Genomic DNA, 72,089 nt, shown 5'->3' on the forward strand with positions numbered 1-72,089 from the left:
CAAGACGAAGAACCTACGGGAGAACAAGAATCTTCCACTGACCCTGATTCTCTTCCTGGTAGACCGTATGAAACTATCCCTGAATACATTCTATCTCAATCCCATAGTCCTGTGACGGGACACTCTAATTGCCCAGTATCTGGTCCTGACATAAACGAACGAGTAGATGAGTTTGGATACATGATTCCAGACAGAGACGACGGAGGAGAACTACCTGATGAACAATCACCAGTCAGTCGGGATGGTTATTCAGATATCAATCACACATATTTGGATACAACCCTTTCTAGTAGTCAGCAAGAATATCCCCACACCTACCATACCTACGAAAGTTCTATGATGACGATGAAAAGCTTGGGAGAAAAGGATGAACAATTGTCGAGTCATTATTATAACATTGACAGCACTGACACTTCTAAGCGCTATTAAGAATCCCTCTGTCATGTCTGTATAGGGCCTAGTAGATTTAGGGACAAGTCCACTTCAACAAAAAAATTAATTTGAAGAAAAAGAGTAAAATCCAACAAGAACACTAAAAATTTCATCAAAATCGGACGTAAAATAAGAAAGGTATGCCATTTTTAAAGTTTCGCTTAATTTCACAAAACAGTTATATGCACATCCTGGTTGGTATGCAAATGAGGAGAGTGGTAACGTCATCCACTCACTATTTCTTTTGTGTTTTATTATAAGAAATATGAAATATTCAAATTTTCTCCTCATTCTCAAGTGAAACAGGGATTAATTCCTCCCTGAACAAGTGGAATTAGCATTGTTTAATACTATATGACTCAGTCAAGTTGGTCCCTATGGTCAAATCTGTAAAAAGAAAATATGTAATTCAAACTATAAAAAACAAAAGAAATAGTGAGTGGTGGACATCGTCGACTGACTCATTTGCATGTCACTGTTTTGTGAATAAATAAGCGAAACTTTAAAATGCGATAACTTACTTATTTCACATCCGATTTTGATGAAATTTTCATTGTTATGCTTGTTTGATTTTTCTCTATTTATTCAAATCAACAGTTGGCTGGGGTGGACTTGACCTTTAACAGCGAGAAATGCCATCTAGATAAGAAATTCTCACCCCAAACCTGAGAGCACAAATTTACACGATGCCGCTCGGGATATGATGGGGATATTTCAGATGGCAAAATTTCATCAGTCGGGAAAGACAAATTTGGATATCTAATTTTAGTAAATTAAGTCAACATGTACAGTTATTTTGCTAGAAATATTTTCATTTTTAACCTCCCCCCAAACCCCTACGATGTCTCATAGCTTCTTAAGTTACGGAAAATTTCCCCATCATAAAAAATGGGTGGGTGTGTTTTGTGCAAAGTTTCACTTTGTGCGTGTGTATATTCAACTTATAGTAAAGTATAGGCCTTTATGAGTAATTTCCAGTTTGATTGGGCACCGCTGTGGGACTTTAATCTTAGCAGCAGTAGAAATTATATTAAAATACTTAACAGGGTTCGTAGTGTAAGAAGTATTGTAGTTCCTCGGATGCAAAATTACTTGATGAATTCAACATATCCAGCATTAAAATAATGTCAAATACTAGTTGTGATTGAATTTTTGTCAATGTCGTGATAATTAGTAATGAGTTGAAATATTATTAATTACTTTAATTCCACACTTTTACCAGTAGGAATAGCAATATAAAGCATAAATGTCAAAATAGTGGTAGTATACGCAGTTATATTGTGGCAGTATTAGCGGTAATACTATTAGTAGTTTAAGTAATAGGTTATAGCAGTCGTATTAGTGTTAAAATGGCAGAAGACCTAGTAGCAGTAGCAGAAGTAACATAAGTAGTAATATGAGTACGGGTATTGCAGTAGTATATTGCATGAATTTTTAGTACAAATGTGAATATTAGTAATGGAATTGGTATGGGAAATCAGTACATATAGAATATCTTTTCAAAACCGGGATGAAGTGTATCGGTTTTTAAATCTCAACCTGATTTCCCTGTTCAATCTTTGTAGTTTTAGTTCTTCGTGTGCTATCAGACTACACAGTATTTTGTTCACAGTGCTGTATTACAATGAATTTACATATAAACACCCAATGAACTAATTGGATTTGTTATTTTCTGCAATACGTATTTTAAAATTGAATGAATAAAATAAATACTTCCTAAAAATAGAAAATCATAATGGATTTTATTACTAGAGACTGATAAACTTAATATATATTCAGCTTGGACCCTTGTTGTATCTTGACTCCTTTTATTTGCTGATTATGAGACTTGAAAAACTTTTCACAATATATTATTGCATGCCTGGATTTTCTTTATCCATAACCCCTGAAATGGCGGCGGAAATCATGTCTCTCGCTCGAAGTTATTCCCCATAAAATAGATAAAGCTCCAAAACTTCTCTTAATGCATTTCCATTCTGCTTTGAACCCCCCTATAAAAATCTACAAAAAAGCAGCTATCGACCATGCGCGTGGTTGTTGATACATCCCCCAATACTTTAGGTTGGGAAGGGTAGCCAGGTACAAAAAGTTACAAAATGTGGTATAGATTATAATCTTTGCTTTTCCACCCATTTCAGTGCTTAATCCTTCCTTTAGTTAATGTTATTTTTATCATGATTGTTTAAAATCATTCGTATTCATAATAAATGTAAAAAAAGAGAGCAAATATTCAAACTTTCAGCATTTCACAAATCCACTTAAAGGAGATGACGCCGGACAGCTGGCCCGTTAAAAGTGCAATAAATACTGGCTAGCCGGGCTGGCAAGTAGGAGTGTTTTTTAAGCCAAATACCCAACTTTTATACGGTGAAAATGTATTGAACTTTAGTTATTGTATAAATTTGTTTCTAAGCCTAAGGGTTCTATTGGTTTGAAATTTTCCAATTTTCTTTAAATTTTGTTTTGCTTCGAAACGACCTTTAAAATCAACCTACTAGGTAACTGCTTATCATAAATAGACCTCCTCATATAAGTTTTATTTGTATTAAATTTTACTAGATTGTACGAGATGTTGTATTTAGTGAGGTATAATTAGGCAAATATCTTTAGGGGGCTGAATTAAGGCGGTGCATTTTATGGGGGAAATGTGCGAGCGAGCATACCATAAACGGGTGAATTTAAATTTAGTAAACATTTCTGGAGTGCAGAAGAGTCAATCGGTCATATGTTTTAGAGAATTTAACGATAATGACGATGATAAACAAGTACAACACGATTCAATAGAAAATCCGCTTGTTTAAAACTGGGGGTATATAGGGCAGCTGCTTCAAACCACGTATGGATATGCAGAAGTTACCTCTAAAGCATCACGAAAGAGGGCGTCATAGACTTACAGCAATATTCAGCGTTGAGCAATTTGATTGTCATGGTTGTCTTCGAAAGCAGTTCCATACTGTATGCCTGAATTAGCGCAAGGTAGATAGATAGAAAGATAGAGGGAGAGAGAGAGAGAGAGAGAGATAGAGAGGGAGAGGGGGAGAAGATGGCAAGGGAGTGTCATAGAAATATGATAGGAAGACGATTGAGAGATGAGAGAAAGAGAGGGAGAGAGGTTGCATAGTGGGAAAAAGCTGAAGTACCCGAGAACTGAATCTCTGATTTAATAAAAAATATAATCTACCTGCCAAATGCATGAAATATGTATATATATATTTGTAAAATTGATAAAACATAACTATCATCTATGATATGAGAGGTAAACCGTATCTCTCCGTCGTATAATTGACAATTTTACAAACCTTTTTATACGAAATTGAATTTATTATTATATCTATCTGAAAATGTTACCAATAATCGAGTCTTGTCATTCGCCATGCATAAGTGCTCCCACCGCGACGACATGCGACACATGGAGACTTTACCTGCCGGATAAATACTCGAAATTGTATTCGGTACCAATATCATGCCATCATTGATATCTTGACGAATTACTGACCATTTTGGCTGTTAAAGCGATTGCTATTTTAGTCTGATCTAAAGGATTGCCATTATGAATGAATTATCTGGTGAATTAGTGTTTGGATTTTGAATCCAGGAGAAAGTTACTAATTGCTTTTAACTCGAACAATATTCAACGAATCACTTCAAATGATCCCAAATGAAGGGTTTCATATGCATTTTCAAACGAAAATCATTAACGATTGTGTTCAGCTCATGAACGACCAATTCAAACACAACATAAACATTTTTTCATTAAAATTTATAAAAAAAATTCTAAATGCCAATACATTTTGAACCCATCCATCCCGGAATTTTATCGTTGTTATTGATTGTTCAATAGCTGATTTATCTTTAGAGAGAGGGTGTCAGGGTGGTAAATTGTATCCCTGAGGTGATGGGGCTTCCTGGCTGAATGGGATGGTCGGGGCTAAAGGTATTTATATATCAAAACATAGAGATATGATGTCACATCTCCACATGTTCTTTTGTATTTTATTATATGAAATTAGGTTTATTCAATTTTTTTCCTCCAAGAACTAGAAAAATTGGATTAACAACTGATTTAGTGCATTAGATATTTGTTGCTGCAACTTATTGCATTATAAGGGAAACATGTTATAATGAAAAAATATGATTTTATTGAATTACATAAGAAAACGAAAAAGTGGAGATGTGACATCATCAGCCCACCTAATGAATATTCATGACGACTGTTTTCACAAAATATTGCTAAACTTTAAACTTCAATAACTTTATCATTTGTTATACGATTTTGATGAAATTTTCGGTATTTTGCTCAGTGAATTCTACTCTATGTATTAATATATGAAAAAAAAATCAGCCTGGACCATCCCTTCAAATGTGCCATCTTTAGACAGCGTGTTTACCCTCGCTATCCATGATCATTGATTGTGACGGTTTTCAGAGGCGAGAAACAAACCCAGCAAACTTCTTCTTATCACGTGATCTTCTTTCACTTGTTCTCCTCATCTGACAGGGCAAAAAAGTAGTTTTTTCAATAATGGGAAATATTAAACAAAGTTCAATTATTTTGTTAAAATAATGATGGATTATATACTCCTTCATGATATAGGGAACCACGTTCATAGTTATGTCTGGTTAAGAGAGAATACACTAACCCTTCAAAAAAACTGTCGGCATAAGAAAGCTAGTTTAGTCCGTCACCGTGTATGTGCTAATATACTATAACCTTCGCCAAGGTGATAACGTTTGGATACCATGGCTATTACGAATAAAAGCTGCAACAATAATAATAATAATAATGAGAGTAATAATGATGTTGGTGATAGTGAAAACAATATCAGTTTAAAGCAATACATTGTAGCCTACGTTACCCCTCTCCACATTACTTCAAACTAAATATAACAAAGTGTATACTAGGTTAATTACTTGCTTAAGAATATTCTGGTATAATTACTTGGTTGACAATCATGTATGAAAGCGAAAGATACTGCGTCACTCGCTTCTGTTATTCACTAGGATATCAAGAACCAGCTTGATATTTAGTATTTAGCCACGTATTTATTGTCATTTAGGGAACATTGCTCGGCAGATCAAATTGTTAGCCATGAATTCTATCTGTGGAATTAGTTTTTGTATCCATTGCTGTTTGGGCCTTCTACTTTCCACTGAATTATGTGGCGCAGAACAATGTGAGTACGATAATTATTCTACTTCCCAATTTCTTAATAATGTTTAAACAAACTAAATGTGATTGTTAAAGATTACTTGATAGACTAGTATTTATGTTCATTTACCCTACTCATTATGTCACGCCGAAATGTATGAATTTCATGAACGGGGTAAATATATTATTACTTGATTACTCCCTTTATGATATTTTCCGTGTCTATTTTACGGATAGAACATGGAGTAACGGGAATATTATAACCCATTCATATACGCTGATATTTTAATATCCAATATGTTCATTGTATCGATATTTTTTTTTTTTAGGTTTTTAAATGACCAGTGCTCCTCAACGCATCTGTAGTGACTCGCTCCTCTGCTTTGTTTTGTTCCATCACCGTGCCCCCTTATATTCACTTGACTTTGCCGCAATTATTATTTTTTTATCATAATGGCCTTTTTTGTGTGTGTATTCTCATTTCAGAAAAAAAGATACAATGAAGAATATATACATAAATGAGTACTAAGATACAAAATAGAAAATTAGAAATAATATCGTATGATCACTGGAGTTGGGGGTGGGGGATAGCCGATTCAGTGATGCTGATATAATATCAATTATCTATTGGGGTCGTGAAATCAATTGTATATTATGCACCAATATGTTTGTTTCTTTTGTATTGTGTTATTCTTATAAGAGCTACCAAACTATCAAGAAAGATAACTGACAGTCCTTTTCAGGACCTCAATTCTCTCCACCATGAAAACCTTTAAAGATTTTAAAGATCATCTTGTAGTTGTTCTTATTCATCCACTAAACATCAATATCTGGGAAATATTATACATGTATATGAATGGAAAATCAATAAACCATATACAATTGGATAGGTTTACATTAAGGGCGCAGACTCTTGAAAACTAAAAACGTTTGCATAAGCATCATAAGTTTATCAATCCTGCAGTATTCTGTATCGGTTCCGATCTGTAAAAGAGCTATAAAATTTCGGTAAAATGGAGGAAGTATTATTGTAAAAATGCGGTATTGGTTGGGATAAACAAAATATGCGGTATAAAAGACTATATATATTTATAATTTTCTTTCGACGTTAAAGGAAAATTAAAGAGTTTTCATAAGAAAGATTTCGCATTTGGCATTTCTATCAATCTGCAAAATTCATTCTTAATGTACAATGAAAGTTTTTTTTTTACATTCACAATTATTTCATTCTTCTTTCATAGCTTATGTTTGGCTTACTGGCGATGAGAATTTCAATATTTTTTCACTTGATATAAACCGGAGCAATGAACAAGAGTTCTTTTGGATATTCAACACAACTATTGGCAGGAGGATCAATGTATCCATAAAAGAGTTTGACTTCGAAAGAGGACATGTTTTCATTACAATTGGTGATGGGACTGAAATAGATGGAGGTAACGCAAATTTTGACTCCACATCAACTTACACTCAAGTAGCAAGATTCAGTGGATCAGATCCACCAAGTTTAGTGACATCAGTAAGCAATGCAGCATGGATAAGAATTACAGCCAGGCGATTCTACTTGAAAATGGATTTTAATATAACCATATCGTCTACCAAAATGTCAGGTAAATCGATTTTTAATATTTCTTTAATGTTGTTAACGTAGGTTATGGTTTGAAATAAATTTGTTATTTTAGTTTTATCAATGTACACGATTTGTTGATATTTTATTCTTCATATTACTATTCATAACAAGTTATTGCAATCAATATATATCATTCGTTTCTTGGCAAGGACATTAAATGGATATAAGGACAAATATGCTGCACAACCGAACTGTGATGAGTTCAATAATATTTATCAAGTGCATCAACCTAAGTATTAAAAATTAATATTACGAAGTACAAATCGAAAAGAAAATTGCGTACATACATAATCAAGAAAATGGAGCTACATATACATAGAAAACTAAAAAGAGGTTTGTTTAACAAATTTTCGGCATTACTCCTATTTGTTTAAGATCAGTATGCTCGATCTGTAATGAAAATCATAAGATCAGTATGCTCGATCTGTATGAAAATCATAAATCATATGTCAGAAAAAATTGGAACCAGTGGGTTTCGAACCTGCCATCTACTGCTTTCCGGGCAGCGACTCAACCACCAGGCTATTCTGGTTCACGGCTAAGCCACGATAAACTGGAATTCAAATACCCTCGATCCTGTTCTTTCTGACTCTTAATTTATTATAAAAAGAGGTTGTATAGAATCACCATGTAGAAATAAAGGTAGAAAATGACAGACAAATGCAACATTATCTAAATTCAATTTTTCATCAGATATAATTGAATTACAAGAGGGTGATACGATATCGCTCAGATCAATGCCTAACCCGTCAAATTACCCAAACAACGACTATTATCTATGGGATATCCGAACACACAAAGGCTACGTCATCGAAGTTATTGTAAGATCATTCGACGTGGAAAACGGGCACGACCACGTGTACATAGGTGATGGCGTTGATAGCTTTACAAACCAAGGATTAAAATGGCGAGACTGGACAGGATTATGGGTGAATGAGGTCCTAGAATCACAAGACTTCATATCATCTACCAATTCTATCACCATGATCTTTACCACTGATTATAGCGCAACAAGATCAGGATTCTGGATCCAGCTACGAGTCGCTAAGAAACCAGGTTAATGACCTTATCACGTTTCTTGCTTATTTATATCAATTAAGATCTTTAGATATATATAACGGGTGGAATTCTAATATTTTTTTACTTAAATGATTACCTTAATGGAGTGCAGTTGTCAACTCATTCACCATTTAAAAACTATTCCAATCCTGCTTCAAGAAACTGTACAAAGAATAATTGTGTCCCGAAATGAGAAAAAAGGAACAATTATGAAATAAATATGAATTTCCATTAGTCAATCGGTACATTCCATAAACTTGTAAATATCCTTATAAAGTCTATGGTTAAAGCTATAGCTTTAATTTTCAGAATGTCGGTGAAACGTTACATAATGATGAATATACACACTCTAGAAAGGTTTACCCAATGCTGGGTAAAATGGGAACATGCATGTTGGTTGGTATATTTTTTATAAATTGTACGCAATGTTGCGTTGAAACATAGACCAATATGGGGCCAAAAATAACCCATCAAACATGCATGTTCTCTTTCTCTCCACACTCTAAAAACACTGAGTAAAATTCTACCCAATATTGAGTAAAAAGGGAACATGCATGTTTGCTGGGTATTTTTTCACCCCATATTGGGCTATTTCAACACATCTTTTTACCCAACCAGCATGCATGTTCCCAATTAACCCAATATTGTGTAAACCTTTTTTAGAGTGCAATATTGGGTAAATTCTACTCAGTTGAAGACCCGAATTCTGAAGTCAGGTTTGAATTGAAACCTGATTAAAAGGTATGGTTAAATATGGAGAGCAAATGGGGCGCAAATCCAATATATCGACACATTTGACACTCAAATATTGTTCATTGTCTGGGAATGATAACTGAAGTACTTAGAAATATAACATAATGTTTGAATTTTTGGCTCCTCATAATTTTTGCACAGGATCAGACTGTGGTCCATTTAAACCGGACTTCATAATACGGGCCATAGAGTGTAACAATGACAACTATTACTCATCTGAATTCTCAAATAGAGGTCGTTGATCACAAAATATTTCTATAAATTCTTAAATTCAGGAATGTTATGGATTCCGTCATGATTGAAATGCAAAGACAACATACAAAGCTGAGTATAAAAAATATTTTGAATGTTAGCAGGGCTACACGGTTGACGCCATTTTCGAATTCCCACGGATGATAACCCTGGGGGGGGGGCGTTTCATCAATATTTTCGTTTGACAAGTTGTCAGATCTGACAACTTAGTTTCCTGGGTTCTGATTGGTTGAGAAGCACTGTTACTATTGTAAATGTCGAATAAAACAGGACTTGTCGGATAAAACATCCGACAAGTCCTTTCATGAAACGCTCCCCGGTTCCTAAAATTTCAATGCAATTTAACAATCTAACAAATTTCTTTATAGCATAAGTGGCTAACCTTTTCCGCGATGAAAGATTTATAGATTAAGTAACTAGGAACATTATGTAACTTACCGTCAGTACTTCTTTATATCATTGATATCATCTCGAGGGTATGAATTGTACATCAATGGTTAATGGATATTAAAGTTACAGACATTTTTATTCGATGTACGGCTAGTGACACCTTTCTTTATATTACGCACGACAAAATAAATTTTCATTTGAGGTTTACTGATTATTTAAAAGAACAACAATAAAAACAAAAGTATACATAATCATTTTTCTGTTTTGGAAGGACCATCACCTGTTGTTGGCTTGAAACTATGTTTTATTCTTAAACGCAGCAGCAGCAGCAGCAATAACAACAACAACAACAACAACAACAGCATCACCATTAGCAGCAGCACTACCACCAACAACAACATCAAATGCGAGCACAACCCACGAAGATCCCGTTTCATCATCCTCATCACTTATAATTCCAACGGGTACGTTACACTTTCAAATGAATGCATTTTTTATATTTTATTTAATCTAATGGCACTTTATCAAACTATATAGAATCTACTTTTGACACTTCCTATCTAGATGAAAATTGTGTAGTATTTGGAAAGAAACTCTTAATCCAAATGAAAGTCAAGATTGAGGTATATACTAGCAGGTATATACTAGCAATAATCAGACAGGTGCCTTTAGTATATTCTCTTGCTTCAAAATAGACTTACCTCCAGTGCCATTACCTACATTACAATTTCAAATTCATTTATGTGTATGATCTTCATATGAATGGACTACCCCCTCAATTTCTCTGTCAGGATGTTGGAAGAAAATCCACCATTCTGAACTGAGATTTAGAATTTCCCTGACTATCATAGAGATGAATACAGTAGAATGGAAACACTAAACATGATAAAACAGTAAACGACCTTGATTGCGTCAGCAATTTTGTACTTTCTGATGTTTTTTGATGGTAAACAGAATTTCACCTTATCACTAAATAATCTTTTTTCCCCCCCATTAGGTCCAATATCAGACGCCCTTATGTTCAAGTGGGTAGCCATTATATCATCCATTTTGCTCCTGGCCATTCTTACCTGCGCGGTCCTAACATATAAACGACGGAAACAGACAACACGTAATGGCACGGTAATATACAATTTTGTTGTTGTTGTTGTTTTTACAATAGGACAGCTGTAATTTGATTGCGTTACGATTTGTTTTTATTATTGATATTCTAGAAAGGACATGTAAGGTAGAAATTAGAACGAAGATACTGTGACTGCCATACATAACGTGCGCTAATACGATTCAGAAGTTCATTCTTTAAAATCAACAGTTCTAAATATTTTGATGAAGAAAATATTGTTTGATAATATTTATGCAGATTTATATTTAAATACTTAAGAAAGAAAATGAATCTGATCAATGCTAATTAAGGAATCCGGAAATTGAAAAGGTCGATTCCATGTTTAAGGAGAATGATTCCGTTTTTATTCAACAATATTTGTCGTTAATCTTTCCTTGGTTCTGTAATGTTTGCTGGTCTCAAAATATTCTTATGCTTTCATTATCTCCGACTAAAATTGAACGATTTAGAAAAGTTACATAATTAGGTGATCTGTCAATCGACAGATCAACTATTAATTTCGTACGAATTTTCTTTATTTTTTATTTTTCCGCCCTTTTCTTGTTAGCACAAAATCTCCAAATCTACATCATCAATTATCTTCAAAATATCATCAGATATGGGGACCTATCATGTGATGTGTATAAAGCAAGTTCAAGGTCAAAAGGTCATCATGACGTCATCTAGACGCCATTTTGTAAAATCACATTATCAATCATATCTTCATTATCAATTATCAAAAATTAACAATATTTACATCACATAAACTTCAGGTTAAGGGTCAACTGTCCATGTGCTCAAAGTTCATGTAAAGGTCACGACGTGCGCGTACGCGCGCGCCAAAATTTTAAATTGCTCAAAATCACTTTTTGACCAAAACAGAGTACGAATCAGGTCATTTTAAGCATTTCAAAAATTTGCGCGCGCGCACGGTTACGCGCGCGTTCTCGCGCGTAACGGCACTATAAAACATAGGATCGCCATTTTTTTCATATCAATGCACCGGTAATATAATTCTGAACAATTTGATACCTTGATCAACCTTTTACGACAAGTAATAAAGGAATTAGCCTCCATCAAAATTTACAGCACGCGCGCGCGCGCGCACTTACCATAGACAATATATGTGCAAAAACATGCCTATACAAAATTCATTATAGCTCTTAAAGTAGTCCGTTGACCCCGATTTTATTTTCATATTCGAATAGAGTATGGATGGGAGATGTGATTTCACGTCGCATTTGACCCGAAATTTTATCATCAAAATGGCGTCGGAACTCAAAATTCCCATTTTGCTATTTATGACGTCATTATAATTATGCAAATTTGACTCTAACTTTGTAAAAAATTGTCAATTTTCGCTCAGTTTTCAATATGTTGTAGCTGAGGACATACTTTTTCTAATTTTAAGCCTTTATTCACTTTTAAAGGAATGGATCATCCTAAAAATGGCAAGTTATAGAGGCATGTCATTTTCGCTCATTTTGTGTGCAATCTCTATGGGAAATGACTTTTTCTCAAAACTGGATTTTACATTCCTCTATTTCGCGAGCCATATCTCCATTTCTATTGGTTGGTTTTCTCTGAGCTTGAAGTATGTTGTAGCTGAGATTGTAAGCTATCGCAGGTGTGGTCTTCGTTTTCCGATCAGATGCCGGGATCATGCCCGTATTTCACTTGCAAAATTGGATTTGAGATCCTCTTAATTTGCTTGTGTAGAAAGTCTATGGGATACAGTGCAGCTCAATTGGGAGGGTTCAAATCCAAAAGTGAACATAATTTTTTTTCTTTTTTTTTCTTTTCAACTTTTCGCAAATGTTCCTTAATCACCATTACAAGGTATATTAGTTCAAATATCGCACAATAAAGTAGGTTAAAATCGTTTTTAATAGGCCTATAACATGTACAATGTGTATCGCCTACACCTACATGTATTTCACATATTCTCATTTCCCTCTTTTCAAGAGTATTCAACATGTTCTTTTCGTAATAAAAGTTTAGTTTTCAATATGAGCATCGTATTGATCTCAATAAACATGGTGATTGTATTCGTGATCATGAAAATCAGAGACAGATCACCTAATTCGTCCTCATGACGAATTAAAATTCTAGTTTATATTTGTTTTACATGTTTATGCTTACATTTTTCACAACGAATCACACTCACTATGATGACAATATTTATCGAATTTTACACGAGGATTGAGTGATTTTATCCATTCGCCCAGTACATTTGTTTTCCATAACTCTTCTCCTCAGGACACTACGGCCAAGTCAGACAGACTGCACAACATGCAAGACGAAGAACCTACGGGAGAAAGAATACAGGAATCTTCCACTGACCCTGATTCTCTTCCTGGTAGACCGTATGAAACTATCCCTGAATACCTTCTAGCTCAATCCCATAGTCCTGTGACGGGACACTCTAATTGTTCAGTATCTGGTCCTGATGAACGAGTAGATGAGTTTGGATACATGATTCCAGACAGAGACGACGGAGGAGAACTACCTGATGAACAATCACCAGTCAGTCGGGATGGTTATACAGATATCAATCACACATACTTGGATACTACCCTTTCTAGTAGTCAGCAAGAATATCCTCACACCTACCATAACTACGAAAGTTCTATGATGACGATGAAAAGCTTCGGAGAGAATGATGAACAATTGTCGAGTCATTATTATAACACTCCCGACCTTTCGTTTGAGGACGCGGACGCTTATTTACAACGGTCGTTGACTTTGGAAGGGACTTTTTGGGCCCGTCATCATGGTCGTAAAACTCAGTCCTGCAATGCAAATTGTGTGACATGAGATTTTTTTTTTCGTTTTGCATCTGCGACGGAAACATTCAATATGCGTTTCGTGTGCAAAATTCTGGTTGCTACTATGGTAACAGCGATTTATCCGATTGAGGACGACTTTCCAAAGCCACATTTGACTCCTCCTAGAGCTCGAGAGGCCGCCCGGGGGGCCCACTTCCATTGATTAGTGGATACCAGTAGCGACCACCCGTAAAAGGGGACAGAGTGGGCAGGTTCGTTACGTATATAGGCCTATGTAACGTTATAAGGGTGTCAAAACGATGTTTAAAATGCTGAAATAAGGGATATATATTCAATACTTGTAGGGTTTCACAAGCCAAATACTTGTTAAGAGATGCATTTTCATAATCTGGAAAAGAATTGCTTCCCTTGTTTAGCATGTTTAGGGTACTTTTCGAAACCCCATGGTCGTGCCTGGTATCCACTCATCAATGGAAGTGGTCCCCCCGGAATTTGAATCTAATCCCCATTTCTGGGGAATGTAAAACATAATGCCCCTCACATCGTGTGCGAGAGGCATATCGTTTGTGTATAAGGAGTAAACAAAAGAAACAAAGAAACAAAAGAAACAAAAGGAAACGAGTTCAAAGGTATCGCATATGATGTGTACATATCAACGCATGCGAAATGTTCGGCTGGAGAGGTTGATCTTATCCATGAAATCAATTGCCAGTGATCCACCAATAATCCGCATTAAATGTAATATCGATTCGATGGACTGTAATGATCTATATTTAAGCCTTCATTCAGTAAGTTTTTCCTCACTCAATATGTTCTCGATTTGTTTGAAAAACCACTTTCTTCTCCATGTCATAAATCTATTTTAGGTCCTGCATTTTGAATATCTCCAGCCATCAGTCGTAATATACATGCATGTATGCGGTACGGGTGTCGCGGAAAGGGATTTTGCACACGAAAAGCAGATTTGTAGGGCCTGTAACCCCCTGTTACACAAAACTTAGCATTGATCGTATAGCAGTTTTCTACGTTTGATTCTATTGACTGTAATGCACAATCAATCTTAAAAATCAAGTGTATGATTAAGCGTTAACTTTTGTGTTAGGGGACCCTAATACTAGCGTCCGTGATGATTGCGAAAGGTCCCAACTGACAGCACTGACACTTCTAAGCGCTATTAAGAATCCCTCTGTCATGTCTGTATAGGGCCTAGTAGATTTAGGGACAAGTCTACTTCAACAAAAAATTAATTAGAAGAAAAAGAGTAAAATCCAACAGGCATAACACTGAAAATTTCATCAAAATCGGATGTAAAATAAAAAAGGTGTATGACATTTTAAAGTTTCGCTTAATTTCACAAAACAGTTATATGCACATCCTGGTTGGTATGCAAATGAGGAGTGTGATGACGTCATCGACTCACTATTTCTTTTGTGTTTTATTATAAGAAATATGAAATATTCAAATTTTCTCCTCATTCTCAAGTGAAACAGTGATTAATTCCTCCATGAACATGTGGAATTAGCATTGTTTAATACTATGACTCGGTCAAGTTGGTCCCTATGGTCAAATCTGTAAAAAAATATTGTATAATTCAAACTATAAAAACAAAAGAAATAGTGAGTGATGGACATCATCGACTGACTCATTTGCATGTCACTGAGTTGTGCATATCACTGTTTTGTGAATAATAAGCGAAACTTTAAAATGCCATACCTTTCTTATTTCACATCCGATTTTGCCATCTAGATAAGAAATTCTCACCCCATGCACCTGAGAGCGCAAGTTTACACGATGCGGCTCGGGATATGATGGGGATAATTCAGATGGCAACATTTCATCAATCGGGAAAGACAAATTTGGATATCTAATTTTAGTAAATTAAGTCAACATGTACAGTTATTTTGCTAGAAATATTTTCATTTTCAACCTCCCCCAAACCCGTACGACGTCCCATAGCTTCTTAGGCCTTTCATGAGTATATAGTTTGATTGGGCACTGCTGTAGGACTTAAATCTTAGCAGCAGAAGAAATCATAATCAAATACTTAACAGGATTCGTAGTGTAAGAAGTAGTGTAGTTCCTCTGATTCAAAATTACTTGAATTCAACTTGTCCAGCATTAAAATCATGTCAAATACTAGTTGTAATTGAATTTTTGTCATTGTCGTGATTAAGAGAAAATAGTAATGATTTGAAATATCATTAATTAGTTTAATTCCACACATTTACCAGTAGGAATAGCAATTTAGAGCATAAATGTCAAAATAGTGGTAATATACGCAGTTATATTATGGTAGTATTAGCGGTAATACTATTAGAACTTTTAGTAATATTAGTTATAGCCGTTGTATAGTCGTATTAGTGGTATTATGGTAGTAGTAGTAGTAGTAGTAGTAGTAGTAGTAGTAGTAGTAGTAGTCGTAGTAGCAATAGTAGTAGTAGTATGATAAGTATTGGTATTGCAGTATGTATATTGCATATGTTTTTAGTAAAAATATTATTGGCATTGTTATGGGAAATATACTTAGTATCATAATTAGTATCAGCATATAGTATATGTACTTAGAATATCTTCCAAACGGAGACGAAGTGTATGGGTTTTTTAATCTTAATTTGATTTTTCTGTTCATTCTTTGCAATTATAGTTCTTTTTGTGCTACCAGATTAGAGAGTATTTTGTTCATAGTGCTGTATTACAATGAACTTAAAATAAACACCCAATGAAGTAATTGGATTTGTTATTTTCTGCAATATGTATTTTCAAATTATATGAATAAAATACATAATACTAAAAAGAAAAAAAAAATCGTAATGGATTTTATCACTAGAGACCGATAAACTTAATATAAATTCTGCTTGGACCCTTGTTGTATCTTGATTCCTTTTGTTTGCTGATTATGGCATTTTGGAGTTTAAAAAAAAATCACAATATATTATTGCATGCCTGAAATGCCGGTGGAAATTATGGCTTTCGCTCAAAATTATTCCCCATAAAATAGATAAATCTTATAAAACCTGTGCTATGCATTACCCTACTAGTGTTCTGCTTTAAAGAAACCCCTAAAATCTACAAATTCCGGAGCTATCGACCATGGGTGTCGATCACAAGTGGGAAGGGGGGGGGGGTGGTTGTTGATACATCCCCCAATATTTTAGGTTGGGGGAGGGTAGCGAGGTACACAAAAATTAAAAAAATATATGGTATAGATTATAAATTTTGCTTTTCCATCCATTTCAGAACCAAATCCCTCATTTAGATAATGTTATTTTCATCACAATTGTTTAAAATCATTCGTATTCATAAATGTAAAAAAAGAGCAAATATTTAAACCTCATATACATATGAACAACTGTTTTCAGCCTTTCGCAATTCCACTCAGAGGAGATGACATCTGGCCCATTAAAGGTGAAGTAAAGGCTGGCTAATAGGAGTGTTTTTGAAGCAAATTATTACTCAACTTTTGAAACGGTGAAAATGTATCGAACTTCTGATGTTGCATGATTTTTTTTCTAAGGTTTCTACTGGTTTGTAAATCGTTAATTTTCTTTACATTTTGTTTTTGCTTCGAAAACGACCTTAAAACTGCAACCCACTGCTGCGTAATTCGTGTGAATATGTAACTGATGAATATGTCAGAATTTTGTATTTATCATAAATTGACCCCCTCATATAGCCTTGATTTTCACTACATTTCATACCTAAATTATTATTTTTGAGAACTATGGATCATAGTGAGATATGAAAAAAGATTGTTATATTTAGTGGCGTATAATGAGGCAGATATCTACCTGGGACTGAGTTGATACGGTGCATTTTATGGGGAAAATCTGCGAGTGAGAAAAGATGAATTTTACTTTAGTAAAAATTTAAGAGTGCAGAATAATCAATCGGATATATATTCAAGGGAATTGAACAAAAATGACGATACTAAACAATACAATACGATTCAACAGAAAATTTTCTTGTTTGAAAATGGGGGTAGGGGCAGCTACCCCAAACCATGTATGGATCTGCAGAAGTTACCTCTAAAGCACCACGAAAGAGGGCGTCATAGACTTTACAACATTATTTAGCGTTGAGCAATTTTATCGTCTTGTCTTCAAAAGCAGTTCCATACTGTATGTCTGAATTAGCGCAAGAGAGAGAGAGGGAGGGAGGGGGAGATAGAGGGGGGGGGGGGGAGAAGACGATGAGAGAGTATCATAGAAATATTATAGACGATTGAGAGATGAGAGGGAGAGAGGTTGCATAATGAAAAAAAGCTGCTCCTGCCAATTGCATAAATTAATTTGTAAAAAATTATCAAAACATAATCATCTATATTGAGAGGTAAACCGTATCCGTCTCTCGTATAATTAACGATGTTACAAACCTTTTATACGAAACTGAATTTATTATTATATCTATCTGAAAATGCTACCAATAATCGAGTCCCGTCATTCGCCATGCATAAGTGCTCCCACTGCGACGACATGCAACACATGGAGACATTACCTGCCGGATAGATACTCGAAATTGTATTCGGTACCAATATAATGCCATCATTGATATCTTGACGAATTACTGACCATTTTGGCTGTTAAAGCGATTGATAATATAGTCTGATCTGAAGGATTGTCATTATGAATGAATTATCTGGTGAATCAGTATTTGGATTTTGAATCCAGGAGAAAGTTACTAATTGCTTTTAACTCGAACAATTCAACGAATCACTTCAAATGACCCCAAATAAAGGGTTTTATATGCATTTTCAAATAACGAAATATCATTAACGATTGTATTCAGCTCATGACCGACCAATTTAAACACAAAATTTTGAACCCATCCATTCCGGAAGTTTATCGATGTTATTGATTGTTCAATAGCTGATTTATCTTTAGAGAGAGGGTGTCAGGGTGGTAAATCGTATCCCAGAGGTGATGGTGGCTTCCTGGCTTAAATACTACTTCGATGGAAAAACAAATGTTCAAATGGTGGTCTGTACGAAATTTAACAAGAAAGTGCGCCATCTTTAGACAGCGTGTGTATTGTCGCTACCCTTGAACATTAAACGTGACGGTTTTCGGTCGCGAGAAAAATAGCAAACTTCTTCTTATCACGTGATCTTGCTTTACTTGTTCTCCTCCTCTGACAGGGCAAAGAAGGATTTTTTTTCAATAATGGGAAATATTAAACAAAATTCAATCGTTTTGTTAAATGATGGATTATATACTCCTTCATGATATAGGGAACCACGTTTATAGTTATGTCTGGTTAAGAGAGAATACGCTAACCCTTCAGAAAACTGTCAATAGGCATGTGAAAGCTAGTTAAGTCCGTCACTGTGTAAGTGCTAATAAACTATAACCTTCGGCAAGGTCGTAACGTTTGGATACCACGGCTTTTACGAATAAGAGCTGCAACAATAATGATAATAATAATGAAAGTAATAATGATGTTGGTGATAGTGAAAATAATATCAGTTTAAAGCAATAAATTGTAGCCTTCGTTCCCCCTCTCCACACTACTTCAGTGTATACTAGTATAATTACTTGCTTAAGAATATTCTGGTATGATTACTTTGTTGACAATCATGTATGAAAGCGAAAGATACTGCGTCACTCGCTTCTGTCATGTCTGTTAATCACCAGGATATCAAGAACCAGCTTGATATTTAGTATTTAGCCCCGTATCTATTGTCATATAGGGAACATTGCTCGGCAGATCAAATTGTTAGCCATGATTTCTGTCCGTGGAATTAGTTTTTGTATCCATTGCTGTTTGGGCCTTCTACTTTCCACTGAATTATGTGGCGCAGAACAATGTGAGTACGATAATTATTCTACTTCCCAATTTCTTAAAAAATAATAAAATAACTTTTCATGCTTAAACAAACTAAATGTGATTGTTAAAGATTACTTATTAGACTGGTATTCATTTTGATTTACCCAACTCATTGTGTCACGCCGAAATTTAACAGGGTAAATATATTATTACTTGATTACTCCCTTTATGATATTTTCCGTGTCTATTTTACGGATAGAACATGGAGTAACAGGAATATTATACCCCATTCATATACGCTGATATTGCAATATTGAATTAATATTAAATCAAATCAAATCAAGTATTATCATTGTATCGATATTGCCTCAGGTTTTTGAATGACCAGTGCTCCTTGACGCATCTGTAGTGACTCGCTCCTCTGCTTTGTTCCATCACCGTGTCCCCTTATATTCACTTGACTTTGCCGCAATTATTATTTTTTATCATAATGGACGTTTTTTTTTATTCTCATTTCAGAAAAAAAGATACAATGAAGAATATATACAAAAATGAGTACTAAGACACAAAATAGAAAATTAGAAATCATATCGTATGATCACTGGAGTGGGGGGGGGGGGGATAGCCGATTCAGTGATGCTGATATATTAATTTTCTATTGGGGTCGTGAAATCAATTATATATTATGCACCAATATGTTTGTTTCTTTTGTATTGTGTTTTTCTTATAAGAGCTACCAAACTATCAAGAAAGATAACTGACAGTCTTTTTCAGGACCTCAATTCTCTCTACCATGAAAACCTTTAATAATCATCTTGTGGTTGTTCTTATTCATCCACTAAGCATTAATATCTGGGAAATATTATACATGTACATGATGTATATGGATGGAAAATCAATAAAGCATATACAATTGAATTGGTTTACATTAAGGGCGCAGACTCTTGAAAACTATAACCGTTTGCATAAGCATCATAAGTTCATCAACCCTGCAGTATTCTGTGTCGGTTCCGATCTGTAAAAGAGCTATGAAATTTCAGTAAAAGGGAGGAAGTATTACTGTAAAATACGGTATTGGCTGGGATAAACAAAATATACGGTATAAAAGACTATATTATTTGTAATTTTCTTTCGACGTTAAAGGAAAATTAAAGAGTTTTCATAAGAAAGATTTCGCATTGTGCATTTCTATCAATCTACAAAATTCATTCTTAATGTACAATGAAAGTTTTTTTTTACATTCACAATTATTTCATTCTTCTTTCATAGCTTATGTTTGGCTTACTGGTGATGAGAGTTTCAATATTTTTTCACTTGATATAAACCGGAGCGTTGAAGAAGATTTCATTTGGATATTCAACACAACTATTGGCAGGAGGATCAATGTATCCATAAAAGAGTTTGATTTCGAAAGAGGACATGTTTTAATTACAATTGGTGATGGGACTGAAAGAGATGGATATAACGCAAATTTTGAGGACACATCAACTTACACTCAAGTAGCAAGATTCAGTGGATCAGATCCACCAAGTTTTGTGACATCAGTAAGCAATGCAGCATGGATAAGAATTAGAGCAAGGCGAGTCTACTGGAAAATGGATTTTAATATAACCGTATCGTCTACTAATATGTCAGGTAAAGCGTTTTGAAATATTACTTTGAAGCTATTAACGTAGGCTATGGTTTGAATTAATTTTGTTATTGTAGTTTTATCAATGTACACGATGTATTGATATTTTAGTCTTCATATTACTATCTATAACGAGTTATTGCAAACCGAAAGGGACTAATATATTGGCCCCATTGCTTTGTTACAATTTTTAGATAATTATATGAATGTCACTTTTGTGGTTTCTTGTCAGCGACATAAAATAGATATACGAAAAAATGTTGCACAGTCGAGCTGTAATAAGTTCAATAATATAGTTTAAGTGCATCAAATTAAACATTCATAATTATTAGGAAGAACAAATCGAAGAGAAAATTGCGTACATACATGTATATCATAAAAACGAAACTATATAGAAAGCTAAAAGAGGTTTTAAAATCAACATGTAGAAACTGGTTATTGCTCAAGTTGTTATCAAGATTTTTATACGCTATGTAACTACAAGAATATTTATTAGGAGGCTGCACTTTACCAGCTCCGCTTTTTAGCAGCCTCCTCCATTTCCAACCTGATATGTAATAATCTTGAATGTAATTGTTGTACAGGGATACCGTAATATGTTTTGTTATTTGTATGTCAAATGTACAAAAAAAACTGTAATTATTGAAAATGGAAATAAACGAAAGGAAATGAAATGAAATAAAGGTAGGAAATGACAGACAAATGTAACATTATCTAAATTCAATTTTTCATCAGATATAATTGAATTACAAGAGGGTGAAACGATATCGCTCAGATCAATGAATTACCCGTCAAACTACCCAAACAACTACTATCATCTATGGGACATCCGAACCCACGAAGGCTACGTCATCGAAGTTATTGTAAGATCATTCCACGTGGAAACCGGGAACGACCACGTGTACATAGGTGATGGCGTTGATAGCTTTACAAACCAAGGATCAAAATGGCAAGACTGGACAGGATTATGGGAGAATGAGGTCCTAGAATCACGAGACTTCACATCATCTACCAATTCTATCACCATGATCTTTACCACTGATTATAGCACAACAAAGTCAGGATTCTGGATCCAGCTACGAGCTGCTAAGAAATCAGGTTAACAACGCTTTATATACAATTTATTTTCAAGATTATTATTTTCAGAATTTATTCATAACAGAGCAGTGCTTGACGATACAAAGATTTTGGAAGATAAAAATCAGCTCTCGATATTGTACTATATTTGCTGTTTTCTTGATTAGCTGGAAAATGGGTTATTTCAAGTACGATATTCGCAAGAAATTTTCGACGACGAAAGTGAAATCGGCAAGATATTGCAATAAAATCTTATCGTACCAAATACAAAGGTTAAAATCACTGCACGAATCAGTAAGCTTGAGGATAAAAAGATTTTAAAATTTCACTTTTTGGAAGATAAAAATCAACTCTAAATATTGTACTATATTTGCTGTTTTCTTGATTAGCTGGAAAATGGGTTATTTCACGTATTTGGTGTTGGTGTCGAGAGCGTGAAAAGGCTGCTGAACCGAGATCCAACACCGAGCTGAGTTATTTTTTATTTTTTTTTATTTTTTTAAACAAGTGCACACCTAGTTACCAATAATGCATATAGCATTTCCATTTATTTGAAAGCATTGGTCCGCGGCCGGGGATCGAACTCCGGACTTTCTATGTGTAGCCAGGCGCCTTAGACCACTCGGCCACGGCACTCCACTTACGTTCAGAGGAGCGATACCGATTGCGTTACCGATAGCCTATGACGTCAAGTCTCTGCACTGCGCTGCGTTGCTGATCATCTCAACTTTACGCGAGAAATTCTCGACGACGAAAGTGAAATCGGGAAGATATTGCAATAAAATCTTATCGTACAAAATACAAAGGTTAAAATCACTGCAAGAATCAGAAAGCATAAATATTATTTTTCATTAAAATGTATAAAACTCTAATGATCTTAACCGTAAAAAAAAATTTACGGGGATGTTTCATCGTGTTGGCCGCCTGTTCGTGAGCTACAGTTCATCAACACCAACACCGAACTTCATGATTTTCCCAATCCATGGGGGTTGGTGTTGGTGAAAGGGCAAATTGCACGTAGATCGTCAACACCAGCTGTAACGCTCGGTTCAGCAGACGACATTGAATCAACACCAGCGCTCAACACGAACTGCCGGAAATGCATCATATTTTCCGAGGTCAATCCTAACACCAGCGTGATTTCAAGCATGTTGTTGTGGCTGCCTGATGTGTTTTTGTCACAACACCAACACTAGATTTCAACACCGTACTTGAAATCACCCAATATATACTACAGAATGTATGTATACCAAAATGGGGATCATGTTTCAGCTCATATTTTAAAAGCTTTGATACTTCAATCCTTTCATACACAAATTAAAGATACAATGTGACTTTCGGCAAAAAAAAATCACATGAACATTTTTATCTTTTAGGTTTACTGAAATCATTTGCCCCTTAATTACAAAAAAAATGTTGTAAATTGATGTTTAAAATATAGTTATCATTCTAGTGTAAATACTATGTGTAAAAAAAAAACATTTCATCTTGGGCAAGAGACTTACAACTATTTTGATCCTTTAGCCCTTGATTTGGTTATGTTCAATATGGCCGAGGAAATATTTAAAAGGCTTTAAATTCTCGGACGGGAGAAATATTAATTTTGTAAAATAAAGTTAATCACGTTTCATCGGCTGTGTATTAAGGTTGCTTATTCGTATGTTAGAACAAAATAAATAAAACATAAATTACCTTATACAAAATTTATGATTACTTCATTGTAATGGCAAGTCCATTAGTCAATGAAGGGTACAGTTTTCTTCATTATGTAACCCATTATCGAGTTAATTAAGGGGAAAGTTCACCCTGAAGAAAAGCTTATTGTAAAAAAAAGACCCAAAATAATAACAACATTGGTGAATGTTTGAGGAAAATATATCAAAGATTATGAAAATTATTATAATTTTTAGTTTATTTGTTATGCCATATGAGCATTTGCTTCATGCGTAATGTAATAAAAGACTTTATTTTGTCTCAGGAGCGATGCAATTTCATTGATCTTTTTACCATGCGATATACAGGAAAGCTGCTCGCATATGACGTCACATATCAAAACATTAAAATTCGAATAACTTTTTGTTTTATTAGTCGATGGATTTTCATCAAACCTTCACCAATATTTCTCATAATTTCTTTATCTGCTATTTTACACACAAAAAAAATGTGAGGATGCACTTCCTAACACTTTAATTGAACTTGTAAGAAGAGTTGAAATTTGATATTCTAAGGCCACCGTGGGTTCCTGTGTATCTTTTAGCTAATATTTTATTTTCTTTCGAAAACCCCTAACGTACCACACCCTAAAGATTAAAAGAAAAAAAATCTATATTTTTCAAAACCGCTTTGTGAGAACCATTACCTGGCTCTGTTGACAAGAGAAACGTGTTTCATTTTTTTACAACACAGAAAGCGGAACAGCATCATTTGCACCATCACCAGCCAGTGAAACGACAGCTAAACATTTTATTGTTTCATCAAACCTTCCACCTATATCTCCGACAGGTATCCGTCATATTATACTTCTTTCAATGCTTTTACAAATTAATAATAAAAAAGATATATTAAACCAGTTCTATGTGTGCATCCATATTCAACCGAGATTTAGGTGGATAGAAGATATTTGAAAAGTAGTGAATTTAAATGCGAGAGCGCTTAAAATATGTTACTGAAGCCCATAGAAATTACGAACACCCTTTAATTGAGCGAAGTAATAAAGCACAAAACTGAAGTCCTACTTTGACATGCTTTATAAAAATTGTGGTACGTTTTAGGCAGTATTAAATAGATTAATTTCACGTTTACTCAAAACTTATTCAATTCGTTTAGGAGCACTCGGACGAAGTAATCTTGGTCTTATATTTCCACTTATAAGTTACGCTCATTTAAGAAAAAAAAAACATGGTCCGCCCCTGATCTTATGTTTTGAACAAAATATGTAAATATATTCCTGAATATCCGATTGCAATAAAGCACGACGAATTAGACTATTATTAAAAAATTAAGTTTGAGTTGAAATAGTTTTTGTGATGTTCCTATGTTTTTCCATGTGCGTTTTTGTCATGCAAATTTCTTTATAACATAAATGGCTGACTTTCTTACGTGATGAAAAAGTTATAGGTTAAGCAAATAAGAACATTAATTAACTTACCGTCGGTACTTCTTTACTTCACGGAACGTATATCATTCGGAGGGTAAGAAGTGTACATCAAAGGTTGATAGAATTCGATGAAGTCTAGTGACGACTTTCATTATATACCATGCGATAAAATAATTTTAATTTGAGGTTTAATGAGTATTTGAAACAGCAACAATAAAATCAAGAGTATACATATTAACTTCTTTGTTTGTAAGACCATCATCTGTTGTTGGCATTAAAATATATTTATTCTAAAACGCAGCAGCAACAACAGCATCAGCAGTGGCAACAACAACAACAACCACATCATATGCGAGTACAACCCACAAAGATCCTGCTCCATCAACCCAATCATATATAGGTCCAACAGGTATGTTACACTTTCCAATGAATGCATTTATTTTGTATTTTATGCAATCTAATGATCCTTCATCAAACTATAAAGAATCTACTTTTGACACTTCCTATCTAGATGAAAATTGTGTAGTATTTGGAAGGGAACTCTTAATCCAAATGAAAGTTAAGATTGAGGTATATACTATAGCATTGATCGGACAGGTGTCTTTAGTACATTCTCTTGCTTCAAAATAGACTTACCTCCAGTGCCATTACCAACATTACAATTTCAAATTCATTTATGTTTATGATCTTCATTTGAATGGTCTACCCCCACAATTTCTCTGTCAGGATGTTGGAAGAAAATCCACCATTCCGAACTGAGATCTTAGAATCCCTTACTATCATAAAGATGAATACAGTAGAATGGAGACACTAAACATGATAAAACTGTAAACGACATTGATTGCGTCAGCAATTTTTTAATTTCTGATATTTTTGTTGGTAAACAGAATTTCACCTTATCACTAATTAATCTTTGATTTTTCCCCCATTTGGTCCAATAATAGACGCCCTTATTTTCAAGTGGGGAACCATTATATCATCATCCATTATATCATCGTCCATTTTGCTCCTGGTCATTCTTACCTGCGCGGTCCTAAAATATAAACGATGGAAACAGACAACACGTAATGGCACGGTAAGACACAATTTTTTTTTAAATAGGACAGGAATTTGATTGCTTTTCGTTTTTTTTATTTTTGATGTTTTAGCCCGGTGTTTTAGAAAGGAACATGTATGGTATAGAAATCAGAATGAAGACACTGTGACTGTCATACATACGTGCGCTAATACGATTCAGAAGTTCATTCTTTAAAATTAAAAAGTTCTACATATTTTAATGAAGAAAGTATTGATAATTCTCTGCAGTTTGGCAATGTTTATATACATTTGTATGTATCAAATCATAATTGTTCAAGAAAGATATGAAATTAATCTTATAAATGCTAATGACGGAACCCACAAATTAAAGAGATTGATTCCAGATTTAATGAGAATAATTACGTTTTCATTACACAATATTTGTCGTTAATCTTTCCTTGGTTCTGTAATGTTTATTGGTCACAAATTATATTTATGCTTTAATTATCTCCGACTATAATTGAACGAGAAAGAAAAGCTACATAATTCATATTTGTTTCACTTGTCTCTGTTTACATGTTTCAACAACGAAACACACTATGATGACGATATTTACCGAATATATACAGGAGGGATTAACTGATTATACTCATTTGCCCGGGACATTTGTTTTCCATAACTCTTCTCCTTAGGATACTACGACCAATGGTCCCGAGTCAGAACCTACGGGAGAAAGAATACAAGAATCTTCCACTGACCCTGATTCTCTTCCTGGTAGACCGTATGAAACTATCCCTGAATACCTTCTAGCTCCATCCCATAGTCTTGCGACCGGACACTCTAATTGTCCAGTATCTGGTCCTGATATAAACGAACAAGTAGATGAGTTTGGATACATGATTCCAGACAGAGACGACGTAGGAGAACTACCTGATGAACAATCACCAGTCAGTCGGGATGGTTATACAGATATCAATCATACATACTTGGATACAACCCTTTCTAGTAGTCAGCAAGAATATCCCCACACCTACCATACCTACGAAAGTTCTATGATGATGATGAAAAGCTTCGGAGAAAAGGATGAACAATTGTCGAGTCATTATTATAACACTGACAGCACTGACACTTCTAACCGCTATTAAGAATCCCTCTGCCATGTCTGTAATAGATTAACATAGACTGATACCACCTCTAACCCCATTCATGAGAGCGCACATTTATACGATGCGGCTCGGGATATGATGGGAATAGTTCAGAGGACACAATTTGATCAATCGGGAACGTCGAATTTGGATTTGTAATTTTAGTAAATTAAGCTAGCACGTACAGTTATTTTGCTAGGAATATTTTCATTTTGAACCTCCCCCCAAACCCCAACCATATCTATAGTTTCTTCATTATGCATATTTCACCATCATAAAGCTTGTGTGGGTGTGTTTTATGCAGTTTCACTTTGTGCGTGTGTATATACATTTCGTAACTTACACCTATAAGTATAGGCTTTTATGAGTAATTTCCAGTTTGATTGGGCACCGCTGTAGGACTTTAATCTTAGCAGCGGTAGAAATTATATTAAAATACTTAACAGTGTTCGTAGTGTAAGAAGTATTGTAGTTCCTCGGATGCAAAATTACTTGATGAATTCAACATATGTATCCAGCATTAAAATAATGTCTAATATTAGTTGTGATTGAATTTTTGTCAATGTCGTGATTAATAGAAATTAGTAATGATTTGAAATATTATTAATTAGTTTAATTCCACACTTTTACCAGTAGGAATAGCAATATAAAGCATAAATGTCAAAATAGCGGTAGTATACGCAGTTATATTGTGGCAGTATTAGCGGCAATACTATTAGAAGTTTTAGTAATATTAGTTATAGCAATCGTATTAGTGGTAAAATGGTAGTAGACCTAGTAGTAGTAGCAGAAGTAACATAAGTAGTAATATAAGTACGGGTATTGCAGTAGTATATTGCAAGAATTTTTAGTACAAATATGAATATTAGTACTGGAATTGGTATGGGAAATATAGCATCATAATGAGTATCAGTATATAGTATTTGTACTTAGAATATCTTCCCAAAACCGGGATGAAGTGTATCGGTTTTTAAATCTCAACTTGATTTCCCTGTTCAATCTTTGTAGTTTTAGTTCTTCGTGTGCTATCAGACTACACAGTATTTTGTTCACAGTGCTGTATTACAATGAATTTACATATAAACACCCAATGAACTAATTGGATTTGTTATTTTCTGCAATACGTATTTTAAAATTGAATGAATAAAATAAATACTTCCTAAAAATAGAAAATCATAATGGATTTTATTACTAGAGACTGATAAACTTAATATATATTCAGCTTGGACCCTTGTTGTATCTTGACTCCTTTTATTTGCTGATTATGAGACTTGAAAAACTTTTCACAATATATTATTGCATGCCTGGATTTTCTTTATCCTTAACCCCTGAAATGGCGGCGGAAATCATGTCTCTCGCTCGAAGGTAATCCCCATAAAATAGATAAAGCTCCAAAACTTCTCTTAATGCATTTCCATTCTGCTTTGAACCCCCCTAAAATCTACAAAAAATCTACCACGCGTGTCGATCACAAGTGGGAAGGGGGGGGGAGTGGTTGTTGATACATCCCCAAATACTTTAGGTTGGGAAGGGTAGCCAGGTACAAATAATACAAATAATACAAAAAGTTACAAAATGTGGTATAGATTATAATCTTTGCTTTTCCATTCATTTCAGTGCTTAATCCTTCCTTTAGATAATGTTATTTTTATCATGATTGTTTAAAATCATTCGTATTCATAATAAATGTAAAAAAGAGAGCAAATGTTCAAACTTTCAGCCTTTCACATTTCCACTTTGAGAAGATGACGCCGGACATCTGGCCCGTTAAAGTGCAATAAATACTGCATAGCTAGCCGGGCTGGCAAGTAGGAGTGTTTTTGAAGCCAAATACCCAACTTTTATACGGTGAAAATGTATTGAACTTTTGTTATTGTATAAATTTGTTTCTAAGCCTAAGGTTTCTATTGGTTTGAAATTTGCCAATTTTCTTTAAATTTTGTTTTTGCTTCGAAACGAACTTTAAAAAGCAACCTACTATGTATCTGATGAAATGTATCAGAATTTGTTGCATATCATAAATAGACCTCATATTAGTTTTATTTGTACTAAATTTTACTAGATTATATGAGATGTTATATTTAGTGGGGTATAATTAGGCAAATATCTTTAGGGGGCTGAGTTAAGGCGGTGCATTTTATGGGGGAAATGTGCGAGCGAGCATACCACAAACGGGTGAATTCAGATTTAGTAAACATTTCTGGAGAGCAGAAGAGTCAATCGGTCATATGTTTAAGAGAATTTAATGAAAATGACGATGATAAACAAATACAACACGATTCAATAGAAAATCCAGTTGTTTAAAACTGGGAGTAGGGCAGCTGCCTCAAACGGCCATGTATGGATCTGCAGAAGTTACCTCTAAAGCACCACGAAAGAGGGCGTCATAGACTTACAGCAATATTCAGCGTTGAGCAATTTGATTGTCATGGTTGTCTTCGAAAGCAGTTCCATACTGTATGTCTGAATTAGCGCAAGGTAGATAGATAGATAGAGAGAGAGAGAGGGGGGGGGGGGGGGGAGAGAGGAGAGAGGGAGAGAGAGGGAGGGAGAGGGAGAGGGGGATGGCAAGGGAGTGTCATAGAAATATGATAGGAAGACGATTGAGAGAGAGAAATATAGGGAAGAGAGGGGGAGGAAGGACGGAGAAGATGACAAGGGAGTGTCATAGAAATATGGCAGGAAGAGGATTGAGAGATGAGAGAAAGAAAGGGAGAAAGGTTGCATAGTGGAAAAAAGCTGAAGTACCCGAGAATTGAATCTCTGATTTAATAAAAAATATAATCTACCTGCCAAATGCATGTAATATATATATTTGTAAAATTGATAAAACATAACGATCATCTATGATATGAGAGGTAAACCGTATCTCTCCGTCGTATAATTGACAATTTTACAAACCTTTTTATACGAAATTGAATTTATTATTATATCTACCTGAAAATGTTACCAATAATCGAGTCTTGTCATTCGCCATGCATAAGTGCTCCCACCGCGACGACATGCGACACATGGAGACATTACCTGCCGGATAAATACTCGAAATTATATTCGGTACAAATATCATGCCATCATTGATATATTGACGAATTACTGACCATTTTGACTGATAAAGCGATTGCTATTCTAGTCTGATCTGAAGGATTGCCATTATGAATGAATTAGCTAGTGAATCAGTATTTGGATTTTGAATCCAGGAGAAAGTTACTAATAGCTTTTAACTCGAACAATTCAACGAATCACTTCAAATGACCCCCATATAAAGGGGTTTATATGCATTTTCAAACAACGAAATATCATTAACGATTGTATTCAGCTCATGATCGACCAATTTAAACACAAAATTTTGAACCCATCTATTCCGGAAGTTTATCGTTCTTATTGATTGTTCAATAGCTGATTTATCTTTAGATGGAGGGTTTCAGGGTGGTAAATCGTATCCCAAAGGTGATGGTGGCTTCCTGGCTTAAATACTACTTCGATGGAAAAACAAATGTTCAAATGGTGGTCTGTACGAAATTTAACAAGAAAGTGCGCCATCTTTAGACAGCGTGTGTATTGTCGCTACCCTTGAACATTAAACGTGACGGTTTTCGGTCGCGAGAAAAAATAGCAAACTTCTTCTTATCACGTGATCTTGCTTAACTTGTTCTCCTCCTCTGACAGGGCAAAGAAGGATTTTTTTTCAATAATGGGAAATATTAAACAAAGTTCAATCGTTTTGTTTAATGATGGGTTATATACTCCTTCATGATATAGGGAACCACGTTCATAGTTATGTCTGGTTAAGAGAGAATACGCTAACCCTTCAGAAAACTGTCAATAGGAATAAGAAAGCTAGTTAAGTCCGACACTGTGTATGTGCTAATATACTATAACCTTCGGCAATGTGGTAACGTTTGGATACCACGGCTTTTACGAATAAGAGCTGCAACAATAATGATAACAATAATGAGAGTAATAATGATGTTGGTGATAGTGAAAATAATATCAGTATAAAGCAATATATTGTAGCCTACGTTCTCCCCTCTCCACATTACTTCAGACTTAATATAACAAAGTGTATACTAGTATAATTACTTGCTGAAGAATATACTGGTATAATTACTTGGTTGACAATCACGTATGAAAGCGAAAGATACTGCGTCACTCGCTTCTGTTATTCACCAGGATATCAAGAACCAGCTTGATATTTAGTATTTAGCCCCGTATCTATTGTCATATAGGAAAGATTGCTCGGCAGATCAAATTATTAGCCATGATTTCTGTCCGTGGAATTATTTTTTGTATCCATTGCTGTTTGGGTCTTATACTTTCCACTGAATTATGTGGCGCAGAACCACGTGAGTAGAATGATTTGTCTACCTCCTGAATTTCTTATAACAGTAATAAAATAACCTGCCATGTTTTACATAGTCAGAAGTTTGCCTCGTGGCAAAGACATACTATTTAATAATCTTTGCGAAGGAAGAGTAATATATACATCCACTAAATGAGCAACTCCATTTTAGACATACTAAATCTGATTATTAAAGAGTTATGAATTATTTAATTCATTCTTAATAGATGTACTTTAAGTGTTTTTCATATCCACGATTCTTATTCTCCTTTCATAGCTTATGTTTGGCTTACTGGCGATGAACAGTATAATATTTCATCAGTTGATATAGACCAGATCATTGAAGAGAACTTCATTTTGATTTTCAACACAACGATTCGCCATAGAATTAGATTCTCCATTTTAGATTTTGATTTCGAATTCGGCTATATGTTCATGAGCATTGGTGATGGGACTGAAATAGATGGAGCTGATGTGCTCTTTGAGGAATCATCAACTTACACTGAGTTAGCAAGCTTCAGTGGATCAGATTCGCCAAGTGTTGTGACATCAGTAAGCAACTCAGCATGGATGAAACTCACAAACATCAAAACCTATCAAAGGAAAATGGATTTCAATGTAACTGTCTCGTGTACCAATATATCAGGTAAATATGTTTAAATTCACTTGCTGTATTTTTTAATGAGACTAGATTGCTTTGTTTTAATATGATTTGAATGTCCATTGGGTTTATCGTATTAAAAATAACGGTTTATCGATTTACTTTTATATTCAATGTGACTGCTTCTTATATTCTTCCTTGTCTGGGATGATAAGAGAAATGGATCGATCGTGTTCATGGATATATGTATACATCATAGAACTATGTAGAACGCTAAAAAGAAGTTGTTTTAGAATCAACATTGATCTAGAGAGGGAGAAAATGAGTTGACAGACAAATGACACCTGACTATACAGTGCGTATCAAAAAAAAGTTTACACTTTGAAAAAGCCCTGGGAATTAAAAAATATACAACATGTGGGTAATTTTTTCACATATAATTATGGGTTTGGGTCTCATCTATCCAATGAAAGTAAAAGTTTTGACAGAATGTTATACTTGAGTGAGCACTGTCCATTTTTGTAAAGCTCGCAGAAATCTGTTTGCGCAGAAATGCTCGTTTTCACGCTGTGTCTAGGGGAAAGGGCGAAATCAAACTTACCCTGCAAAGCATTTCTCATAAATTTCCCTAGCACTTTTAGCCAATTGAAATAAACGGATACATTCAAGCATTTTGTAACAATTTTGCCGCCCAAATTTGAAATTTCAACACTTAGCAAGCACAACCTTTACCCTTTTTGTGCCAGCTGGATCTGAGGACATAACTGAATCTGAACAAAAGTTTATATCAGACATCTCCAGCATTTTTCACTAAGTTTTTATCATTTAAAGTTGGTTTACATTTCATTTTCATTTAATACTTGTTTCTCCACACTTTTTCTAAGCTTGGAAATGATTAACAAAATGAAAATCAAGCCTAAGCCATTTCATGTAAATCACAGCTCAGTGTAAAGCAAATATCGTCACGATGGCCTCGGTGTGTGGGGGAGTGGGATGGAGCGCAATGCACTCTTCGAAGTGTTTTGGGCAAGGAAACAAGTTTAAAAAGGTCAAAGATATCTTCAAATCAATTTTACTTGCTAATTTCCACGTGTTCTTCATGATTAAGGTCTACTTTTATTCGCATAACTATTTCAAAGTTCTGCGCAAATCATTTTTCACTAACTTTTCAAAAGTAAGTGGTGCTCACTCAAGCGGAAATATTTTTTGACATTTATATCGTCATTTGCTAAAATGGATCTGGACCAATGTTAAAATGTGAAAAAATCTTCAGGATATTACAAATGTATAATTTTATAGGATATTTTCTAAGTGTAAACTTTTTTTTGATACGCACTGTATATCCTTTATTTAGTACGAAAGTGTTGTGTGTATTGTATAAGTTGTCATCGTTTAGTATGCGCTTTGAGTGTCACATTCGATTAATATGTGCGATTATGCATTTTAAATTTCATAGTAGTAATAATAATAAAGACAATGATAATAATAACAGTAAGAATAGTACATTCTTAAAACAAATCAGTCAAATTGACTAGACCATAGTCAGCTGGGTGCAACTGATAATCTAGTCACATTTCTGACATATATTCTAGAGAAATAACTCTGTTCTAGTAAAGTACGACTAGAAAATAGTCAAATATGATTAGAATAACATTTGAACCCAGCTGATCCTATTTACTAGTTATTTTGACTGATTTTTGACTGACGATATACTTAGTGTATAGTAGTAGTAATAATCCTTACTATAATTTGGCTAATCTTGTGTGTCCTTCCGTTTGTTTGAAGCACGTTTTCTCCGTGGTTTTCCACTCAATGGAGCTGGAATTTTTTCTAAACATGGTTAAATTGTTCACAGATTGTCATGACGGGGGTTGTTTGTGGTATTTTGGTCGCATTATTTAAAGTTTTTTTACAATTCGTAACTTTTTGGCATTCCTTTTCGCCGCCCTGAATATAGCTTTGAAATTCCCAGTCCCTTTTACCTCTCTCGGGTCAGCGAAATACAAAGCACGGTATACGGTACGTACTTACACTCATGCGCTGGCTGCATGTATATATGCATGTGTAGCGCTGCTGAAACGTAAACAACATACCGTAATCGGCCGATGTCCTCAGTGGTTACCGTACAAAATGTAAGCAGTTGTCACAAAGAGGTTAACCCTATTCTGACTTGGCCTTTTGAAAACAAGTGTTGACTGGGGGTTTGCTGGGGGGTGAGGGTCTACATCTAATGTTTCTGCCCAGTTTCATTAACACATCCTTTGTATTTAATCCTATATTTTAACAGATTGGGCTACCTGCTACTCAACGCTCCAAAATCAAACTGTGCCAGTGCTCTGTTGTACACAGTACAGTTGAACATAGTCAGGGGCCTTAGCAAAATTTTGGGGACAGGATTTACAAAAGCGCCATTTTTTGCATGTGGGTCCCTGGTATCAAAAGCATTAATTCTAGATAGGGTGCCCCGAAATCGGTGAAGGGCACCCTATTTTAAAATGCTAATTTATGCAAATTTTATGCAAAAAACTCATAATTCACCATATCTCAATAAAAATAATTTTCAAATGCCCAATTTTTGTGTATTTGGGTCTTCTTTTGCTAAACATTCAACTGCAGGTCGATTTTTATAAAAATTGGTGAGTATGAATCAATTTTTAAGGTTAATTTATGCAAATTATATGCAAATCACATGTAAAACACATGTATTATCATATATCGACATATAGAATTGTCAAAATCACAATTTTTTTTCTCCACATGTGTCACTGGTACCAAAAGCATTAATTCTTGATAGGATGCCTCGATATCAATGACTGGAATCCTTTTTCATAGGGCTAATTTATGCAAAATTATGCAAAATCACACTATTCACCGTGAATTACTGTATATGTATAGTACAGACCGAAACTTTTCTATAGAAGCCTATTTTTTTTACGGGGGGGGGGGGTATTTGGGATTTATTTTGACGGGGCATCAAATCTAGATTGATTTCTGTACAGTTCCTGAATAAGAATCAACTTTCAATTTTAATTAATGCAAATTTATGCAAAATTTATGCAAATATGTGTAAAACTCATCAACTATCCTATTTTGAGGTTTTAAACCGAGGGACAAGCACAACACTATGCATAGGAGACACCGTTACACAATTCATTTATTATGATGACTTTCCATGCGACCAGAGGAGAGCATCATGTTTAAAATGCAAATTTATGCAAATTATAAATCCTGTGCATACCCCTTTCACAATAAAAAAAACCCCAAAATCATATGAAAAAGATAAACAGTAATTCATCTTTCTTTTCAAAGCAATTAAAAAAACTCATAATTCACCATATCTCACTAAAAATACTTTTTAAATGCCCAAAAGAGTTTGGCCCCTTTTCCACTGTTAATACCCACTGGAATGGGACTAATTTATGAATTTATGAATGAACTGTGTAACAGTGTCTCCTATGCATAGTGTTGTGCTTGTCCCTCGGTTTAAAACCTCAAAATAGGATGGTCGATGAGTTTTACATATATTTGCATAAATTTGCAAAAAAATTAGGTCAGATTTCTTTCCAAAGTAGAGTTTTCCCCTGTCAGAAAGAGGAGGGTATATGGATGGTTCTCATGGCAGAAAAAGCTGTCCAAGTCTGTCCCTCTGACAACTATGTACATTTGTGTTTTTAGAACAGGGACATATCAGATTTGAGCAAAGAGACCTGATCCTTCTTCTTTTTCTGTCGTCCCTTGATTGAAGGTGACCTGAATAATTTCAGTGATTTTTCTTTATTGGCTTATGAATTGATCTCTATCTCTAAAACAATTTTAGGCCGAATCAGAGTCGAATCTGTCTGGAATAGGTCCCGAATCAGAGCTATCGACTTCCGAAAATAATTGTCCAAATGCCTCCCCAAAATTATTTCAACCGAATTCCATCCGAATTCATCCCAAATGTGGCTCGAAAAAATGTTTCTTGGCCACATTCTGGAGCATTTTGGAGGATATTCGGCTGGTTTTAAAATTTTCAGGACAAGCAGAATCTCTCAAAGAATGTTTCCGTTGGGAGGGAGAACAGAATAGTCCCGGATCCTTCCGAATCGATTCCGGGAGCTCCCCGAATCCGAGAAGAATAAGTACCGAATCCAGGCCATTTTGGGCAGAATTGATCCGAATTTGTTCGGGAGAATTTGGTTTTGGTGTAACCCTTTGCTTAAAGCTAGGGTTAGAACGGAACCGAATCAGCTGCGAATCCATCCATATACACGTATTCTGGTGGTTTCAGGAATATTCTGTTTGCCTTCGTAAATACAAGAAAATTCGGGAACTTTTCGCTGAAAAATTCAGCTCATTTTGAAATGTTAAAAAGCAGCCGAATACCCTCCAGAATATTCCCGAATGTGACCACAAGAAATTCCATTCGGGCCACATTCGGGATGTATCCCGATGGAATTCGGTCGGATTTTTGGAGGCATTTTGTGAAGATTAAGACCTATTCGTATCAGTAGTAGAGTAATTAAATGTCCGACTCTTGCCCCCCCCATATCATACGAATCATTACTCGAATACAAAGAATAATATAGACGAGTGAGACGAATTGGCCAGAAATTAGAAAAATGGCATCAAAAAGCTGACGAATATAGATCTTTTCGAAAGAATCTGGCACATTTTCGGGAAATTCTGTGGCTGTACTTTGCAAATTCTTGCATAATCGTTCGATTCGGGTCGTTATTCAGGTCGTCATTTGGCGATAATCGGAGGATTCGGGCTAAATTCGACTCGATTCTGGCCGCTCTGGCTCGATTTTTGCCACTGTTCTGGTTGGCATACGGCTTTATGCTTTATGTAGTATATGATTAGTCAATGGTATACAGCTTCATACATGAATTATTGTTAATTTACATAATATAACACGTTTTTGCATGGAAGCGAGATTTTCAATAGCACGTTTGATAGGGAAAATTAAATCTATGGATCTGACAGAGATTTTCTTTAAGTTTGGTTTGGTTTCTTTTTATTCCTTTTACTAATTTTCATTATTCATGCATAAATTAACTGCTAATTTACATAAATTAACATATTTTTGCATGAAGATGCAATTTTCAACACCATGTCCTGTGGGAAAAATTAAAGCTATTGACCTGATAAAGACTTTCCTAAAGTTGGTATCTTTTTATTTACTTTTATTAATCAATTCCTATTGGCATATGGCTTCATGCATAAATTACTGCTAATTTACATAAATTAGCATATTTTTGCATAAAGTTGCAATTTTCAACACCATGTTCTGTGGGAAAAATTAAAGCTATTGACCTGATAGAGACTTTCCTAAAGTTTGGTATCTTTTTTTATTAAATTTTATTAATTAATTCCCATTGGCATATGGCTTCATGCATAAATAACTGCTAATTTACATAAATTAGCATATTTTTGCATGAAGATGCAATTTTCAACACCATGTCCTGTGGGAAAAATTAAAGCTATTGACCTGATAAAGACTTTCCTAAAGTTTGGTATCTTTTTATTAACTTTTATTAATTAATTCCCATTGGCATATGGCTTCATGCATAAATTACTAATTTACATAAATTAGCATATTTTTGCATGAAGATGCAATTTTCAACACCATGTCCCGTGGGAAAAATTAAAGCTATTGACCTGATAGAGACTTTCCTAAAGTTTGGTATCTTTTTTTGAAAAACTTTTATTAATTAATTCCTAATGGCATATGGCTTCATGCATAAATAATGCTAATTTGCATAAATAAGCATATTTTTGCATGAAGATGCAATTTTCAACACCATGTTCTGTGGGAAAAAATGAAGCTATTGACCTAATAGTGACATAGGGAAAGTTTGGTGCTTTTGTAAACTCTGTCCCCAAAACTTCAAATTTAAGGCTTAAGGCCCCTGACTAACAGTGCATGGTTAGTATTTTGACGTAAAATGTAATATTTATATTGAATGATTGATGCCGCAGTAAATCTAAATTCCAACATGTGATGAAGTTGTTTGGTTGAGTCAGATAATCAACTCAGTGCTAAGTTCCAAAACCCAAAATTAAAATTGTCTTAAATAGATTTGCTATTAACCCTTTTATTTAAAGGCAAATTTGATCAGATTTTCTTCTGCAAATTGGCAACACTGGCATTTTTTTTGCTACACATATTTTGTTTGACATGTATTCTACAAAACTCTGTTGTACATATGTAGATGTTTATTAAAAATGTAGATATGAATAATACAGTGTAAAAATGGTTTATCGCTTCAACAGCCAATACCGTGTATAACAGACATACGGGACCTTATGCATTATGCCATCTCAAATATTATGATCTTTTCATCTGTATACTGTTGTAGCATATCTTGCCTTTAATTAACATGATATTTTTATGAAAAAAGACATAATCTAACATACACGTATCAATATTGTTATTTATTTGAATAAAATTATAATCAGTGAAGATGCCCATATAACTTTTAAAAGACACAATAATTCCATACTACATTTACAGTGAACTTTCTAAGATTTTTATCAATTATTTCAATGCATAACTATTTGATCTACCAGTAAAAAAAAAATATCTAAAACCTCTAAAAAAAATTAAAATGCCCATGTAAGCCATACAAATCTTATCTTTTTATCACAATTAACATCTAAAATCTTTTCTCTCTCTCTCTCTCTATCTCGCTCTTTTGTATTCTTTAATTTCTCTATCTCTCTCTTCATCTCTCTCTCTGATTTTCCCAATGTCTCTCTCATTTTCCCCACTATCTCTCTCTCATTCATTTTCCCCGTGTGGGTCTCTTTCATTTTCCCCTCTGTCTCTCATTTTTCCCATTCTCTGTCTCTCATTTTCCTCACTGTCTGTCTGACTCATTTTTCCCACCACTGTTTCTGTCTCACTCATTTTATCACCCCCCCCCCCTTTCTCTCACTCTCACTTCTTTTCGACATCCTGCCATACTTATATATGATTGAGCAACCTTTAATTTAAAAATTACAAACAACTGCAGTCTAATGTGCATTGTAAGGTACATGTGCAATGTACTTACATATTTATTTCCGACCCAATACATGTAATCATAACATTTCTATATCACAATAATTGCCTCTTGACTGCTTACTGAATACACCGTGTTCTAATACATTTTTCCATTTTATAGTTAGATTTGGATTTCACTCTGTAATGATTATTGAAGTTCTTCCTCCAGTTCAACCCAAGATGCTTAACTTAATTGAACCTCCTATCTATATTGAAAGAGAAGTCTGCTATAAATCAGTTGTCTAAATATATTTCATCAATAAACTGCTCGGCTTTCAGTGTAAATAGGCAGTCTAGCTGTACATACAAGAATGTCACCCCCTCCCCTCCCCCCACACACTTTGATAACGAAAAATGACTCATACCCCCTGTGCTGCCACGGGTAATTGCTGCTAGTAATAATAATCTGCTTTTATATAGCGCTTGATACATCGGAACGACGTGTCTAAGCACTTTACAAATATATCATTACCCCTGTCATCGGATTCAATCAGTCATTCCGCACACAATGTGTGCACATCCTCCACTCCCTGGGGAGTATTCCAGTCAGTCGCCGGTGAGGCGCACACAGTACTGGACAAGCTACAATGACTTTCACATCCTACCGGGTACCCATTTAGCACCTGGTTCGAGAGTGGCAAAGTGTGGATTAACGCCTTGCCAAAGGACGCCAGACCGTGGTGGGATTCGAACACACGACCCTCTGTTTACAAGGCGAGAGTCAGAACCACTACACCACGGCTTCTCCACGTAGTAGCAGCAGTAATGATAATGATAATAATAACGATGATAACAATAAAAATAAATGTAAAAATGATAATGGCAATTATCATTAGCCCTATTATTAGTAATATTATTACTGCTGCTAGTACTACTACTATCATTCTTCTTCTTCTTATTATTATTCATTATTATTGTCCATTTTCCATCAGACATTACTGAAGTAAATGAGGTTGAAACGACATTGATCAGGTCAATGAATTACCCGTCAAATTACCCAAACAACTATTATCGTCTGTGGGTTATCCGAACACACGAAGGCTACGTCATCGAAGTTACCGTAAGATCATTTGACGTGGAAAACGGGAACGACCACGTGTACATAGGTGATGGCGTTGATAGCTTTACAAACCAAGGATCAAGATGGCGAGACTGGACAGGATTATGGGAGAATGAGGTCCTAGAATCACGAGACTTCACATCATCTACCAATTCAGTCACCATGATCTTTACCACTGATCATAGCTCAAGAAAATCAGGGTTCTGGATCCAATTGCGAGCTGCTAAGAAACCAGGTTAATAACGCTTTATATACAATTGTTTTCAATATTCTTATTTTCGGAGATTTTTCATAACAGAGCAGTGTTTGATAACAAAAAGTTTTGTAAAGTTTCACTTTTTTGGAAGATAAAAATCAACTCTAAATATTGTATTATATTTGCTGTTTTCATGATTAGCTGGATAATGGGTTATTTCAAGTACGGTTTTCGGTGTTGGTGTCGAGAGCGTGAAAAGGCTGCTGAACCGAGCTCCAACACCGAGCTGAGTTCAGAGGAGCGATATCGATCGCGTTTCCGATAGCCTATGACGTCAAGCCTCTGCGCTGCTGATCATCTCAATTTTACGCGAGAAATTCTCGACGACGAAAGTGAAATCGGGAAGATATTGCAATAAAATCATATCGTACAAAATGCAAAGGTTAAAATCACTGGAAGAATGAGAAATCATAAATATCATTTTTCATAAAAATGTATAAAACTCTAATGATTTGCGCCCATCTTAACTGCAAAAAAAAAAAAAAATACGGGGATGTTTCCATCGTATTCGCCGCCTTATCGTGAGCGACAGTTCATCAACACCAACGCCAACACCGAACTTGAAATCACGATTTTCCCAATCCTGGGGGTTGGTGTTGCTGAAAGGGTAAATTACAGGTTGACTGTACGTCTTCATGGGACGGTCCTCTCCTGAAGACGGACAGTCAACCTGTGCGAAACGTCGAGTCTCTCTACTACTCATCTCTACTCACCGACTCAAGCCAGCATCTCCTCATCAGCTCTACTACTCTTGAAAGCTGTTCTCACTCAACATTCCTTCTGGTTTACAGTCCTTTTCAGGAATACTTTCAAGAAAGAATACTCTACTCTCAAATCTCCACTTTCTCGCTTATATCCATTTCTTCTCTTCTTCTATCCACTGTTTCTATAACACTCCAACACTCCACATGGTGTACCGTAAACCACATCAGCAATTGTACATGCCACCATACATACCTTCAAACAACATCTTTCATACAACAGTTAAAGATACAATATGACTTTCGGCCCAAAAATCACACGAACATTTTTATCTTAATAGAAAACACGAGTGTTAGAGGCTTACTAAAATGATTTGCCCCTTAATTGCAAAAACAATGCTGTAAATTTATTTCTAAAATATAGTTATCATTCTAGTGATGAAAAAAAAAATCATCTTGGGCAAGAGACTTTGAACTATTTTGATCGTTTAGGCCTTGAATTGATTATATTATGTTCAATATGACCGAGAAATTATTTAAAAGGCTTTAAATTTTAAAAAGGGAAAAATATTGATTTTGTAAAGTAAAGCTAATTACGTTTCATCGGCTGGTATCAAGCATGTTTATTCGTATGTGAGAACAAAATAAGTGAAACATAAATTTACCATATAAAAAATTATAATTACTTCATTGTAGTGGCAAGTACAGGAGTCAATGAAGGGTACAATATTCTTCATTATGTAACCCATTATTGAGTTAAATAAGGGGAAGTTTATCCTGACGAAAAGCTTGTTGCAAAAAAAAGACCCAAAATAATAACATTGGTGAATGTTTGAGGAAAATATATCAAAGACTATGAAAATTATTATAATTTTTAGTGTATTTGTTATGCCATAATTATGAGCATTTGCTTCATGCGTGATGTAATAAAAGACTTTATTTTGTCTCAGGAGCGATGCAATTTAATTGATCTTTTTACCATGCGATATACAGGAAACCTGCTCGCATATGACTTCACATATCAAAACATTAAAATTCGAATAACTTTTTGTTTTATTAGTCGATGGATTTTCATCAAACCTTCACCAATATTTTTCATAACTTCTTTATCTGCTATTTTACACAAAAAATGTGAGGGTGAACTTCCTAACACTTTAATTGAACTTGTAAGAACAGTTGAAATTTGATATTCTAAGGCCACCGTGGGTTCCTGTGTATTATTTAGCTGAATATTTCATTTTTTTTCTTTCGAAAACCCCCTAATGTACCACACCCTAAAGATTAAAAGAAAAAAAATCTATATTTTTCAAAACCGCTTTGTGAGAACCATTACCTGGCTCTGTTGACAAGAGAAACGTGTTTCATTTTTTTACAACACAGCAAGCAGAACAGCATCATTTGCACCATCACCAGCCAGTGAAACGACAGCTAAACATTTTATTGTTTCATCAAACCTTTCACCTATATCTCCGACAGGTATCCGTCATATTATACTTCTATCAATGCTTTTACAAATTAATAATAAAAAAGATATATTAAACCAGTTCTATGTGTACATCCATATTCAACCGAGATTTAGGTGGATAGAAGATATTTGAAAAGTAGTGAATTTAAATGCGAGAGCGCTTAAAATATGTTACTGAAGCCCATAGAAATTACGAACACCCTTTTATTGAGCGAAGTAATAAAGCACAAAACTCAAGTCCTACCTTGACATGCTTGATAAAAATGGTGTAACGTTTTAGGCAGTATTGAATAGATTAATTTCACGTTTACTCAAAACTTATTCAATTCGTTTAGGAGCACTCGGACGAAGTAATCTTGGTCTTATATTTCCAGCTAATAAGTTACGCTCATTTAAGAAAAAAAAACATATGAAGTATTGAAGCATTTGGACATGCATCTTAATGGTTGACAGATCTCTTATGCATATGCATTTGCATATTTTCTTGACATAAGACAACATAGCTTTTCAACATTTGATATAAATTCATGCGAAAATTCTCTATCAAAGACAATGACAATAATGTCATAATTTATTTACACATTTTACAGAATGTAATTTAAGGAGTACCATCGCAAACTTTTCATATTTGGGTGCATGTTAAATGTTTAGTTTTCATGGCACTATGGTATCACTCTCGATGAATAATCTTAAATGTTAGAAAACAACATTGAATTGTATCTGTAAATTTCAAACAACTTGATTACATTTGAAATTGTATCTGTGTTAAAAAAAGTCATGTACTTTTATCCGCAGATCGGGAAACAAGTCCATCGCATAATAATACACCCCATACACAAATTCCTGCAAGTAAGTAAAATAAATGTATATCAATATCACATGCAAATTACCTTTCCATATAAAATACAATTAATTATGATCTTCGGAAGACTAAATCTACCTAAACTCTAACAATATTTCTGATCTTTCTACTATTATTGATTTCATGTGTCATTAATGCTACATGTACCCTCGCCATGATCGCTCGTTAACTGGATAATTTAATGCTGACACCGTATTACCAACAATGTTTATATTATTTCAACACATTCTATGCATAAATTAGATATTTCAGATTGAAATAAGGTATCTTTCTATTACCTTTAGAAATAACTATAACCTCAACGGTTGTCATGGCTGCTTTGGTCATCTTGATGATATTCTTTGGCACCAAATGGTATCATCTTCGGCGGTAAGTATATATAACCCCGTAAAAAATAAAGATTCAAATCATTTTTAACCACTCTTTTATTATTGCAGCATAAATGCATAAAAAAGAGGAAATTGATATTTTGACATCCAACCTTGATCGCATTTATAAGATCATCATAAGGGGAAAGGTGTGTTGCAGTCTTGAATAAAGATCAATCCCATCGACGATATAACATGAAGTGAATTATATAACAACGTTGGATTAACTATCAGCAAATTAAAGGCGATTAAAATGTGGGAGCTATTTCACAAGGCAGGATTATCTCATCGTTAAAGGGTAATTGAGTAATTTAAATTTATCCCGTCTCAAAATACATTAAAATACTAAGGTGTCACAACTGAAGGTAGGTCAATGATTAAGAATTCATGCATAAAAGTCAAATCAAATTCTGTAATTGTAACAGAATTTGTCAAAAGACTGTCCAGGTCTCGTAGATGATGATAAATACATGAAATAGGGAACGAGGTTAGATCGAAACATGTTAGACACTATTAAACGGTTATCGATTTATGTCGTATCTTTTTTATCTTCAGAAGAAACCAGATTCTACTTAGATCTCAAGCTGTTTTCACCTCTCAAGAGTACTTTACCTTAGACCCTGACATGATCCAAGAAGAAACCGGTCCTTTCCAAGACCTGGAACAACACACTATTCGTTATGCCGCAGATGGTCCCATTAATCATGTTTACAATTCAATTGGTGATTTGCCAACGGATGGTATTGACAGACCAACTAGACTGGGAACCTTCACCGGGGCTCGTCGTGATCTTAGTCTACCCCCTCTTCCGATAAACGCTGATCGAACCGACCTAGCGATAACTTCTAATGTTGACCGAATGATACCAGAGGATTGCAGTGGTTTATCTCTAGCAGAAGATATGGATGGTGCCATCCAAAGTCACGTTATAAAAGCTAATGGCGTGGCCCAAGAAACTACCAGTGGGAACAACTGCAGGAAGCCAAATCAAAAGGTTGCAATTGAAGGCCATCATTACCAAGCGTCTGATGATAATTTGTACATGGAGACGAGGACAGACGAGTGTCGGATGAGCTTCGAGCACCCTGGGCAAGAAGAAGGATGTCTGGCATCTTCATCATCACGTCACAATACAGTCTCTTCAAATGAGGAGGGGAAGCAAAGTAAAACCAATAATATATTCGTTGATGAAGATGGTGGTTCTGGAGAAATAATGGTAGATAACATTTTATATAGACCATGCACCTTCAATAGTCGTTTATGAAACGTATAGAGGGGTTCAAACCTCGTAAGCCAGAATGACAGTGCATATGGAACAAATCTGTTTTCATTGGACCCTAGGAATCTCCAAATAGTGGAGGGGTCAGCTTAGAGAGAGTGTATTAACATTGTCCAAAGTAGTAAACTTTTGTTTGACTAATTAAGAAGTATACTCAGTTTATAATCGCCACCTGAATGTTGTCGACGAAATAGGAGTCAACTTTCTCTGAAAAGTAAAAAAAAGAAAGAAAGAAAAAGAAGCCACTTGCTGAAAAAAAAGTTTTATGAGAGTTTGAAGCGGGTTCATTTTCACCCAAGGCCTACTTCGACTATCCGAAAAATGCCTAACTTTCTGTTGGTACCTTGTACGTGTTGTGACGCTTACGAGAAAGAACACTTAAAAACCCCCAAAAGGAATGATTTGGACCCTTTGGATTTTGCTTCTGGATTATCATCGCATAATATGCCAGGTTTCCCCTATACCACCTTTCGAGGTAGAGTGTGATATCATTTAAGAACATCTAGCATGAGCTCGAATTTAGATTTTCTATATTTGCAGGAAGTGTATGTCACGCTCACCCAGTCTGACATGACAGGTTCCTATAAAAACTCGCAGTTTGATGTGATGGAAATAGAAAAAAAATCTAGTTCTGATTACACTTTCATATAAACATGACCAAGAGGAAGTACGAGCGAAACAAACCTATCATCTTTGAAAAGAATAAGCATGCAAATTACAAAGAGATAAAAAGACAAGGTCAAATGACACCAGGATATACAGGAATTGAAGAAGTTTATATACATATATAAACGTGTAATAAATACAAACGATTGATACATAATATACAATGAAAAAAAAAGTTGTAACATGATACCAATCTTTAACAACATTGCACGATATCTTAAGCATGACAAGTATTGATTTCTTTAGTTGTGATTTGCGCGAATCAATGGTTGCATATCGAATATCTACTTCTTTATGACACAATGGTGAAATATGCCATTCATCAATGACAGTTCTTATAGAAATGTTGAATTGTTTTTATTCAGTGTAATTAGGGGCGTAACACAGGCAGTGACAGGGTTAAGAGGGGACGAGAGTCAGCAAGTTCCCGGTCAGTGGTGTTAACATGAATCATCCTGTGATTGTGGCCGTAGCTTCTACTGCGAAGCTCTATGCCAGTAGGGTCGGGGGGGGGGGCACATTAGGGCTCCTTGTTGGGTGCAGGGGTAGAGCCCGTTTTAAAGATCCGGTCTCGGTACCCCCTGGAGGCTTTCGAGGTTTAGCCACTTCAATTTGAAGACTACTATTTATATTTCATCGCAAGAGCTTATATTTTATACAGCACATTATTATTGCCTCAATGTAAAGTGTGAAATGGTATAGGATTCACACCCGTTTCCGTTTCCGTTTTACACCCTGGCGAAGGCATTTTCCGGAAAAGTAGCCAAAAAGCGACTAGTGAAGAGTCTACGTCTACGTTTGTTTACATTATCAGCTGGGCGCGCGATCCAAAGTCCGCACCGAATTTATCCGCAGAAAATACCGTACTTGCAAATGCAGCTGAATACGAATGTTTGCCTTGATCATTTGCCTTGCCGATTTGCTGATGTCTGTCTTTCTCTCTATCTGTCTATATATCTATCTCTCAAATTCTATCTCTATCTATCTATGTAACTGCAGTATCTATCTAATAATCTTCTCTGTCTCTCTCATTCTTTATCTAACATCTATCTATCTCAAATTCTCTATCTCTCTCTATCTATCCATCCATCTGTCTTTCTCTATTTCTCTCTATCTATTTATCTATTTTTTAACTAGAGTATCTATCTATCTGTTAATTTGTTAATAATCTTCTCTGTCTCTCTCATTCTTTAATTATCTATTTAATATCTCTCTCTATCTATCTATCCATCCGTCTGTCTTTCTCTTATTCTCTCTATCTATTTATCTATTTTTTTAACTTATCTATCTGTTAATTTGTTAATATTCTTTGTCTCTCTCCCTCTTTATCTATCTCTATCTATCCATCCGTCTGTCTTTCTCTATTTCTCTCTATCTATCTATGTATCTATCTGTTAATTTGTCTATCTTCTCTGTCTCTCTCATTCTTTGTCTTTCTATCTAACATGATCTATCTGTCTCTCAAATTCTCTATCTCTCTCCTTCTCTAGCATCTGTCTGTCTTTTTTCTCTCTTTCTCTTTGTCCGTCCATATTTCTATCTACAACATCTCTCTCTCTCTCTATCTATATCTATCTATCTATCTATCTATCCTTCTCTCTCTCTCTTTCTCTCAGTCTCTCCCCCTCTCCCTCTATATATCGACCTCTCTGTCTCTCCCCCTCTCTCTGTTTATCTATCTATCCATCCATCTCTCCCTCTTTCTCTCTCTTTCTATCTATCTATCCACCTCTCTCTCTCTCCCTCTCTATTTATATCTATCTATCTATCTGTCTGTCTATCTTGTCTCTATCTATTCATCAGTCTTCTATATCTATCTTTCGGCAGCTATAAGTGTATCAATCCATCAAACTTCAATTTGTCTTTCCATTATAAGTATCTGTTTATTTTGATTTTGTCTGTCATTCTATTCATTTAGTTAATAATTTATTTTTAGAAAAAAAAACTATCATAAACAACGCGACTGCAAAAGCATGTTCGGATTTCACTCCTGACTGCCGCTCTCTCTGTACATGAAGTGCCGAGGAACTCTGTGCTCTGATCAGTAACTGTGCAAATTGCATGCGGTGTGGTGGACTCGCCTGTGTCGCACGCTGCATGCAGCCAGCGACGTGTGTAGACTCTTCACTAGTCGCTTTTTGGCTACTTTTCCGGAAAATGCCTTCGCCAGGGTGTAAAACGGAAACGCGCCACCGGGGGGGGGGGGGGCACTCGACCAAAAAAGTGGTGGGGGTGTGCCGCGGGCGAGACAAAAATGGGGGCCTTGGAGCGGGCTTATTGTAAAAAGGAGGGTCCTCGGAACGGGCTTCGGAACGACAAATGTTTGTGAAAACGGGGGTCCTTGGAACGGATCGCCAGCGTGTGAGCGCGTATATGCCTCCCTACGGAACGGTCATATGCGTGCATGATGCAGCTAGCGCGGCCTCCGCCGGGGAGCTCTCCGGCCGCTTTTCACCAAAATTGCAGCTCATTCAACGCGATCGGAGCGGCGTAACGGAAAATATGCGAAGCTTTGGAGCGGATTTCTCTCTTCTTTGTTCTCGATAAGAAGAAAATGCTATGCCTTGGAGCTGCTTTCTGTGTTCTTTCTGTGTTCTCAACAAGGCAAAAATGCTATGCCTTGGAACGGAAATTTGAGTGTAAAAATGGGGGTCCCCTCCGCGGCACATACCCACTATGCATTATATACTGAGTGCCCCCCCCCCCGGGAGGATTCATACAGCAGCTCCACCATTGAGCTCCTATTGTGACCAGGCCTTATAACCTATAACCTTTCCCTTAGACTGCGCTCACTTGACACTACCTTGTATATTACCTATTTCTTTCTGTCGCTCTTCTTTTCCCCTCCATTAATTCATTCCTTTGCGTTCCATTTAATTTGACACCGTTTAAATCACCCCCTCTCTCATCATGATGTTTTTTGTTCTTTCTCACATGTATGTCAATCAAATTATTTCCTATTCTCCCTCTTTTCCCCGTGATATTTTCTCCCTCCTGTACTACTCATTTCTATCCCTTCTCTCTACCTTCCTTTCTTCTCACCCCTCTCCCTATTTCTATTCTTGGCGGATGTGTTTGAATTTCCCGGCGAAAATCCTGGGGGGGGGGGGGCAGTAGCGGACCGTGACCCGGAGGAGACAAAGCATGGGGGGCACAGCATTGTTCACAGACAATGCAGTGCCCCCCCCCCCCCAATGCTTTGTCTCCTCCGGGTCACGGTCCGCTACGGGGGGGGGGGTATCTACCTCATGCCTCCGGGTGCGACGCCACTATTTAGCGAAGTATGTAAACTAAAGTGTGGTATAAACGTATGTTTCAGTTTTTGAAATGATGGCTATTTTGTTGTTTTAATTCTTACACGCTGAGTGTATGCTGGAAGCCTATCCACTGCACGTTATCTATTTTCATATTCGCCAAGCACTCTCAACTGACACTCATTAGGCTAATAACGTCATTGTGTTGATGAGTATGTGAAAGCAACAATACTTTAGATTTATTCATCAAGCTCACGCTATGAAGGATGCTGTGACGTTTTATTTCTTTCCTGGTGATAATGATTAAAAATATCAATTATTAATTATGATGACAATGATCATATTGATTATAATGATAACAATGAAAATGTTAATGAATAATAATGTTGACAATGACGGTGATAATAACAACGGCGACAACAACAAACACATTAAAAAAATATTAAAAGAATAATCATGATATTGATGATCTTAATATTAATGATCATAACGGTTACAATGATAATGAAAACAACAATAATGATAATAATAAAATAATAATAACAATAATAGTAATAGCAATGACACACGTTGATTTTGTTATATACAGCGTGTTTAGTTCTGATTGAAAATGAATTAGCTCCTCGATTTATTACATACAAAGGGTGCTATGAATTTAATTTTGGTCGTATAATATCTATGTCTGCTTAAAGCCTGTTTCCAATTCATTACTAGCTTATTATTATGCCCCCAAAACAGTTATGAAGTGGAGGATAATGAAAGAAATATGATATGTGTTTTACCGCTTAATTCTGCGAATTGTGAAATCTTGATTTTATTGGTTGCCCGATCAAAATACAACATCTGCTTGTTTGGGTCATTTTTTTTTACATAAAACCTTTTCTCAAAGCATATATTCAGGATCTCTTCTTTGTCTGTATCTCTCGATCGATCACGAATTTCACAAGAATAGTCCTCAAAGACCATTTTTTTAAGACACAAAAAACATAACCGAGAAAAGTGGCAGTCGGAAGAAAATCTAAAACGGCCTCTACACTTCTACAAGATTGGTAGGGTAGATGATTGAATAATTCACATTTTGATCCTTTACGGGTTAAAAAAAATGCACTCAAAAATGCAGATGATTCTGAATGGTATTGATTTATCGTTATCACAAAGTATACGCCGTGCATTGAAGTTCCCAAGTGTTTTCGGTCATGGAAAGCTTCTTAATACTAGGCCGATAGTTTAAGTTGCTCACCTCCTTATGTTGGAATTCTGTCACAAACCAAGGAAAGAAGAATATTTTCTTAATTCACGTAGTATATAGTTCAGTTCGTACTCTAAGAAGTAGATAGTGAAACGACCAGTTATATTTCTTGTGTAAATAAATTGCATAATGTGTTATGATTATAATGATGCGAAATTATAACTGATTGCATTATTTGCATACAATGTACGCACATTTTGTTTTATAATTTGTTGTATGTTGTTTGTATGTTGTACTCTCATACCCCGAGAGGAGGACGATAGAAAGAATAAAATCTTATAAGCTATCTTGAACTGTTGAAATAAATGAAGTATATATATCCTCTCCAAATTGATTCTTTTGATTTATTTCTATTCTCTATGCCCTTGAACAATAATGTGTACATGTATGCAAATAAAACGTGTTTTCGTTACGTAACGACCTAGAAAATTTTAGTTACGAAATAGATCCTTGATCTCTGGTTGGATGACTGTGTGGGTCACATGACATCATAAAATTTAGCTTTAGCTTGCATGCCAGCAATAGACGTCTATTGTCCCAATCAATAGATCCAAACACAATAAACTTGTGCACCGTTAAACGCAAACATGTACACAGTAAGCGCATGCGCATACCCGTTTCGACTTTCACCAGGTGCACTGCACTGTGCATTTTTATTGAGCTTTAATGGCGTCCGTTAGGCTACAACTATACCAGCACTGTCGAGAGCAGGTCTTAGGTTAATTAGGCCCATGTTTTACCAGGGTATTTTACCAGGTGCACCGGACTTCAATTGTTTGTAGTGGACGAGTTTTACCAATTTCAGAACAGAACCGGTACAGAACTGCTATTGCCAATGGCAATGGTATCACAACAACTCTCTTTCTGAGTTGGGACTACACCTACATGTACTACATGTAGCCATAGTGAAGTCGAGAATTTGCAATGTGCAAAAGCAGAGCTCGATCTTCTTCTTCTTCTTCTGTGTAGTCTGCTTCCTTCAATCCTGAAGATTCTTGCAGAACTTGGTGAGGTGTGTGTCACAAGGATAAAGTGCATGTGCCAAATATATACATGGTGCAAGTAAAAACAGGTATTGATCTAGCTGTTGTTGCCTTTCGTCAGTAGATCTAGATTATTTGAATTGGACAGTAATTATGATTTGCACCCTTGAAAAATATAAGACTGTAGAGGCCTACATTGAAATCTACAGCTACCTGGTAATGGAACGTAGAAAATCTATGGGAATCAGAATTTGATGTACAAAAGTCAAAAGGTAAGATTTTAGCGTAATATGAGACTAAAGATACATGTGTAGGCCTAAAAATCCTAAATACTGGAGCTAGTCCTATTTCTAAGTAGGCCCAACGCTCTATTTCCGACAAGTGTATGGCAGTGAGTCCAAACTTCGCGCGTGTCCATACTTCGCGGATGGTCATTATCTCAAAATTTAGCCAATATTCTTAAAATCTGACATCACTAACGTAAAAAGCGACCAAAAAGTACTCTTTGGTGTAAGTTTCTTCAGGGGCCCGTTGCAGAAAGAGTTGCAATCAAACGCAGCTCTAAAAATCATGCGCAACTGGATTTCAACCAATCAACAGCGCGCATTTTGGACTTGCGATCGACTTTTTGATTAGCGTTTAAACGCAACTCTTTCTGCAACGATCCCCAGGATGAGTTCAGTATTCATGAAAATATTGACAAAAGATCGGCAAATTTGTCACCGTTAGCGACCGTTTTGAAGAAATCTGATCTCAACAATTAAGCATCACGATATCACCATTTTGCAAGCAGAAATCATCAAAATGTGAGTTAAATGTGGTACTAACCGATTCTATAGCATTTTACCATCAATCTGAAATAAATATTTCACTTTTTGAGCTTGAGTTTTGTTTAAATCTCCACAAATACTTTGGTCCGCTAAGTTAGGTCACACTTTTTCAGAACGGTTTTCCAGCACAGCGCGCATTCGCTGATCGGAATGGAATTTTGAGATCGCGATACCGGCGAAACCCCTAGACCTACTTTACATTTTCGGCTATGATTTTATAGTTTCCGATCTTGCCGGCAATGTGGTAACTATTTCTTGATTTGGTTTTGTATAAATTACGAATATTTTGTGAACAAATTTAAGCCTGATGAATATTTTTGAAAAGTGCGCGAAGTTTGGACACCCTATATAGCTGTTCATTGTAGTTTGGCGGGTATTTTCAATAGATTTCCTATGTTGTAGAATCCGTCTTCGCTGCTTTTGCGAAAACTCGCTGCCTCCATTCTGCGACAATTCGAATATTTCATTCGGTAGGGCCTAGGCTGTAAAAGTATTTCAACTTCGCTTTCCGTTCCCGTCCTCGAATAGATCATTTCAACTTGCACGCGCTCACATTTGAACGATTGAACCCGTTCATATTGAATGAATCCTCTTATACATTATTAATGAAGATTAAAGATGCTCTTTTCCCATAGTATACACTACAGATGTTAAAAATTCATAATGTAGGGGACTTAATATATTCTAAACTTATTGAATGTGGGTCCAATTCTACTGATTTTATAACATGATTTTTTTTAATTGATATAATTTCATTTCGAAATGTCCATGGCTTTATTCTCGTTTTACCCATGTACCCATCTTAAGCCTACTTCAATATGAACAATCAATGGTAAGGAAGCTATTATGGTGCAGATACTTGACTGTTATTTGTATACTAAACTGAACGATATCATAGGCATTGTCTTTGATTTTATACGGTACATAATATTTTGATTTTCTATTCTATTTCTGTCTCCCTTTCTCAGCTAGAAACGTTAATTGTTTATCCTTCATTTTATCATTCTCTTCATTGTCCTTCACTCTATCGTTGTCCCTTGTTACCGAAACCACAATTTGCTAAACATTGATGTACCATTTCCGTGTAGTTCTGAAATACCGATACAAAGATAGAATGGATATTTGTTTTTTTTTCTTATTATGCGACATCAGTTACTTGAGAAATACCACGTTCAGACGATTTCTAATACCGTTTTCAGAAACTCGTGATTTTTGGTCTGCATGATGCATCAGGCCCCCACTAAAAGATTTCGCATCACAAGCGTTCAGTAAAGTTCTGTAGCAGAGCCGTGCTACTTCATTTCTGCGCTAAGTTTTACGATGGCGCTGGTCTGGCGGCTTATAAAAGCAGCACCAAAATAGCCCAGCCATTCATAAACTCAAATTTTTACGACTTATATCCCGGACCTGGTATGGACCAGCGAGTTACCGAAAACGGTATTAGACTAAATAGTTTATACACTTGTGATTTTCTTTTGCCCAAGAAGTGGATTAATAACTAGACCGATAAATAGGTCTATTTCTGTCAGGGATAGGCTCTGCTCCACGAAGACTTCGTCTGGCTCTATCAGAAACAGCGGATATATCGGTTTAATTCCCAACATGACTTTTTGACCAAACTCAGTGTTGGATATACCGCAGTCGGTCCCGCGGACCTCGGTGCGGTATATCGATTTGGTCTTCTCGCTCATCGTTCATTATTTGGCCCTGCATGCACGCGATTACGTGAATTATTTGTATACTGTACACAGTGTTTCCTTAGTTCCAAAATAAATTTCCCGAAAACTGAATCCCAAATTTCCTGAAATTCATAAATGTTTCGTAGAATTTTCAAGTTTGATTTTAAACAAAAATCGGGCAATAATACAGCGAGCCTAATTTTGGTCCGGGTGTCCAGAATCAAGGAATTTAGATGTGATCTCCGCCCCCTAGAAATAGCGCTTTTCGCTCAGCGACTCCGAATAAATCCTACAACGCTACGAATCCAATGAAAATGCCAATAAATCGCAATGAATTCTTTATATTTTTTTGTCCGACGTTTCAGAAGCAACAAAAAATCGCAAAATAGCATGAAGGCCGTTTGACAGTATTCGTTACAAAAATCGTCTGCGTAGCTGTTGCCATGGTTTTGAAAACTCAATTGTTAGACAGGTCGATGCTTTTACTTTAAATTTCATTCAATCGCGCAAGGGTATACGTCTCAGTTCCTCTTGTAGGATTATGCTTTAGGTGCTGAGACTGCTGTGATTGGCGTCAGGCCATTCGCAATTATGGGACATTTGCACGTGATCATGGCAGTCAGTAGGCAGGTCCAAAAAAGGGGCTTCTTTTATTCAAGTGATATTCATGACCAGAGAGGTTTTGCATATTAAATGAGCTTGATGCGGACCAAAAACCTCTTTTAATTCGGTCATTCTTTTAGGTCATGTGTTTGAATTTATTCAAAGATTTTGTAATCATGGTAATGTAGGTGAAACTTTTGATATAAATGAGCCAAAATTATTTTTAGATCATGAAAAACTGAATACCTCTGCTTTGAAATGGTATAGGTTATCTGTATCTACAAACTCATACATACTTAAGTGCTGCTCTGTTTAATCATGTAAATAGCTTGTTGATTCGTTTGATGTACATTGTAATTTATGATTTGATCAATAAACTTTGAAAGAAAAAAAAAAGATGGTGTACATTTCAAAACAAGAATGGGTGTAATCGGGTTACGATCACTTTCTTTCATTGGTCAAGTACATTAAGCAGCTTGAAAACAAGAACACTACACTCTGATTGGTCAAAGAGACCACATAACGGTTCCAGTGCTGGAATCACGGCAAGATCACACTTCCCATGTGGTAATTTCATCAAAGTACCCGCGCTTGTTGTTTTGAAGCCTTATCCAGCCAATCAGAACTATTGATTTCATGCTAGTCCAAAATTTTGGAAATCTCATCTTGTACCTTGTTAGGAAAAGTATGATCTTGACCCGATTAAAAGGTGACATCGTGAGAAAATACGGAAATTCAGCTTTGTGGTGATAAAGATATCTTTGAGGCTCAAAAAAAAAGAAAATAAATCATATCGCAGACAACAGTAAAAAGTAGCTTTGCATGCACGTAGTTAAAACTTGCTTGGAGCTATCATTCGCTCTTTTTGCGCTTTTGATAAAAAATCGCATTATTCATGAATATTGATATATCAGTCATTCCTATTTCTTTACGAATGTTATTCCAGGTATAATTTCAATTCATTTGGAAACGAAATAATCATCTCTAGAAATTATGAACATGCATGCTACCCAATGTTAGCATTTTCAAAAAGATACCAGCGCCATCTCGTGTTCAGGCGTAATTCAATCTCATTTTGTCGCTAAATCCATGAAGGGCCATACCATCATGCACATTGTAACATGAAGTATTGAGATGCAGCTCTCAGATAGTATGAAATAGAACAGAGGCCAAGCGAATTCTCTCATGATTGTGATTCTTACAATGTATGGGGGATATTCTAGGGTGCAATAATCTGAAATTACTGCAGGCATCAAAAAACGGTTTGTCATAATTTTTTTGGGCTCGACTTTTGAATTTTTGTTCGTTGCGACTGAAGATCTTCAAAATGCAAAGGGCGTGATAAATAAGAAAAGTATGGCAACAAAATCTGAAGGTGCTCATTGTTAATAGATTTTCATCACACGTTAATTTCGCTCACCCTTTTTTTTAGAGTAAACATTATACCTGTAAGGTTGATTATTGGACCATCTTTCCCTTTAGAAACAAGTTTTATTTTAGAATTGTCAAAGGAATATCACACTAAGATTGTCGCTGCTCAGCCAAACATAACAGAAAAAAATGTTATGTTTGCATTTTGAATAAAATTGAAAGTCCTATGGACCGAGAACAATATCATGAGTATTGGTAATATCAGAGGTCAACAAGATTAATTCGTTTCTTATCACTTTTCTATTTTCTTTCCCATTTACTCTGTTTACTCTCTCTGTTTTTATTTTTTATTTTGCTCTTACCCTTCCTTTTCCTGTTTTTAGTTATCCCATATCTTACATTTAAATTCCCTGAATCCCCCTCTATCTATTTAATTATATCTTTATTAATGTTTCTGATTGATAATTTTCCTTTCCTCTTCTGCTTTATTCATTTCCTTTTTTCCATCTAACCTCTTTTCCTGTTTTTCTTTTTGTCTCGCTTGCATAGCAGAGCGACACTATAACCATAGGCGCCGCTTTTTCAACAGCGACTGCGGCGGCGTCGTCAACATCGAAATGATGACCAAGGTTAAAGGAGAATGAAACCTTTGGAATAAGATAGCTTGTGTGAAAACAGAAAAATCAAAGAAACAGATCGACGAAAGTTTGAGAAAAATCGGACAAATAATAATGAAGTTATGAGCATTTGCATATTGTGATGACTAATGTTATGGAGATCCTCAAATTGGCAATGTGACAAAGATGTGTGATGTCACTTATGAATAACTCTCCTCATTGCTTTAGTATATATTTTACTAAAATTTTACTTTTATCACATCTGTCAGTAGATCATGTGTTCTTTCTATAGGAGGGCATGTAATACAGATTTTTAAAGAATACATCATGGATAGAGAGTTTGTATCACCAACAGAAAAAGCAAAAAGGTACATTTTGAGGGTATTTTGTAGTCCATCAAAGGGAAAGTTGTTCACATGTGACATCACACATCCTTGTTGCATTGCCAATGGGAGGATCTCCATAGCATTAGCGATTGCAATATTCAAATGCTCATAACTTTCTCATTATTTGTCCGATTTTTCTCAAACTTTCTTTATTCTTATTCTTTGATTTTTCTGTTTCGACACAAACCTATACTTATTGCAAAGGTTTCATTCCCCTATAAGTTTCAAAATACCATCATAACGTAGAAAGTATATAAACTTATTTCATGTAACTTAGGCATAAGAATAATAAGCTATCACCGATTATTTTGCAAGAGTTTTAGGTTAGATTACCAAGGTCAAAGGTAATTTAGGGTTCATGAACTTTGAACGTGTTTGGGGTATCAACATTGACCAAGTTTAAGTTCTTGAAATGTCATCATAACTTTGAAAGTTTATGGATCTATTTCATAAACAATAGACAGTGTAATCGGGTATTACTGATCGCTGCGCACGTGTCGTCGGTCACATGATTAAGGTCAACGTTTAAATCTTAACCAGGGTCAAGGTTTTTTAAACTAAGACATGATCATATTTTTTTAAAATACATGTCAATCTCCTACGATGTATACGTAACCAATTTTTTTGCACGCAATATATAGTGTATGGATGCTTTGGCTGGGTTTCCCGGTCGCCATATAATTGAAATAGAAAAAAAATATTTGATAAACTTCATAATACCATTTGCTTGGAAGCGCTTCACAGAGTTACTATGGGAACAGATTGAACTTGGGTGTGATGGACTTGGACCGAAACAACGAATTTATATGGTAATTATCATATCGCATATTCAACGTCATATAGGAACATTGCCGTAAATACTACTTGTCTTAATTCTCAAAGTTTCATTTTGCTTAGTGAGAAGACTTGGCTCATAACAAACTACAAACTAGAATTGATGGTCTGTTCTTAAAAGAGAATGCTGATAGAATTTCTTTAAATCGAATAGCACTTGGCGCGTTTTAGATGTCTAAACGTTATAGTACTTATTGTATCTCCCGAAAATATTTCGGAGGATACTGTGGATTTGGTTTCGACGCGCCGCCGCGTCCGTCGTCGCAGAGATTTTTGTTTGTGAGCGCTCTACCAGCTGCATTTTTTCTCCGATCGTCTTCGAATGTGGCATGAAGGTCCATTATGCTAAAGCAAGGCCGCCTATCAATTTTGTTGTGGGCGGAGACATTGCCATGGTAACGAGTTTTTGTGGAAATAGAGATAACCTTGTGAGCGCTCTACCAGCTGCATTTCTTCTTCGAACATCTTCAACTGTGGCTTGAAGGTGCATTAAGCAAAACTGCCTATTGATTTTGGTGTGGATTGAGACATGGTTGCCTTGGTAACTATATTTTTGTCGAAAATTTGGTAAAGCCTTTAACTTCTGTTTTTTTTTCAGTTTGTCATAACAGCACACAAAAGCAATATTAGAAGGTAAAGCGAATAAAGTGGGTGGGGGAATCATGGTAAAAATCAAAGAGAGTGTTACCAATAACTATGACAAACCTATGAATCATGCTTACTTCATTCCAAGGTACATGTATCATAATATCATGCTGTTCCCATATAGAAAGTGTGTCATAGCAGTTGGCACACGGAAGCAATATGTTTACAAAATATATCCAGATTACTCTATAATTGTAATCCCCAATAGCTGCTACTGGACAATAATTCTGCACCGTCACGCTGCTGCGTCATATTATTGTCATAAAAGTTGGTACCCACAGGCAAAATATGGGCAGGGTCATTGTTGTCATGTTGCTTGTATTCATTTGTCAAATTTCTGTGTGAGCTCTATATGTCGCAATGATGGATGATGCGGTGGGTTCGGCAGATACATGTGCTCGGTCGCGCGACCCGCCGAGCATCTTTAGTTCAAAAGTATGATTTGGGGTTTTTGTCTCGCCTGCATAGCAGAGCGAGACTATAGGCACCGCTTTTCCGATGGCGGTGGCGTCGTCAGCATTGAAATCTTTACCAAGATTAAGTTTTTGAAATGTCATCATGACTTAAAATGTGTTCATGAAACTTGAACATAAAAGTAATAAAATATAAGTAAACATCTTGCCCGAGTTTAAGGTCACATGACTGAGGTCAAAGGTCATTTACGGTCAATGACCTTAGACCATGTTGTGTGAATCAATATCGGAATCATAACCAAGGTTAAGTTTTTGAAATATCATAACTTGAAAATTTAATACACATACGGGTAAAAATGTATCACTGAAGATTCTGCCTAAGTTTCAGGTCTCATGACTAAGTTCAGAGGTCACTAAAGCAAGGTTTCCACTTTAGCGAGTTAACATTGCGAGTTATGGCGAGTTATTGCGAGTTGCCAAAATGAGGCACTCGCGATAACTCGCATAAAGCTCACCATGAAACTCGGGATGACTCGGGACAACTCGGCATGGCTCGGCGGAGCTCGTTCAAGCTCGGGACAACTCTCCTTGAAGTCGTGAGCAGTTTCAAAATTTTTGAACATGTTCAAAAATTTTGCTAACTCGCTGTAACTCGTGCTGAACTCACCTTAACTCGTTATATACTCGCAATTGCTTGTAAAAAACTCGAGATAAACTCGTAATAACTCGTAATAACTCGTAATAACTCGCCACATCTGAGTATACGCGAGTGCGTTCCGAGTTCTCTAGAGCGAGATACGAGCATTGCGATCGTGTTACGATCACTTAATTCTCTTTACAATGATACCATGCTTGTTATGACCATGCCATTACGAAAAGAGTAGGATTCAAAAGTGTTAGATGAAGTCTGAATTGAAAAGCTGCAAAACGAGCAAAAAAGTTTGAAAATCTGAGTTTGGCCACTAATTTCTCCCAATTCCAAATTTTACACAGTGCATATTTGATATTTTTCAAAAGATCAGTTGATTCTCTTTACAATGATAACATGCTTGTTATGATCATGCCATCAAAAAAGAGCAAAATTCAAAAGTGATGGATGAGGTCTGAATTGAAAAGCTGCAAAACTAGTAGAAATAGTCATGAATGGTCAATACAGAACATGATTCTTTTGTCTGTGTCAATAGAGATGAAAATCCATTCAAATCAAGCCCCTGCTTCTTCATTTCTTGTTTTGTTGTGGTTTATGTTGGTTTATTTGTTATGTGTTTGCTTGTGCAGAGGAGTGTTTGATTCCATTTTAATGTTGATTTTAAGGTACATGAAAGCAAAAGACTGACCGCTAGGAAATCACCATGGAAGAAAAGAACAGTGACTTTCAATATTGTGTCATTTTGCAACTTTTGAATTTTGACCTTGCCCCACATTTAAAGGCACTGCACCTCCATGTGAAGCATAATCATATCATGTAGGGTATCAATTTTAAAAGAAATTAATGATCTATTGATATTGATTACTCATTGAAAAACCGAGGAGGGATTATCGATCAAAATCAGATTTCCGAACTTTTTTTGAGGAGTAAAATCGAGAGCACATTTTAACTGACCCACGCATGTACACGTACTTTTAAAAAGGCTGTTGTCACTCCATTATTACAACTACCAACAAATAAGGAGAGAAATATGCCTCGACCCAAAAGATCCACGAGTTGTGGCCATTCAGGTCGGAAAACTCCGCAAGAAGATGTCATTCAAACAAGGGTAGAAGTAGAATAAGTGGAGGAAGAGACAATTGAAACGGAAGAGGAGGCCAATGACGAGCAGAGCCAGGTAAAAGAACAAGACACACTAAACATTCATATAGTATAATGATACAATACTACGTTCATTGATAATAAATGACATTTGACCTTGATCATGTGACCTAAGACTTGTCAGTGATACTTGATTACTCTTATGTCCAAGTTTTATGAACTAGATCCATACACTTTCAGAGTTATGCCATTCAACGAATACCCCCCAACATATTGCCAAAGTCCATTGGCCATATGACCTTGGTCATGTGGCCTGAAACTCGCACATGATATTCAGTGATACTTGATTAATCTTATATCCAAGTTGATGAATCATATCCATAAACTTTAAAAGTTATGATGGTAATTCAACAAATACCCCCAATTGGCCAAAGTTCATTGGCCTTAAATGACCTTTGACCTTAGTCATGTGACCTGAAACTCGCACAGGATGTTCAGTAATACTTAATTACTCTTATATCCAAGATTCATGAATGAGATCTATAAACATTCAAAGTTATGATGGTAATTCAACAGATCACCCGAACATCACCAAAGTTCACTGACCTTTGATCTTGGACATGTGACCTGAAATTCGCACAGGATGTTCAGTGAGACTTGATTACTCTTATGTTCAAGTTTCATGAATCAGATTCATCAACTTTCAAAGTTATAATGGTAATTTAACAAATACCCCCAAATTGGCCAAAGTCCATTGACCCTATATGGCCTTTGACCTTAGTCATGTGACTTGAAACACAAGCAAGGTGTTTAGTAATACTTTAATAAACTTATGTTTAAGTTTCATGAACTAGGTTTATATATTTTCTAAGTTATGATGACATTTCAAAAACTCAACCGTAGGTTAAGATTTTGATGTTGATTCCCCCAACATGGTCTAAGTTCATTGACCCCAAATGACCTCTGACCTTAGTCTTGTGACCTGAAACTCAATCAGGATATTAAGTAATGCTTGATTAACCTTATGGCAAAATTTCGTGAACTAGGTCTATATATTTTCTAAGTTATGATGTCATTTCAAAAACTTAACCTTCGGTTAAGATTTGGTGTTGACGCCGCCGCCGGCATCCATCTTTGAGTGCCAAAAATATGCATGTCCCGCCCCTTGGTCGTATGAAACTCTTATCACCCGTAACAAAATCTTGATAACTCGTTTATAGCTCGCTTTAAGTCGTATAAAGTTCATACTAAGCTCGGTCTGACTCGTTTCGCGCTCGGTTCACTCGTACAGCGAGCGTAGTGAACTCGATGTTGAGTCTTGTCACTCGAGCAAATTCCAGAAAAAAATGTATATTTCACGCGAGCTTGTGCGAGATAAGGCGAGTTAGAGCTCGCGCAGCTCGCGTATGACTCGCAACTCCAACTCGCCAAAGTGGAAACCTTGCTTTAGGGTCAACAAACTTTGACCATATTGGTGGTATTTGTGAAATTGTCATAAAGTCTATGGAACTTAGACACAAGAGCAATTAAGTATCCCTTAATATCCTTGTGCGAGTTTCAGGTCACATGATCAAGGTCAAAGGTCATTTAGGGTCAACAAACTTTGATGATGTTGGGGTTATTTGTAGAATTGTCATAACTTGAAGTGTTTATGGATCTTCTTCATGAAGCTTGGTCACCTGTATCCGTGAATATATTGTGTGTGTGTTTCAGGTCACATGTCGAAGATCAAAGGCCATTTAATTCATTATCAAATCAGTGTTTTTTGTGAATAATTATTCAATAGCTGTTTCCAAAGATTTTTGGGGTATTTTCAGTCACATTTTCGATATTTTTCATATTAAGAATTCCTCGATAATGATCATTTGTGTGGGGGTTTTAATCGCTCAGGAGTTATACAAAGAAAGGTTTACATGTTTTGAAATATAAATTGGTTAGGGTATAAATTTGACTAATCAAAATATTTCGTTTTGAGTGTGTTTGGAGACCTCTGGTACATTGTAGCTAACGAGTATAATTATATAGTCAGGGTTGTGGGGGTTCAGATTTTTATGTGATTTCAGAATTGTTTGTTTTTATTTTCACCTGAATTTCAGCTTATATTTGGCTTTCCTCTGTACAAAAAATATGGGAGCTCTTTCTATTTCAGACTTTTACAATACTCTTCAGCTTTTTTCAGATCGTTTTATTTGTGACCACTCACACCCCTGTATAGTGCTTTTCCTTTCCTGGAAAAGAGGAGAGAGAGAAAAGAAAGAAAAAAGAGGGAAAGAGAGAAAGGGAAGGGGGGGGTGTGAAGTGAACGAGACTAATTTAACCTTCTTCTGTCAATCATTAAATAGTTTCTTCAATCGCCCCTTAATGACATAATGCCATATTTTTAGATCGAACATCATTTCAGCCAACAAAAATGGACGAATGATCCAGGGTGTGTTATACTACGACTCATTAGAATCTAATCTGTTTGCCATTAAACGACTGGAAATTTAATAACAATAAGGCATAAGCGATATCGTGTCTCGCCCACTTGTGAGAATAACCAGAAGTATCGCGATTTGCGACGGCGCACAACAGAATTGTCTCAAAGGTTCATTGTGAAATAACTGGCAGGGATTAAATAACATTTATTAAAACTATGGAAAGGGCCTTTTCAATAAATTCTTCTGCATTTTCGCCTGCATGTACGTTCCCTGCATCTACTCACACCCATTTGATATGCATTATAGCATCGATATTTTACAAGTGTGAAGGTGAAAAGTGTGTTTGTAGTTGTAGTCTATCCGTGAGAGCTCTGTGTGATATAGTGCCAAAATGAACTTAGTAATTAGACAGGAAAAGTACGAGAACATTATTATGTTTTGTTAAGAAGAGTGAGTAAAACCTGTAATGGAAATTGAATACTGGATGCAACAGTAACAATAAAATACATGCATATATTGAAAAAAAATACAAAAAACATTGTGATCCCTCGGCTACTTTGCACTGAGTATTTATGTCTAGTTTTTAATATTCTTTCAAGTGCAAAATGTTGCCCGGCATTACACGGAGGCGGATCACAAATCATATGAATCACAGCAGTTGTTAGTCTTTATATTTGCTTATTGCTATAGGGATGTTTTGGTAAATATTTTTTACTTGTTCTTAGTGATAAATAATGACAATCAATATAGTTTTAAGTAGATATGACACATATGACACAGTAAATTTGGAATATAAAATATTGCTCTGGGTGCCATGTGGTTTTATCTTTGAGCATGTTTTTTATTTGAACACTTGTAATACAAAGTAGAAATTAAACATCATTCAAGAAAACAAATATCGCGATTTAGATTTTTTTTGGTGTCATATCTCATATTTGGTTGCGAAGTTATGTGTCATACATGTAAGAGAGTCTTGCATGTAAACTTTAACGTTGACCTGTAAATCACCTTTGAACTTACCATGTGACCTCAGACTGAAGCTTCACATAGCCTACACGTCTCCTAAGTACCCCTACAAGCCACGTTTGGGTGAAAAGTGACTTTCGGTTGCGGAGTAATGTGTCATAAGAGAGTATTGCACGTAAACTTTAACGTTGACCTCAAAATGACCTTTTGACCTTACCATGTGACCTGCGACTGCATCATAAACTGCAGGTCCCCTAATTGCATCCACAATCTAAGTTTGATTGAAAAGTGACTTATTGTCGCAAAGCTAGCTGTCATAATGTTGTGACAGATGGACGACCGACGGATGACATTTGAATCCCTTAAATAGTCTCACCTCCACCTCTTTGGGCGAGACAAAAATGATAATCCGTTATCTACAAAACGCCTTGCTCTGAGATATGTCCAAAATATAAATATTACAATCGCATGTATTGATAATAAAAAACATGTTTTCAGGAACTATATTAGGAAAGGTTATGATATGGAGTATTATTTTACAGACGTTTGAACAAAAATGCATTAATTTGAATGTTTGACCGCCATCATTAATTGAATGGATATTACAAATATCTTCATAAGAGTAAAAAGGGATACACCAAAAGCTTGTTCTCTGTCAAAAAATGAAATATAAAATGTATTATTTTTAAAACAAACACAGGTCGCTCCTTTAAAAAAAATTGCTCTATCAGTTTAGGATCTTCTTATATTCTGTAGATCGTCCTGATGACCATGATGGTATAAAAGTATTCATATAACGATATTTCTTTTGTAGGTAAGGAAATAAACCATGACTCAGATATATTTGCCCAATGTATATCGAAATATATTCATTAAAGCTTGTCTAAAGAAAATAGAGAAAGCTTTTCGAGGATATTCACAGATTAAGATCGATCGATTTTTATCAAATATGTGACAATTTTCTTAACTGCATGTTATCTATAATACTGATCGCTGGTGCATACAATAATCGAATCGTTAAAACCTTTAAGTCTTCCAGAAAGAGATTAAAACCTCTTTTATAATTTTGCAATCCCTTTAAAAACACAACCGTAATTTCAGTTTAAATGAATATGTGATTTTTTTTTAAAGGTATTATGGTTAACATTATATGAAAAGTGGGTGTCTTGAAGTGGATATTTGCGATTTTAGACCGAAATTTATTTTGGTCGGGATCTCGTCGAAAATGATAATACCTGCGTCATTTTTCCTTTGATTTTGATTTAAATCTGTTTCTAAAACAGGTAATATGCTTACCTTTAGGATATAGTGTGTACATGTATCTTTCTGTTGCGCAATCACTAAATTTGCGATAAGTATTCGAATGGGAAAATGCGAAATTCCAATTTTCATGAAAAAAAACCTATCGGTCACTACACTTTTGACAGATTGAAATGTTAGATGATACCCAAATGTTATTCGCATTATTGAACATTTATCAAAGCTTCAGATCGGCTATAGGGAGTTCGTGTCCCTTTTGCTCTACGAGCTTATCTAATTTAATACGACTCTTTTCATAAAAAGACTCTACCAATAAAGAGGTCAGAAAATTAGATGGGAATTTCCCCTAAAAGGTTCAGCATCATCGATCGTTCTACTATCTGATGTCAAAACTGATTATACATGTAAACCAAGCTAATGAATAAAATAGTGATGAGCTTGTTATCATCGAATATGGGGATAACTCATTATTTTTGTTGGCCAAATATGTACAGAACTACCAATAAGAGTAAAATCGAAGTCCAATCTTATGGTGACCTGCTTGCAATCATCATCGATCATCGATTCAGAGTAGCAGTGGATGTGGGTAAGCGAGTGAAAAGGATACAGTGAAACTGAAACTTGAATTATTCAACTAACCTGGAAAGGAATAAAGATATTACAGAAATAGTAATACGATATAAATTCTCGATGTTTTCCTGCTTTTATTGCTTCTAGGTGGAATTGTCTCTGCTGACACGTAAGGTATCGATACAAATCGAATATGAAATGTGATTTATTACAAGCAGGAGGACTATAGTTGAAACACGATCTGAGGTTATTACAATATTTTTATATGGTACGGATCACCGTTTGTGTTTCTTGTTTTTCTCCTGATATAGGTTAGATGAAGAAAGGATTTGATATAACCTGTAACAAACAGTCTAATATCAGAAATTGCAAGAGGGGAAATAAAGTGGACAGAGACTAGCGAAGGAAAAGAGAGAGGGAAATTATCGGGCAATATTATAACAAAAGATCACGAGTAATTCTGAGTGAAAGACGTCTCTCCATGGAAGTTATATTTCTATTATTTCCACTCGGTATATACCTACGTACAATAATGTTTTACAATTACTACTATATACTTCTCTATATTTCTTCGACTTCTACAGTAATATCCACTTGTGCTTATCCTTGCGTGAGCCTTATACTGCCTTATACTCTACTGCGTTTAAAAAAGGTAAAACATATTTTTCCCCAGCTGTAGGCTAATGTACGTGTATATGCACTCAAAGGATGAAATTTAAATAGCGCAAACACTTATAGCCTCGTTTGTATTATTTGACCCACGTTCTTAAAACGATTTGATTAGAAAACTAGTGTTAACCCTTAAAAATGCAAATTAAAGTTTACACAGAATTTAAGTGAATTTGATGTACTTAATATTTTTAAAAGTTCAATTGCATATAAGAAGATTAAGGTAATTCGAACTTTAGTCAATTTATTACTAATATAAATAAATTCATACTTAGACGATGTTCATGTTGAATGTAAAAATGTGATGACCGATAAACATAACATGTAAATTAATATTCATCAATAGTAAGTAAATATACTTATAGTGAAAACAGTCTTTGTTCATGTTTAAAGACTTTTATTTATTACGGAGTGTCATACATTTTTTTTTATTTAAAAATGAGTAACACCTGAATTTCATTGAATGGCGCTCGTCAGCAAGCATTGAAAATATTTTTTTTCTCTTTCAATGATTTTTTATTTTCATAACTTCATATACATATAACAAACATAATCATTATACATATTATATACAAAATGAAATAAAAAAAACATAGCAAAAAAAAAAAATCAGGATTAAATGGATATGACGACACATTTGATTTCGTTTTCCATCAAGCTGCCCAAACTATTACATTAGTGAGGGATGTAGAGTTTTCCATTTCTTTTCAAACTTTGATAATTGTTTATTCTGAATGCCAATTTGTTTTTCTCTTTTGTATATTCGTTTAAGCTTTACAAAAAAATCAAAGGACGGTAAAATATTCAAATGTCTGCGTGTATACATCATTTATTTGCACTGAAAATGTGATTCAAATCGATTTCTGATTGATTTGAATAAAAAGACAAAATCCTAAGAGCATAAAACTGAAAATTTCATCAAAATCGAATGTAAAATAAGAAAGTTTTGACATTTTTAAAATTTCGCTGAACTAAAAAAAAGAACAGTTATACGAACATCCTGGACGGCATGCAAATGAGGAGACTGCTGACATCATCCACTCACTATTTCTCTTGTATTTTATTATATCAAGTATTACACATTCTCATTTCTCCTCATTTTTAAATGAAGCAAATATGAATTCCTCTCTGAACATGTGGAATTAGCATTATTGGAATACTCTATGGTTCAGTTAAATTGGCCCTTATTGTCAAATCTGTAAAAATTAAATATCATATAATAAAAAAAGTAATAAGTGGGGACATCATCGACTGTCTTACTTGCATGTCTCTGAGTTGTGCATGTAACTTTTGTGAAAAATGAAGTAAAACTTTAAAATGTCGTTACTTTCTGATTTTACATCCGATTTGATGACACTTTCGGCATGATTTTTCTCTGTTTATTCAAATCAACATTTTTCTGGGGTGGACTTGACCTTTAAACAAAACTTAGGGATGAACGACATGGTTGGGAATCGGACCTAGGGAGATGTAATAACTAGGACAAAGCTGCCCTAGAATAAAATCAATCGAAATATCTAACCATTGCAGTTTAATATGAGGAAACAATTTAAATGATGTGTACTGATACGAAACAGTTGATAATGTTTTACTTGAAAAATTTGAAATCGTCAATATTAACACTGTGTGACATACAAAATACTGCTGATTTCTGCGCGTTATTTTTGCAAATCTCTAAAAGGCTTCTGTTCCTGTACTTAAACAAAAATTAAGTTTTGCTTCTTTTATCTAGTAGAGATTCATGGGTAAAACTGATAAATGACAATTTTCGTGAAATTTATTCGTAAATTGTACAAATTAGTCTTCTTCATTTTAGGACAAATCTTTGCCTAGGTCGATTTCCCAACTGAAGTATGTCTTTTACCCTATCTGTAATCGTTACGTCCTGACATGTATTTAACAAAATAATGTAAATATATTAATTACAAGTCTAATTGATTGAAAATTATAAATTTGCTGGAATTTCTGTATCATATACTGAACAAGTACCACTTTAATAGATTGCTAGTCTTTTCTGTATTCATCGTGCGTCACTACTTTTGGGAAATAAGAACATTCTTAAGTTTTACAGTACTCATGTTCACTTTCACATAAAGCACTGCATGCACTTATTAAGCTACAGTGCTTTGAAAAGAGTCCCATATTGTTTAAGCCCTTCAAGAGGCAATAACATAAAATTTGAGACATCGGAGTAATTGTTTCAAACCGTAAAGATATATCAGAAATTGACAAAATTGATATTATCCTGTACGTTTATGAGTCGTAACAAATCCAAGAATTTAATTTTAACTTTCAAAGATAGGTCTTCTTGAAATGCGTTGATGTTATCTAACATGTACCATCTGAACCACATTCGGAATGTTTACAAAAGGCAGGCGAATGAAATAAAGACTTCATTTATCTCTCAAAATAAATTTGGATATTTTAGATTTGATTTGTCCATACTAGAAAAAAAGTCAAATATTACTCACTTTGTTATACTCGATAATTCTTCCTTCAGCCTTTTACGTTTCTTCTGAATTTATTCTGGTTTACATGATTATGAGGTTTAATTATATTCTAAGGCGAATTGAATAAAATATATATTAGAAAAAGATGAGTGTTTTAACTCGTGCATGACGCAACATATTCCATTATTTGGCACCAAGGAGGGCAAAGCGAGAGTAGGCTGGATAATGAGAAGCAAATGTTGCAATAAAAAGTATGCCAAATGCCGAAATATTTTCATCGAGCATGTTGAGGGTTCGATGAACGAATTGATGTGAATGATGTTGTCATATAGGCGTATTGGAAAATAAACGGGCAAGGACAAATATTCATCAAAGTCTTCGTCGATATAATCATTTTCTGTCTTAGGTATACGTCATATTTAAAAAAAATCTATATAACTGTGCCAAGGAGTTGAAGAGGGTTTGGATCTTTGAATTAGGCTTTACTTGAATATGATAATCGTCTCCGATGCAAACGAAAGTCAGTGGAACTTCGACATTCACTAGTCAATCTATATGGTAATTCAGAATATGATTACCAAAACAACAAATACATGGAATTTCATTGACTATACGATAAGCCAAGATGATTTTAGAATTCAAATTACGGTATTTCTCTCGAAATTCTTTCATCTATTCCTTGGAAAGGGAAACTAATGCAGTTTGCCTTTTCTGGCTGTCATTTAAAATGCAGTACCTCGTCAGTATATGCATACTTTGTTCCCTATTCTCCCACACACGCAAATAGTCAAAACAAATCGTAATTGTAGATGTAAGCAATGTGCTCCATATGAAGTTGAAACCTAAACTTTAAAATGTCAAAATAATCAATCTTTAATAAGTTTTCTGCCTACTGATCATGCAAATATTTTTTTTTCAGTTAAGAATATGGTTTGTATTTTGTTGTTAGACTTTGGTCATATGATAATCAGGAATGATTATTTCAAGTAATCATACAGATATAAATTACATTTGGTAACCCCTTTTCAAATACAGCAAATCTGATGGTATAGTCCGGCAGCCAAACCCTGATTTGGGGGGTAAGGTTGCATTGGAATGTCATAGTTTTTTTTTGACTGATTTTGACTGGTGAGACATTCTATTTGAAGAATTTACATGCTGGAGCTCTGTCAGCATTGAGCAATTTGAGATATACACGAAAATCCAAAATGGCCGCCGGCAGCCATCTTGGATTTTCTGTTTACTCACTTTAGCAAACCAAGATGTTTAAAACTTGGGAGTTAAAGGTTTCAGGGGGCGGAGAATTCAAATCTGAAGTTATTTTGAGGAAAAAACAATGCATTGATGTCAAAATATACAAATAGCGGCCATTTTTCAAGATGGCCGCCATATAACATGCATTATATTGTTCATTTCCTGTATAGGATACCTAGAATTTTCAAAACATGGAATATACTGGTTAAAGGGGATGGAGAGTCCATATCTGAGGTTTATTTTGGGATATAACCATGCTTCAATGTCGAAATATACAAATAGTGGCCATTTTCCAAGATGGCCGCCATATTACATAAATTTCATTGTTTATTTCTTGTATAGGGTACCTAGAATTTTGAAAACATGGAATATACTGGTTTTAGGAGATGGAGAGTCCAAATCTGAGGTTTATTTGGGGATATAACCATGCTTCGATGTCGAAATATACAAGAGCTACAGGAGAACGCTTCATGCTCTTCATAGTGCAATACAGCCTGATGGTACCAAGTAATTGACTAGATAATACAGTTTGGGCGTTTTTCATTATTGGTGTTGAAAGTCCTAAGAAATAAATTCAGGGCTGCAGTCGATAGGAATCATTGTTGCTGACATGATGATGCCATACGTGAACTGACTAGAGCTTTCAATTGGCTCATTGCTAGTGGCCAAATCAGAAATGTTTTCAGTGGTCCCGTCCAGATTAATATTGAAACATGATTTTTCCTTTTTATATTCTCAAATGAAGACAGTCAGTTGTTTCAAGCATTTTCTTTCAGCATACAATTATAATCCTGTTTCGACAACAGTGTCAGTGCAATGCATATGTAATATTTAACTGTATAGTTGCAGTGATATGCAAAATAATCAAGCATTTGAAACTAAATTTATTTTACAGCAAATTTGGCAATGTGGTAATCACTTCAGGAGGATTAAAAGATTGTTTTGTCAAGGTCAAGCCATTACTCCAGAAGAGGATAAACAGCCCACCCCTTCCCATATACTTTAGGTTACTCTAAGATATCTTAAGGAGTAATTATATTGCATCATTACAGTGATATAATTATGTAAAAACCATACAACCATCAAAATAGTCATTCAAGAGATATAATTTGGAAATGATTCAGATGATTAATATGCCTCATCATACACATACATGTAGCGATAACAACTAAGATATCCTACTTTTTGCACTTAATCTCGATATTTCAATTACTGCCTCATTCAATTGAAGTCTAAATATTGTTCATTATCCCAATCCGTCCACCTTGTCCAAAAAGAAAAAAAGAAAATGACTGATAAATAAGGTATCTGCTTGTATATAATTACGGTAGGCCGACTGTAATACTTGTTCTATGGTGGCCATCTTCTTCATCTATTTGTATATTTTGACATCAACGCATGGTCCTATCCTCAAAATAACCACAGATTTTTACTCTCTGGCCCCTAAAACCATTATATTCGATGTTTTGAAAATTCTAGGTTCGTAAGTAAACGAAATAGTGTATATTCCAAGGCGGAATTTAATCTTGGAAAATGGCCGCTATTTATATTTTGAGAGCAAAACATGATCACATTCCTTAAACACCATCAGATTTGGATTTTTTATCCCCCGAAATCTTCATATTCCAAGACTTGAAAATTGCTCGTATGCTAAAGTAAGTGAACAATATAATGCATGTTCTATGGCAGCCATCTTGGAAAATGGTCGCTTTTTGTATGTTTCGACACCAAAGCATGGTCATATACCCAAACAAACCTCAGATTTGGACTCTCCATCCCCTAAAACTAGTATATTCCATGTTTTGAAAATTGTAGGTACCCTATACAGGAAATAAACGATATAATGCATGTTATATGGCGGCCATCTTGGAAAATGGCCGCTACTTGTATATTTCGACATCGAAGCATGGTTATATCCTCAAATAAACCTCAGATTTGGACTCTCCATCCCCTAAAACCAGTATATTACATGTTTTG

General features: G+C 35.3%; 5 protein-coding genes across 5 annotated transcripts in view; all 5 read left to right on the plus strand.

Moving 5' to 3' along the window:
- Positions 1-501, plus strand: part of LOC121431769 — a 5,691-nt gene extending 5,190 nt beyond the window's left edge. Inside the window, exon 6 of the mRNA XM_041629472.1 lies at positions 1-501. This exon is cut by the window's left edge and continues 36 nt beyond it. Coding sequence (XP_041485406.1) covers positions 1-429 — 429 coding nt within the window. The 3' untranslated portion in view covers positions 430-501.
- A 4,985-nt stretch (positions 502-5,486) lies between these two features.
- LOC121431779 lies at positions 5,487-16,220 on the plus strand. The gene is made up of 6 exons (XM_041629482.1): positions 5,487-5,606; positions 6,823-7,188; positions 7,902-8,264; positions 10,660-10,784; positions 13,024-13,441; positions 16,198-16,220. Exons 1-6 carry the CDS (start codon positions 5,522-5,524, stop codon positions 16,218-16,220), a joined length of 1,380 nt encoding a protein of 459 aa, XP_041485416.1. The 5' UTR covers positions 5,487-5,521.
- Positions 16,221-19,076: 2,856 nt separating this feature from the next.
- LOC121431790 lies at positions 19,077-28,496 on the plus strand. Its single transcript, XM_041629494.1, has 7 exons — positions 19,077-19,356; positions 20,586-20,951; positions 21,682-22,044; positions 24,430-24,525; positions 25,422-25,529; positions 26,065-26,195; positions 26,830-28,496. The coding sequence occupies exons 1-7, from the start codon at positions 19,272-19,274 to the stop codon at positions 27,280-27,282; spliced, it is 1,602 nt and encodes a 533-aa protein (XP_041485428.1). The 5' UTR covers positions 19,077-19,271; the 3' UTR covers positions 27,283-28,496.
- Positions 28,497-31,458: 2,962 nt separating this feature from the next.
- Positions 31,459-40,552, plus strand: LOC121431799 (bone morphogenetic protein 1-like). The gene is made up of 3 exons (XM_041629507.1): positions 31,459-31,625; positions 31,899-32,267; positions 40,185-40,552. Exons 1-3 carry the CDS (start codon positions 31,541-31,543, stop codon positions 40,550-40,552), a joined length of 822 nt encoding a protein of 273 aa, XP_041485441.1. The 5' UTR covers positions 31,459-31,540.
- A 2,100-nt stretch (positions 40,553-42,652) lies between these two features.
- LOC121406531 lies at positions 42,653-46,400 on the plus strand. Its single transcript, XM_041597542.1, has 4 exons — positions 42,653-42,745; positions 43,530-43,583; positions 43,881-43,965; positions 44,520-46,400. The coding sequence occupies exons 3-4, from the start codon at positions 43,907-43,909 to the stop codon at positions 45,226-45,228; spliced, it is 768 nt and encodes a 255-aa protein (XP_041453476.1). The 5' UTR covers positions 42,653-42,745; positions 43,530-43,583; positions 43,881-43,906; the 3' UTR covers positions 45,229-46,400.
- The last annotated feature ends 25,689 nt before the right edge of the window (positions 46,401-72,089 follow it).

The sequence above is a fragment of the Lytechinus variegatus genome, chromosome 1 (genome assembly GCF_018143015.1).
Source record: "Lytechinus variegatus isolate NC3 chromosome 1, Lvar_3.0, whole genome shotgun sequence".
Taxonomy (NCBI): Eukaryota; Metazoa; Echinodermata; class Echinoidea; order Temnopleuroida; family Toxopneustidae; genus Lytechinus; species Lytechinus variegatus.

Excerpts from the sequence above, each read along its gene's own strand:
- LOC121431779 (XM_041629482.1), top strand. The coding sequence starts at position 5,522 with ATGAATTCTATCTGTGGAATTAGTTTTTGTATCCATTGCTGTTTGGGC. Across the intron at positions 8,265-10,659 it reads ACGAGTCGCTAAGAAACCAG|GTCCAATATCAGACGCCCTT; the intron begins GTTAATGACCTT and ends CCCCCCCATTAG. Across the intron at positions 10,785-13,023 it reads AGACAACACGTAATGGCACG|GACACTACGGCCAAGTCAGA; the intron begins GTAATATACAAT and ends TCTTCTCCTCAG.
- LOC121431790 (XM_041629494.1), top strand. The coding sequence starts at position 19,272 with ATGATTTCTGTCCGTGGAATTAGTTTTTGTATCCATTGCTGTTTGGGC. Across the intron at positions 24,526-25,421 it reads TCCACCTATATCTCCGACAG|CAGCAACAACAGCATCAGCA; the intron begins GTATCCGTCATA and ends TCTAAAACGCAG. Across the intron at positions 25,530-26,064 it reads ATCATATATAGGTCCAACAG|ACGCCCTTATTTTCAAGTGG; the intron begins GTATGTTACACT and ends GTCCAATAATAG.
- LOC121431799 (XM_041629507.1), top strand. The coding sequence starts at position 31,541 with ATGATTTCTGTCCGTGGAATTATTTTTTGTATCCATTGCTGTTTGGGT. Across the intron at positions 31,626-31,898 it reads ATTATGTGGCGCAGAACCAC|CTTATGTTTGGCTTACTGGC; the intron begins GTGAGTAGAATG and ends CTCCTTTCATAG. Across the intron at positions 32,268-40,184 it reads CTCGTGTACCAATATATCAG|ACATTACTGAAGTAAATGAG; the intron begins GTAAATATGTTT and ends ATTTTCCATCAG.
- LOC121406531 (XM_041597542.1), top strand. The coding sequence starts at position 43,907 with ATGGCTGCTTTGGTCATCTTGATGATATTCTTTGGCACCAAATGGTAT. Across the intron at positions 43,966-44,519 it reads AAATGGTATCATCTTCGGCG|AAGAAACCAGATTCTACTTA; the intron begins GTAAGTATATAT and ends TTTTATCTTCAG.